Source organism: Arachis hypogaea, chromosome 18, assembly GCF_003086295.3.
Source record: "Arachis hypogaea cultivar Tifrunner chromosome 18, arahy.Tifrunner.gnm2.J5K5, whole genome shotgun sequence".
Classification (NCBI taxonomy): Eukaryota; Viridiplantae; Streptophyta; class Magnoliopsida; order Fabales; family Fabaceae; genus Arachis; species Arachis hypogaea.
The window spans coordinates 110,928,222-111,000,310 of record NC_092053.1 but is presented as its reverse complement, the minus strand read 5'-3'; the positions used below and the strand labels follow the sequence as shown (position 1 = coordinate 111,000,310).

Below are 72,089 nucleotides of genomic sequence, written 5' to 3'. Positions count from 1 at the left end.
AACTACAGCTTATTATTGGAATTATTACATATGGATACTAATGTGAGATATGGTGTAATTAGTGATTGTATCTGCCTTATGTATTATTTGATTGACTCGAATGATTATGGATGTTGGCTTGGCTGAATTGTTGTGTGGCTTGTGAAATGTAATGTTTGAAGTTGATTCTTTAAATATTTGAAATGAGTTTAATCTGTTGAGGATTGGTTTAAATTGAGTCAATTATTTTGATGATGTGAAAGATAGAATGCTCTTGAAATTCAGCCTGGGTTGCTTTAATTGCTCTGGTTTTGATAAATGATTTATTGCTGAACCGATTCTTTAAAGTTTTATAAATGAGTTAAATCGGTTGATATTGAGTTGATTTTTGAAATGGTTTCCTTGAGGTATGCCATTGAGGCGACCGTTGGATTTAGCTTGCTTTTGAATTGATTTCTGGTTTTGAGCTGTTGAAAAGGAATGAGAAACGGTTTAGTTGGGACCCGAACCGGGTGGCAAAAGTCTAAGTTTTAGGGGAGGTGCTGCCGAAATTTATATAAAATCCGAGTCTTTATTGAAATGTTGTCTAGAAAATGATGAGTTAAAGACTTCTACTATTTTATTTGAATTATTGAGAAAAGGATGATTCATGCTTTTGAAATGAATTAATAAAGAGGAAATTGTGATTTAGTCTTGCTTCTTAAGAAAGGCATTGTATCTCTTTCAGGAGAAGGTTATTTAGATGAAACTTGTATTTTAAAGCTGTTTGGATGTGAAAAGGGTTTATGCCTTTGAATTTGACTTGGGGGTTTCAATTAAAGAAGTTTCAATGACTTTGAAAGAACCTGAATGTCTATTGACAAGTTTCATTTTGAAATGTTTTGAGAAAGGTTTTAAGTACTCTTTGAATTCTGAATTCTTGCAAGACTAAAACAATTTTGAACAGTTGAAACGTTCTAGAATTTATCATGGGGGTTGAAGTTGGTTTTGCCTAAGTAAAGGAAACGGCTTTGAAAGAAGTAAATGATTACATTACTCGGTTTGGCTTAGATCCTATTTGCTTACTCAAATCAGAAAGCCAATGTTTTAATGATTTTAAATGAATTTGGCGAAATGAGATATGTTATTCTCCCCTAAAGACTTGGGACTTTGCCGAGAAACTTTTGTTATGAAATCCCATTGTTGTATGGGTGATTTTGAATACTTTGAGATAAATCCTTAACTTGCCATGGTTTTGGAAGTTTTGGAAAGAGAATGGCGATGGTGGCTTTGTTTTAAAAAGGGAACTCACTTTAAGTAAATTTGGCTTATGAGCCTGAGATGATTTGAGAAACGAGATTTCTAAAGCCAAGGCTAAAAAGAGTTGAAACTTGATTTCAAAGTGAAGCGATTTGAGAAAAAGTGATTTATGGCTTAAATGCCGGTTTTATGAATTTGATGATGTTGGATGGAGGAAGTGCTGTTTTGTTATGGGCCGGAATGGCTGTGTATGATTATGAATATTGGCTGGTTCTGGATTGAACCGTGAGCCGGAATGGCTGTGTATGATATTGATTTATGGCTGATTGCCGAATGAGTTATGGGCCGTATGGCTGACTATGAATTATGAATTTAAGCCGGATGGCTAAGATGGATGTTGATCTATGGTTGGGACTGAATGAATATATGCTTGAGATACCTGGGTAGTAGCAAGGGTTGTGGTTCGTCCCACTTGCTCCAGGTCAGAGATTGTGACGCCTGGGTAGTAGCGGTAGTAGTGGTGATTCCACTCGCTCCAGGTTGAGCTTTTAAACACCCGCCTGGGTAGTAGCCGCAGTAGTGGTTGTTCCACTGGCTCTGGGTTGAGCGGGTAGTAGCAATGGGGTTGTAGCTCAAACCTACTTTCTCCGCGAGGGGTGTTTCTGTCCATGGTTAGCTACCAGGACGTGTCGGGTTGGCTATATAACCGACAGATGATATCATCAGCCACTAGGGACAGGCATGCATCATATGCATTTATGTGACATTGTTTGGGTGTGCATATTATACTTGGTTTGCCTATGTGACTAATTGCTAATTGTTCTACTTGCAATAACTGTTTGTTTGTGCTTCCATCCTTCTATTTGTGTTTGCTACTGGGACTCTGTTGGATTGTGGTGATTGGTTGCTGGTTGGATTGTTTGGGCCTAGGGCTGTGGTTGGAATGAGGTGAACCGATGGTTGATTTCACTTTTGTGTTTCTGGTTTGGAATAAAATTATGAAAGGCTATTTTGGTTCCGCATAGATAAACCGTTTTGAAAGACTTTTGAGTTTTTGAGAATTGAACGGTTCCTCTTTTAGAAAAGATTTCCGACTTTACTCTTATTGTAAACCGTCGTTTTTGAAAAGAGGCATGAGACGGTTATTAATCACTGGTATGGTTTATCTTAATGTATCCTATTACAGTAATTCCTAAAAACCCTCTAATGAGAACCCTTTCGAGGATGATGTTCTCACCCCCCTACATTTTTTTCCCTTTCAGGATATGGGCGCAGAAGTTACGAAGAGTTTATTTAATTGTTGTTGTGATGCTCTGTATTGTTTTAGTTATGGTTTATTGTACCCTCGCCTTTATCTTGATATATTTTGTAAGAGGGATAGGAATTGTATTGGTTAGTGCTTGTAATATTATATATATATATGTATATACATGGATGTACTCTTTATGAGTTTTGTAAGTTGTATGGTATCTATGGATGTATGTTATCGGATGAGAGTATTTTTGGGAGCGGTGTTGCGGTTTAAAGTTTCAAACAGGCTCATATTTTAGTATTAAATAATATAAAAGTCGTCGTAATGTCCGAGCTATCAGAGTGGCGCAGCCGGAAGCGTGAGCTTTGGTAGTTAGGGTGTTACAGGTCGTAATCTACTTCGGTGAGATTGCGGATATGGTGACAGAGTGGAGTATGGTTCGTTCCTTGTTTATTTCTATTTTACTTTCGTCATAGTAGTCTCTCACCTTTTGTATATTTATCTTTATGGCCTTAGAGGCTTATTTGAGAGATAGGTTGTATAAGCTGTTTTAATTCTAGAACTCTGTATCTTTCTATTTGTAACTAGTCGGTTTAAACTCCGCAAGCTGCGGCTAGTTCTCTATAATTATTATATTCTTATATTTATATATGTTTTATTTGTGAACGTTTCACGCTTTTGTAATTCTGTCTTTGAACTTAATCCTTCATCAGGCTTCTAGAATATATTATTTCCTTCTATATATAAATATGTATAAGTCTTAGGACTGTTGTAACGTCTGATTAACCTTTAATTTACGGCTAGAGGTAAGACTTAGGGTAATTGGGGTGCTACATTATATATGTATTTGTATTATATCTAATAGTATTATACTTGCTATAGAGTATTTAATTATAACCTAAAAAGACACAAAATAATAAATAAAAGTGACTAATTAAAAAAAAATAAAAATTATTATTACTATAGATGCTAGGTGTACATTAAAAATCAGCCACCAAATCAACCACTCGTACAGAATATATGTTGAAATATAAAATTAGTGCATGTACTCGTGTGATGCACAAAAAAAGTTTAATTTTTAATTTATATCTAAGGTATTTTTAATGAAAAATATTTTTTAATATATTTAACTTTAAATTAAGCTCAATTTATTTTTTGTTTATGCAAATACTAAGTAAAAATACATAAAAAAAATCTTAAAATAATTGGTTTAATTAAAGAAAAAGACATTAATATGCAATAAATCAACGTCTTAATTTTTATGAGAAAATGTGCGTGCACATTTTTTTTTTGTAAACAACCAAAAGTTTAGTCTATGTCTCTAACATTGATCATTGTATATTCACAGGTTGTATCTCTATTCTTGTATTGAAGTATTCCAACTTTAAGTTTCTAAACTTTATATCTAAATGTTGTCTTGAGATTCTTAACAAGATCATATATATACCAGCAAAGAAATCAAGATAAAATAAAAAAAAATAAATTAAAAAAATTTAAAAAAAAAACTAAATTTTACAATATATTAAACTCAAGATTAGAATATAACCTAGTAACTATAACAATGATTAAGAAAAATGTAAGCGACAAATATAAAAGTTTGCAATCACATAGGAGCATATATAGTGTAGGATTTATCTACTTTGTATTAGGAATAAAAATATTCAATTAATACTAATTTAATTTAATTATTTATTTTCAAAACAAATTATTCTAATTATGCATGATTGATTGTAAAATTAAAAATCTATGATAATTTTTTTAATTGATAATTTCTTTATTTATATATACATATATATTAATTGTTTAATTAATAATTTTTGTATTCTCGGGATATATTTATTTTGTTTAAACAATTTTAAATATTTTTTATTTATATATACATATATATATTAATTGTATTTAAATATATTTAAGTCACATATATTAATTATTTATTGATTATGATTATTTTCTTATGTATATAAATGATTATTTTTTACCCTACAATCATTCAATAATTTTTCATTCTTTATTATTAATATTATTGCACATGAAATTTTTATAAACTACAGTAATCTGTTAATCACGGTAATCTTCATAAATCACAACTAAAGACATGAACTCATATTCTAATTAATTATGTCTAATAAAAAAAGTAATTAATTGATTATCTTTTTAAAAGTGTTTAATAAAACAAATAATTTTAATTATGCATATTAATGAATAATCTAATTAATATATGATAATTTTCTTTTTATAATGCATTCATACAAAGATATAATAGGAATAATAATAATTATGGATAATATTATGATTACGTAAAAAAATATTAATTATAATTGTGTATTCATTTAATAATAATAATAATAATAATAATAATAATAATAGTAGGATTTATTTGTTTTAAAATTAAAAAAAAAACAAATTTTTAATTAATGCTAAACTGAATTGATATGTATTAATTATAATCATTAATTATAGCTATTAACTTATTTTTTGATACCTATGATTATATATATATATATATATTGTTGGACAACTATTACTTTGATTTATGCAAAGATATTTTCACGATAAATCATATATAATCAAATATCAATTTCTTGACAATTCAATTTCTCTTTATCCCACCTAATCGCCAATTCCTTGATCAATTACTTGGCAAGAAGAGATTAAGCACAGTTCTTATTTAAAGTCAGATAATTTTCAATACTACTCCTAGTCAACTGAAAAATTATGAGAATGAGTTTTAAACTAATCACAATATTAGCTTTCCAAAGATAATAAAGGAATCCAAAATAGATTTAGAATATTTTTCAATACTTCCAATCATTAAGAATAAAAACGAAACTCAATTCTTGAAAAGTATCAATACATTAATCAAAATAAAAGAGACAATCAATTACCAATTCATAAAACTAAATAGAGTTTCTAATCCTAACACAAAGAAATTAGTAACTCTTAGCAAATAAACAGAAGATGAAAGATGCTAATAAATGTTGGTTGATGGATCCCTCAATAGATCGTCCTCTGCTTATTTATATCTTAAATCCTAAACTAAATTTTAAATTCAAACTAAATCTAATGTTATCTTTTCAAGAAGAATAAGATACACCTAACAATATCATAAATCTGAACTAACTTCGATCAAAATCTTAAATTCTTGGAGTGTGTGAACTATGTCAATTGTCCATTTTTGCTTAAGGAAGACCTGGGTCTTGAATGAGTACATGGGCGTTGGCCGCCGGCCCATGGCGCTAAGCATAAATGCTTTTTTGGTTGCTCTTGATCATGGGCACTTGGCGCTGGGAAAATCATAGGAACCTACAGACGCTTACCAAGGCACATCTTGACCTGTATATGAAAACAACAACATATATATGGAATGAGAATCAGAGATTCTCAGCATGGTAATGGTACCCACATACATAATATATATGGTCCCAAGAAAACCAAAGGTGATTCTAGAACTCCGACACTCAGATTTAAATCTTAAAGTTTATAAATTGAAAACCATAAACAGGGTAGGTTATCTAAGGTTCTTATTTCTAATTCCTTTATAACTTAAGCCCTAATTTCTGCCTTTCTCCAATCCTCCAAAACTCTGATGCAGAGACAAGCAATACAAACAAAGTAAACACAAGTAGAACATAGATACAACAGGCAGCAAATATAGCAGGTAAGCATAATAATCACATAGGCAAGCCCAATTAATGCACAATCAAACAAAACACGCATATGCATATGATGTATGCCTGCCCTATAGCTGATGTGTAAAACCCGATTAATTAATGACTAATTAATTCATAAATTAGAATTTTATCTAGAGGGTTAAAAAGGTGATTTGTATGGCTTAATATGATAGAGAAAATTAAAACGAGAATTTTGATACCAATTTTAAAGAAATCGGCCCAAGATTGGACCGAACGGACCAAACCGGGCCAACCGGACCCATATTGGGCCCTTGGCCCAACTAAACAAAACCTAAAACCCTAAAAACAGCACTCTCTCCTCTTTAAATCCTCAAACACGCTGAAATAGAGTAAGGGAGGGGAAGAACACTCTTCCAAAGTTCTAACTCTCATTTGATCTTCAAACCACCATAACTTTTGATTCGGAGCTCCGATTGTCGCACCGTTTGCGGCCACGCGTTCACCACGACGAGCTCTACAAAAACCACTAATTTGTTCTTGAGATAAGCCACGATTTTAGTCCAGTTTTCTCAGCCCTTAAATTCGAATTTTTGGGAAAATGTGTTGAGATTTTGGGCTCTTTGATGTTATAGGATCCAAATAGCTTGAAGGAGAGGTTTAATCTTGTCTTCTTGATCCTTGGGTGAGGTAAGATTCTCAACCCTAGTGGAATTTTTTGGTTTATGATGTTTGAGTATTGAGTTGTTGTGTTTGGATGTGATAATTGTGGCTTAAGTAGTGTGTATGTGAATAATGAAGCTTGATTGAGGTCTTGGAGAGCTTGGAATAAACTCTTGTGTGCTACAAAATCTGTTTTTGGAGGTGTTGAAGCTTTGAGAGCTTGTGGAGAAGTGATTTGGAGGTGTTCCGGGTTAAGTGGGAAAGCGGCTAAGGTATGGTCTCGATTTTCTGTATCTAAAATGTAATGTAGTGTGAAAACTTAGGCTAGAGGCCCTAAGATAGGATTTGAATGGTTGAGATAAATTGTGTGGTTATGTATGCAATTAATGAATGTTGATATTGTGATGGTATGATGCATGAGAGATATGCATGTTTTGATATATGCTTAATGATTGGTTGAGGTTGAATTGTGGGTGAAACGATGTTGATGGTGAAGATGATATTGGTTGTATGTAGTGATGGTTGATTGGAAATGGTATTGTTGGAAATTGGGATGAGGAGATATATATAATATGATATTGTGATTAAAATTGAGTTATTTAATTTAGATTGGTTAAAATGGTGGATTGGTGGTTGTGCTTTTGATAAAAATGTTAACATATGAGTTGAGGAGGCTTGAGGTTGATTTTTGGTATGTTTTGGTTGGTTTTGAAAAGGGTTGAAATTGGTTTGTTTTGAAAATGGAACTTTGTGGTTTTGTATGAAAAAAACGTGGTTTTTGGGCTTACTTTGACGGAGCATATCTTGGTCTCTGGATCCCCAAATTATGTCAAACTTGTTTAGAAATGAAATTGGATCCGAGAAGTTTATGCTGTTTGAAGAACGAATGGAAAATGACTTGAAACGAAAAAGTTATGCCCGTCGGAAGATTAGGGTTTGAAATTGGAATTCTGCAACATTTTAACTTAGTAAAATTTTTGGCAGATCGCACTTCCATGCGTAATCGTGGCCGACGCGCACGCGTCAGTTTCAAATTTTCACTCCCTCACACGTGTGCTTGGCCGACGCGTACGCGTCGATGTGCTAATTCAGGTGCCCAGCCTAAATTCCCAAGAGTTGTGCGAGTATTGTGCGGGTTTTGTGCGAGGAGCACAAAACGCACCCACGCGTACGCGTGGCTGACGCGCAGGCGGCACTTTGCTTTTCTCCCACCCACGCGTCCGCGTGGGCGATGCGTACGCGTCACTATAACTTTTCTGCTTTCCACGCGTGCGCGTGGGCGACGCGCACGCGTGACTCCGTTTTCACCCCAAGGTTAATTTTTGAGTTTTCAAAGCCAAATTTCAGACTTCTAAGCCTCCAATCTCACCCCTTGTGTCTTAAATCCTTGTGATATGCCTAGCAATGGGAAGGAACTAGGGAATGTGGTAACTTGTGAATGAAGTAAGGGGAGAATTTATGATCAATGATGATCAAGATAATTGTATGAGATAGGGAGGATGATTGTGGAAGTGCCTTATATGCCATGAGCCGAAGGGCTGTAATTGTTAATGAATTGGCTGGATATGGATTGTATTATGAGCCAAATGGCTGAGATATTGCCGAATTACGGCTGAGCTATTATTGAATTATGGCTGAGTATGATTACATATATGTGTATTGAATGAAATGTGAATGTTGTACTTCCACTATCTGAGATACGAGTTTTCCTGGGTGAAAGCAGTGGCTAGCCACCACGTGCTCCAGGTGGAGACTCGATACTCTGCTGACCTATGTCGTAAGTGTGGCCGGACACTGTGAAAGTTTCGGATGAGCTCGCCCCCGTGAATAAACACCAGTGTGGGTGTTGTGAATATGTATTGATGAATGATTGAGTATAATTCGAGTTGGGGATGCACGACAGAGGGACAGTCCAATGGTTAGCTACCAGGACTTGTCGGGTTGGCTTTATAACCGACAGATGAGACTCATCAGCAACTAGGAGAGGCATACATCATGTGCATAGTATGTGAATTGTTTGGAATGCCTAATTGACTGCATAATACCTGCTAATTGTATAATTGTTGTATCTGCTTCCTATTTGTGCATTTCCTTGTTGATATAATTGTGTTTGCAATATCAAATTACTGATGGCGATTGGGAGGTCTGTAGGATTTGGTAAGGGGAGTGTTAGTTAGACTGAAGATCTTTAGTCAGTTGCCATTTATGGTTTAGTCTGTTTATAAGCTTTGATTTATCTGTTGGAAGTTCTAGGATTACCTTCGGCTTTCCCAGGACATTACACGTTAGATATGTGGGTACTGTTACCATACTGAGAACCTCCAGTTCTCACCCATGCGGATTTTGTGATTTTCAGATGCAGGTCATGAGGCTTCTCGCTGAGGTATGCTGGAGACTTTTGGATTAGCGAAGATCCTTGGTTCTCGGGACTTTATTTTGGTTTTATGTAGATACTTATTATCTCCACTAAATAAATATATACTGTTTTGAATCCTCTTAGAGGTTGTTTGGAGAATAGGTTTTTGGTAATTTGTCTTTTGGGTTTCTATTGGAGAATATATATATATATATATATATATATATATATATATATATACGTTTATGCTCGGACCGGTTATCTTCGCAAACCGGGTCTTGAGTTTCGATATTCGTATCTTTGGCACTCTCTTGTTATGTATTCGCGTTAGTTTGTCCTTTATCTATTTCGTCATGTTATCGATCGAAGTGTTGCGCTTTTCAATTTAACGATTTTGTTTTACCCCTTTTTCTTCAAAGGCTCCTAGTTATAAAGATTTCTCACACTACTATATGTACTAAATTTTATTTCTAGAGGTCGTAATACCTCGCCACCTCTGTCTTATGACTAAAGCATAAGGCTCTGTGTGGTAGGGTGTTACATTATGGTATCAGAGCAGTTCATTCCTATAGAGCCTGAGGGACGGACTGACTATGCTTCTGTGCATTCTCTATATGTGTGTTTATGTGCTATTAGAATATCTAACTGATATACCTGGCATAAACGTTCATGAGTATGCATTTGAGACTTTGAAGCACTAGACTTCCGATATTGAGACTGATCAACTTAATATCGATTGTTTGGTGTGTATAGGAACTAGATGGCACCTCGTGGACACGGTCGAGGTTGTGGGAGAGGTCGTACTAGTGCTCAGGGACCGAGGATCAACCCAAATGACCCGGTAAACTTTATGGCGGCATTGGAGAACATGCCTGCTGCGATGCAGGCCACTGTGGCGGCTCTTGGGCAACAGATGAATAATAATGGCAATGGCGGAAGTGGAGATCAGGACCTGATGACACTGGCAATCTTCTTAAAGGTTAATCCACCCAAGTTCAAAGGAACTACCAACCTGACTGAAGCCGATACCTGGTTTCAGGCTCTAGAGCGAGCACTGCAAGCATAGTTGGTACCTGAAGAGCAATGTGTTGAATTTGCTACCTATCTGCTCACTGGGGAAGCATCGCATTGGTGGCAGGGAACCCGACGTCTTCTGCAGCAGGGTGATGACCCTATCACTTGGGATGCCTTCCAGGTGGAACTCTATAAGAAGTACTTTCCAAATTCTGCTAGGACGGCCAAGGAACTGGAGTTATTGCAACAGAAGCAGGGTGCTATGTCCGTGTCTGAGTATACAGACAAGTTTGAGGAGCTATTCAGGTTTTTCCGCATGTGTCAGGGAGCTCCGGGAGACTTTGAGGAATGGAAGTGCATTAAGTATGAAGGAGGGCTCCAGAGTGATATCTTTAGCTTAGTGGGACCAATGGATATCAGAACTTGTTCAGAGTTGGTGAATAAGAGCAGGGTTGCTGAAGACTGTGTGAAGAAGGCAGCTGCAGAGAGAGGCAGCCATAGGGGACCATTCCCACAGAACTGAGGAAAGAGCTTTGCTCCTAGAGGTTCGTCTTTAAAGCAGGGAGGCTCTGCACTACATCAGACTCAGGGTCAGAATAGTTTCAGGAGGCCTAACAACAACAACTCCCAAGGGAAGAGGTTTGGGAAGCAGCCTCAGAACGAGCAAGCTTGTGCTAGGTGCGGGAGTCATCATCCGGGAGCCCCGTGCAAGCCCGGATGGGGCTTGTGCTATTCTTGTGGCAAGGCGGGGCATAAAGCCTCAAACTGTTCGGAGAGGCAGAAGCAAGGTGCAGAGAGAGCACAGCAGGCTGGTCAGGTGTTCACCACCTTAGCTGTGGGTGCCGAGGGATCCGATACACTTATCCGAGGTAACTGTGAAATGGCTGGTCAAATTTTAAATGCGTTATTTGATTCGGGAGCAACACATTCATTCATTGCATTCGAAAAAGCTAGGGACCTAGGATTGAAGATTGTAGTTTTAGGTTATGACCTAAAGGTGTATAATGCCACCCATGAAGCCATGGTAACTAGGCTAGGATGTCCGTAAGTTTCATTTAGGGTCAAGCAACGTGATTTTGTCCATGATTTAATCTGCTTGCCGATGACCGATCTTGATCTTATCTTGGATTTGAACTGGTTATCTAAGAACCATGTTCTGCTCGACTATTTTGCAAAATTGGTGTACTTTATGCCGGAAGATACAGAAGGGCCGATTGTGTTGAATAGTTATTACCAAGGTTCTGAGAACCGAACCGGTCATCAAATCGCTCTAGCTATTGGTTCACTAGTTTATAGATTCAACCGGTTCGACCGTGGTGGAACCCAAAAAACCGTTTTATAATAAAATAAAATATAAAATATAAAAATAAACACATTAAAATATAATTATAGTCTAATGTAAACTTTAAAATATCATTCAAATTAAAAGTACTACAACCAGAATGTAATAATCTCATTCAAATACAAATTCAAAAGTCAAAAAATAAAACAACCAATCAAACATAACATGGCAACATCAAAATGATCCAAGTTTGTCATCAATCATCAAAATCCTCCATAACTTGCTGCAGATTTGCGTCATTGATATCATCACCTTCATTTCCACTACTTGGACCAGAAAAAGCAAGTGGTGCAGCATAAAATGTACTACTACTACAACCACCACCACCTTGATCTAAACCAGCATCAATCTCATCTAACAAAATATAACACATTATCAATAAATTAAAGATCAAAGCTATTGTAATTTATTGTCTGATCAATAAACTATAATACTCACCAAGCAAGTCTTCAATATTACTTGGAAGATCAGGCTCTTTTTCAACCTCTTTCGTCACCCAAAAGTCAACCATATCAATACTTTCAATATCAATTGAATCATATTGCACCTTTTGCTTTCTTTTTTTTCTTTCCGTCCTAACAAATTAAATACAATATATGATAAGCCTAGTATATTAACTACACAAAATCTAATGATATGAAATGAAAGGATGAAATATATATTACCTGGATTTAAGACGTAAATTATATGTAACATACACAATATCACTTAGCCTATCATGCTCCAATCTATTCCTTCTTTTTGTATAAATTTGATCAAAAAGACTCCAATTCCTTTCACACCCTGAAGAAGCAGATGCTTGGCTAAGAATGCGAACTACCATGTTTTGTAAACATGGAGCAGAACCACCAAACAACCTCTACCATTCATCTACAAGTTACAATCCCATAGCTCAAGTATTAGTTATCAAATTAAGGAAACGAAAACATAAAATAAGTAAATAACTAAATAAGTTATTATCAAACAGATATTATTACTAGGTTGAAGTTTTTTTGCAGCTCGAAAAGCTTCAGGACTATCAAAGCTTTCCTTTCGATCTCTATATAAGTGTATTTCTTTCATTGCCTCAACTGAATCTAAATTATTAACCTTGCAATGCAATGTAACAAGATCAAGTAAACCTCGCATGACATCAGGTGCTTCTCTATAATTTTCATAAAAAAGCAAGCAGGATTCAAGAAATAAGCTGCTGCATGAAGATTTTTTTCAAATGTTTGTCCCATCTTGAGTTGATAATCTCTGTGTAAGGTTGATATGCAGCCTTACTATGCTTGAACATTTCTTTGTTTCCATTTTCTGATCTCAACATACCTTCATAAACAATTTCCAATGATGGTTTATCATCGGTATCTACCAATCTTAGAAATTTAATCAACAGACTCACAATTTTGCATGCAGTAAAACAATCATCCCAAAATTTATTGTCTAGCATAATTGCACTCACAGCTCTACCATTAGCACTCCTTCCTAATTTATGTTCGATAAAGTGTGGATCAACAACCAATGCTTGTAAATCCATTTTGCACTCAAAGATACAATGCAATGTGATGAAGACAGTGGCAAAACGAGTTGCACCTGGGCGCACAATCTCCTTCCAATCATTTATTTGTCTTAGCCAGGACAAGAACATCGTATGATTATACACAAACACAGTAATCTTCGAAGCACGTGTTGTAAGGTTAGAAATATGTGGCATGCTGCTTATATCTTTTAGAATAAGATTCAAGCAATGAGCAGCACAAGGTGACCAGTGAATATTTTCAAACTTCTTATTAATAAGCCTACCCGCAGCCACATAATTCGCCGCATTATCAGTCACTACATGAACAATATTATCAGGTCCAATCCATTTAATCACCTCCGAAAACAAGTCACACAAGCTTGAAGCATTTTTTACCACATTTGAAGCATCTACAGATTTCACAAAGCACTACCCTTTCGAACAATAAACTAAAAATTAATCAACATTCTTTGCCTTTGATTTGTCTAACCATCAGCCATGAGAGTACATCCAGTTTCTTTCCAAGCAGACCTATAACTATCAACAACTATTTGACACTCCCTTTTGAGATCGGCTAATAAGTTAACCCTCAGTTTATCATAAGAATGACCTTTATAACCAGGCCCAATGCCAGCAACACCATCCAACATATCTTGAAAAAAGGGTGACATAACCGCATTGAAAGGAATCCTACAATCCAAAAGCCATCTAGCCACTCGCTTATCAACTTCATGAAGCGCCTCTTTGTTTTGAAACACACTTTTCAGACTTGGTTGACTTCCCAGAGTTGTTCTTGATGCAAACATAGGAGGAATAATGGTTTTTGCTTTCTTTTTGGGATCACCTCCAATCACCTGCTTAGTTAGTAACTGACTCGGAGTTTGTTGTTTTTCTTGCGCTATTGCTTCGTCAATTGCATCCTCAATTTCATCACTACCCTCTTCATTGAAACTTACTTTCCTTTTACTAGTTTTACTTTTCTGAATCTCTTTCAATAAACCTTCCATTTGTTTTTCTTCATCATATGAGACCTTAGAACACTTCTTAATGTCTCCACCTATCTTCGCCAAATGCTTTTTCATTCTATTAATTCCCCTACCCCCAAAAGTACTCAGACAAAATAAGCATTGGTAATGCGGTTTTTCATTTATATTTTGTAAAGCAACGTATCTCCAAGCAAGATTAGTTTTCTCCCGAACATTAGAAGTTTGTGATTGACTTTTGTTAGATGCGGAAGGAAGAGAAGGGTCATTCGAAGCATAATTATTTTCAGCATTATTATTCCTACGTAGTTCTTGGTTGATACTTTCATCCATACCTAAACATTACCAGCAATCCAACAATGGTTTTTTTCAATTTCTATATCACAACAGCCCACTCCAACCCAATAATCTCAACTCTCAAGTTCACAACAAACAACATCCAAAATTTTTCAAAATTATTCACAATTATTCAACAAACAACAAAATCCAGTTCAGTAAACAAAGAAAAATTAGTTCAGTAAACAACAATTATTAACCAAAGTTCACTGTTCAGATTAGCAGGATCAGTTGAATCAGTTCACAGTTTCACACTACACAGTTCAAAGAAAAATAAAATAGGGAGACAGAGTTCACAGTAACAGAGTTCACAGTCTCAGAGTTCATCTTGTCACACTTCAGTGACTTCAACAAGTCATCTAAGTTTTAGAGTTCATCTAAAAAAAATTACTTGGAACTCTGGAAGCTCGAAGGCGCCTTCAACAGAACATGTAATAGGGAGAGTGGGACACAGCGACGCCGAGTGACCAAGCAGTGGTGGAGCACCTTCGAAGGAACGACGGCTGCTGCGCGATGGAGGTGGCTGTTCGAAGGAACGACGGCTGCTGTGCGATTAGGTGGCTGTTCGAAGGAACCACGGCGGCGGCACGACGCGGTGGCCGGACGGAGGTGAGGGACGACGAGCTCGATGAGAACCCCTGTCGTGTGAGGGTCAGAGAGGCGTTCTCACCTCTGAAGCTCGACGAGAAGGGGAATTCGGGGAACGAATTAGGGATTTACTCGATTTAGGGATAAGCAAAGCATGAAACGGCAACGTTTTGCTGCCCAGCCAAAAAACCGGCCGAGTCACGGTTCAGTTCACTGACCGGTAACCGGTCGATTCACCAGTTCAATCCCAGTTTTTAAATTCTGTGGTTTTGCTATTTAACCGATTCATTTTTCTGTGCGGTTCACTGATAAACCACTATTTTATGGTTTATCTTGTGCTCAATTGAGTGGTTTTTATCAAGTATTTGCACACTTATTCATACAATTTGCATGATTTTACAATTCCTTCCCAATTTTGTTCTATGGTTGAAAACTTGCTTCCTAAGCCCTTAAATTATGTATTTTAATCCCCCGTTTATACCATTCGATGCCGTGATCTGTGTGTTAAGTGTTTTCAGGCTTTATAAGGTAGGAATGGCTCAAAGGATGGAAAGGAAGCTTGCAAAAATGGAAGGAGCACAAGAAATAAAGAAGATAACCAGCGAGAAGTGACGCGCACACATGGCTCACGCGTGCGCATGATTTGGAGATTCACACAGTGACGTGTGCGCGTACCTGACGCGTATGCATGACACGCAAAAAAATGACCATCGACGCATACACGTGACTGACGCGTACGCGTGACATGCGCCACGTGCAGAAAACGCAGAAGACGCTGGGGGCGATTTTGGGCTGAGTTTAGACCCAGATTTCGGCCCAAAAACACAGACTAGAGCCAGGGGACAAGCCGAGACTCAACAGATATTCTCATTCGAACAGTTTTTAGTTTTAGATTTGAATCTTAGATAGGATATACTACTTCCTCTAGGTTTTCTTCACGTTCACAGTTTTAGAGTTTTATGCTTTTGATTTGGATATTGAGAAGAGTCACTACCTCCGTTGAAGTTTCCATTATTCGAGTTTGTTTTCTTATTCCTTTACTTTTTTAATTGCCCATTAACCCTGTTCAGATATAAGTATGGATATTTTCTATTTTGGGATTTATTAATGCAAAGAACTATTTTTATCTTTAATTAATTTTCAGTTATTATTTTATTTAGTTTACCATGTCTTCTTTTTATCCTCTTTATATGTCTGTGAAGGTTGTATTCATGTCAATGGAGTAGACTCCCAACTTGACTTGGGAGTTGATTAAAAGGAGACCCTTGAGTTGGAATACTCAAGTGTAATTAGAAATTGGAAGTTGTTGGCTGGCTCTCTAGTCACTAACGCTAATCCTTCCATAGGAGAGGATTAGGACTTGTGAATAAGAGTTGGCTTAATTGCTTGACTTTCCTTTATTCGGTAAGAGTTAACTAAGTGAAAACAACAACCTCTTGCTATTACACTTGGAAAAATCCAACAAGGATAGAACTTCCACCGGTCAAGGGTTTTTATTTTGATTATATAAACTCTCTTGATAATTTTCGTTGCTTTAATTTACAATCATTTATTTTTCCATTCTCCCACTCTTAAAATTTCTCAAAAAATTCCTGACTAATAAAATAGCACTTTTTTGTCAACTCGTTGGGAGATGACCTGGGATTCCTACTCCCAGTATTTTTATTCTAAATTTGTGACAATCCTTTTTAAATTGATAAGCGGAATTTTTGTCAGTTAAGAACTGTACTTGCAATGTTGTTCTTATTATAAATTCTTAATTGGCAATTTTCTGCCTCGTCATTCACGGTTCAACCGGTTCGACTGGCCGATCCGAACTGGTTTTCAGAACCTTGGTTATTACTTGAAATCTATGATGGTGAATTGTTCTGGGACCGAATGTCAGCGTATTTTGTTGTTAACTGTGGGTGTTTCGGGTGATGATCAGAGCTTGGAGTAAATTCTGGTTGTGTGTGAGTTTTCGGAGGTGTTTCCCAACGATATCGATGAATTTCCACCTAACCGAGAGGTTGAGTTTGCTATTGAGTTGGTGCCTGGGGCCGGACCAATCTTGAGTGCTCCTTATAGGATGTCACCGTTGGAAATGACCGAACTAAAGTCTCAGTTAGTGGATCTGTTGGGTAAGAACTTCATCCGACCAAGTGTTTCTCTGTGGGCCGCACCAGTGTTACTAGTAAAGAAGAAAGACGGGAGTATGCGGCTCTGTGTGGATTACAGACAGTTGAAAAAGGTCACAATAAAGAATAAGTACCCACTGCCGATGATTAACGATCTCATGAATCAGTTACAAGGAGTTGGGGTTTTCTCCAAGATCGACTTGCGATCCGGTTATCACCAGATAAGGGTAAGAGGTGAGGACATTCCTAAGACCGCTTTCAGGACTCGTTATGGTCATTACGAGTACACTGTAATGTCTTTTGGGTTGACAAACGCTCCTGCAGTGTTTATGGATTATATGAACAGACTTTTCTGTCCATTTCTAGATAAATTCGTTATTGTCTTCATTGATGACATACTGATTTACTCCATGACTGAAGAAGAGCATGCAGAACACTTGAGGATTGTGTTGCAGATACTAAAGGAAAAGAAACTCTATGTGAAACTGTCTAAATGTGAATTCTGGAAGAGTGAGGTGAAGTTTCTGGATCACATGGTGAGTAAATAGGGGATAGTTGTAGATCCTTCTAAGGTGGAAGTAGTGATGGAGTGGGGGCAACCAACTTCAATGACTGAGATAAAGAGTTTTCTGGGCTTAGCTGGCTACTACTGGAGATTCATCAAGGGCTTTTCACAAATAGCTTTGCCATTGAGAAGGTTAACCCGCAATGATACACCGTTTGTTTGGACTCCTGAGTGTGAGGAGAGCTTTCAAGTGTTGAAGCGAAAGTTGACCATCGTGCCTGTGTTGGTGTTACCTGAGCCGAACAAACCATATGAGGTGTACTGCGATGCCTCACTAAAGGGTCTAGAGGGTGCGTGTTGATGCAGCATCATAATGTGGTGGCCTATGCCTCAGGACAGTTGAGACCTCATGAAGTTAACTACCATACGCACGATTTAGAATTTGCTGCGGTTGTGTTTGCCTTGAAGGTATGGAGCATTATATCTATGGGGTTAAGTTCCAAGTTTTCTCTGATCACAAGAGCCTGAAATATCTCTTTGATCAGAAGGAGCTTAATATGCGGCAGAGGAGGTGGATGGAGCTACTGAAGGATTACGACTTTGAGTTGAATTACCATCCGGGGAAAGCGAATGTAGTGGCGGATGCGTTAAGTCGGAAGTCATTGTATGCTGCTTGGATGATGCTTCGAGAAGAGGAGTTGCTCAAGGCATTCGAGAGTCTGAAGATTGGTGTTCAAGAAGTGTCTGGAACTCTGTGTTTGAGTCGATTACAAATCTCAAGTGACTTTAAATCTGAGCTCCTAAAGGCTCATCAAAATGATGACGCATTACCGAAGGTGTCGCCAGCTATTGAGCAAGGAAAGCAGTGGAGAGTGTCAGAGGATCAGGATGGGCTATGGAGATTCAAGGGTAGGATCATCGTGCCAGATGTTGGGACTTTGTGACAAGATATCTTAAAGGAAGCACGTAAAAGCGGATTCTCTATTCATCCGGGGAGTACTAAGATGTACCATGATTTAAAGGCGATGTTTTGGTGGCTGGGTATAAAAAATGACGTGGCGGAATATGTTTCAAAGTGTTTAACCTGTCAGAAAGTAAAGATCGAACACCAGAGACCTTCCGGGACGTTGCAACCTTTAGAAGTTTCACAATGGAAATGGGAGAGCATTGCGATGGACTTTGTGTCGGAATTGCCAAGGACTAGGGCCGGTTTTGATGCTGTCTAGGTAATTGTGGACCGACTGACGAAGTCAGCTCACTTCCTACCCATTCGGATGAACTACACTCTTGAGGAGTTAGCACGCTTGTACATAAAGGAGATTGTGAGACTTCATGGTGTGCCTACTAGTCTACTACTATAGTTTTTGATCGAGATCCTCGTTTCACTTCAAGGTTTTGGGGTGCATTTCAGAATGCTTTCGGAACCTGATTAAGCTTAAGCACGGCTTACCATCCTCAAACAGATGGTCAATCCGAGAGGATGATCCAAACACTAGAGGATATGTTGAGGGCTTGCCTTTTGGACCAACCGGCGAGCTGGGATAGGTACATGCCGTTAGTAGAGTTTGCATACAATAATAGCTACCATGCAAGCATCGGAATGGCTCCGTATGAGGCTTTGTATGGGAGGAAATGTCAATCTTCGCTATGTTAGTATGAAGCTGGGGAGAAAAGCTTGTTGGGGCCAAAGATGATAGCTGAGACTACTAAACAAGTCAAGAAAATCTGAGACAGGATGCTCACTACGCAGAGTCGTCAGAAAAGTTACGCCGATCAGAGGCGAAAGCCCTTGGAATTTGAGGAAGGAGACCATGTTTTTCTTAAGGTTACTCCAACCACAGGAGTAGGTAGAGCGGTTAAAGCAAAGAAGTTGAATCATCGATACATCGGTCCGTTTTAGATCCTGGAAAGGGTCGGACTGGTGGCGTATCGGATGGCTCTACCACCCCACCTTTCGAACCTGCACGACGTATTTCACATGTCATAGCTTTGGAAGTATACTCCTAATTCTAGCCATGTGTTAGAACCTGAATCGGTTCAGTTAAAAGAAAATTTGACGCTTCCGGTGACTCCGGTAAGAATTGACGATACTAGTATCAAACAGTTGCATGGAAAGGAGGTTTTGTTAGTCAAAGTGGCATGGAGTCGAGCTGGTGTTGAGGAGCACATTTGGGAACTTGAGTCTGAGATGCGGATTGTATACCCACACCTATTCTCAGGTAACTGAATTCGAATTTTGTGGGCAAAATTCTCACTTAAGTGGGTAGAATGTAAAATCTGGTTAATTAATGACTAATTAACCCATAAATTAGAATTTTATCTAGAGGGTTTAAAAGGTTATTTTTATGGCTTAATATGATAGAGGAAATTAAAACGAGAATTTTGATACCAATTTTAAAGAAATCGGCCCAAGATTGGACCGAACGGACCAAACCGGGCCAACCGGACCCATATTGGGCCCTTGGCCCAACCAAACAAAATCTAAAACCCTAAAAACAGCACTCTCTCTCCTCTCTAAACCTCCAAATACGCTGAAATGGAGTAAGGGAGGGGAAGAACACTCTTCCAAAGTTCTAACTCTCATTTGATCTTCAAACCACCATAACTTTTGATCCGGAGCTCCGATTGCCGCACCGTTTACGGCCACGCGTTCACTGCGACGAGCTCTACAAAACCCACTACTTAGTTCTTGAGGTAAAATATGAACAGATTTTTGCTAGTAAAGAATTCACAATAAATTCTCGTTGCTAGTATAGTTTTTAAACCAACAAAGAATCCTTTCATAGAAAAATTTAGTTGTCACAAGTAACAAACCCCTAAAAATAATAACCAAAGTATTCAAATCTCGGGTCATCTCTCAAGAAATTGTAGGGAAGTATTTTTACTATTGGTTGTGGAAAATTATCTTTTTGGGGTTTTTGAATTAGGAACAAGGAAAGTAAATTGCAAGAATTAAACTAATAGTTAAGAAAGGCTCTTGGCAAGGTATGAGAACTGGAAGTCCTATCCTTGTTACCCTTATCAATTGTGATGAAAATTGTCCATTACTCCCACTTAGTTAACCTCTAACTATGAAGGAAAGTCAAGTGGACAAATCAATTTGATTCCTCAAGTCCTAGTCAACTCCTAAGGAAAGAATAGCTTTAGAGGGATACAAATCAACCAGCAACTTTCAATTATCAATCAACAAAGGAGTTTGATAACTCAAGAGTCTCCAATTACTCAACCAAATCCAAGAATATAAAAATCTAATCTAAAATCCAACCAAGCATTTTACCAAACACTTGGAAGGCACAACATAAAGGCATAGAAAAGTAATAGGGAATGTAAAATCTAAAACCAATAATTACAAGCATCAATGATAACAATTAAAGCAAGAAGTAATAAACATGAAATACCTCAAATTTTATTAAATATAAAATCAAATCTAACATGAAGGGTTCATAAATCAAATTGGGAAAATAAATAAACCAACAAGAGAAATAGATAAACTAAAGTTCTAGAACTAATAAGAGTAGAAGAAAAATAAATTAAAGTAAAGTAGAAATCTGAGATTAAGAAAAGCTAAACCTAGAATCCTAAAACCTAGAGAGAGAAGAGAGCCTCTCTCTCTAGAAACTACATCTAAAACCTAAAATTATGTGAATGAAAGTTGTATGAATGAATGAATGATTCCCCCACTTTGCAGCCTCTAATCTATGTTTTCTGGGCCAAAAACTGGGTCAAAATAGCCTAAAAATCGCCCCCAGCGATTTGTGATACGTCCAGCACGTGGCTCTGTCATGCGTACGCGTCGCCCACGCGTACGCGTCGATTGAACTTTCGCGAGGTCACGCGTATGCGTGATCCACGCATGTGCATCGCCTAACAGCATGGCAACTATGACAAATTATATGTCATTTCGAAGCCCCGAATGTTAGCTTTCCAACGCAACTAAAACCGTCTCATTCGGACCTCTGTAGCTCAAGTTATGGTCGATTTAGTACAAAGAGGTCAGGGTTGACAACTTAACAATTCCTTCAATCTCTCTAATTTTATTTCCACTTTTGCATGCTTCCTTTCCATCCTCTAAGCTATTCCTGCCCTATAAACCCTAGAAACATTTAACACATATATCACGACATCGAATGGTAATAAGAGAGAATTAAAATTAGTAATTTTAAGGTCAAAGAAGCATGTTTTCAATCAAAGCACAAAATTAGGAAGGAAAATGTAAAACATGCGAATTATATGAATAAGTGTGAGTTTGGTGGATAAAATCCACTCAATTAAGTACAAAATGTACCGCGAAATAGTGGTGCATCAAATCTCCCCACACTTAAACATTAGCATGTCCTCATGCTAAGCTCAGGAGAAGTTACAAAGTAGTGAAGAGGAATGGTAGATATTATGAAATACAACCTATCTATATAAATGCAACTACATGCAAAAATGCTTTTACCTACTTGGTTAAAAGTAAACAAATTCTCCAAGACAAACATAAACTGGATTCCACTAATTCAAATCACAAAATAAAATACAATTAAACTTGTAGAAGAAAATAGCTCATGAAAGCCGGGAACAAAGAATCGAGCATCGAACCCTCACCGGGAGTGTATACATCTAATTACTCAAGTGTTTAAAGTTCGATTCTCTCAATTCTCTACTAACCTTGCTTTCTAAGGCTTGCTCTTCTTCTACCAATCAACAAAAATTTAATGCACAAATACACATATCAAGAGGTCTTTTAAGGGTTGTAATGGGGTCAGGGTCAAGGTAGGATTGTATTTGGCCAAGTGGACTAAAATCTGAATACTTAATTAACTTAAATTTCTCACCTAACTTAAGACAATCCATGTAATCACAATACAAAATCTAACTACCCATTTACTATGTTCACCACATATTCATGCATCTAATTTTGAGTACAGTACATATGCATTGCTATCACAATTTACTTTGGGGCATTTTGTCCCCTTTTATTATTTGCTCTTTTTCTTTTCTTTTTCTCCTTTTTTTCTTTTTAATTTTAATTTTATTTTTTTATTTTTTTATTTTTTTATTTTTTTATTTTTTTTAGATTTTTTTTTCTCAATGCATATGATTAAATTATTGAATGCATGAACATGTCCTAAACATTTCTTTCACATTTTCATAAAGATATACAACACCCAATTCTTAAAACCAAATGTTTCCAAACCCAACTTCCCCACACTTAAATCATGAACACTCTCACTAGTCTAAGTTAACCAAGGATTCAAATTAAGGACATTATTGTTTTATGCTTAGAGTTAATGATGTGCTAGAGTAAAGAACAAATGGGATAAGTAGGCTCAACATTGGTTTACAAAGAATAATGAAAAGGTTAAGGCCATATGGGTATGTAAGCTTAGTGAAACAAGACCTCAATCATATAAGCGCATGCATACATCAAATAATGGAAATATAGAATTAAGCAAGACAAGGATCACAATTTTAGAGAGAAAAATACACACCAAAAATAAAATATTGGTTGATAAAATGCAACCAATCTAATAGGCTCAAAATCTCACTGGTTTTGTGCGTTCGAACTCTAAACCATGTTCCAAAATAAAATTCTTCAAGCAAGGTTTAACAAAAAGTTTTAATTTAAATTAGTGAAATACTATAAAAAGTTTCTTGAAAAAGAAAATGTTACTTCAACCAAGTAGTAGCTAAATGCACAAAATCAAACAAACATGCAATCATAACATGTAAATGCAACAACTAATTTACAAGAAAAATTAAACATTGGTGTTGAAGTAAGAAATAACTAACCCAAGGAAGTTGGTATCGACCTCCCCACACTTAAAGATTGCACCGTCCTCGGTGCATGCTAAGATGTGCAAGTGGACGGGCTGCTCCAACTGACGCTTTTCTCCAAAGATTGTGCAGATGGACTTGTCTGTGCCCCATTTAGAAGCTTTTCCTTTCCCTTCTCGGTAGCCATCCTGAAAGAAGAGAAAAAAGAAGAAAAGTAACACATAAATAAAGATAGAAAACAAATAAAATATGGGTGGGTTAATTACGAATAATGAGGGTCTCAATTACATGGTAGCTACAACATGCAAGTGAGAAAACAGTAGAAGCAAATGGCATATTAATAGTGCAAAAACTGCAACAATGGGGAAGAGCTAGTAGGTAATGAGAGACAATATAAATTCATATCAATGCAAAAGGAACACAGGTATCACAAAAGATTGACATTGACAGATAAATAATATCACCCAATAGTGTAAAATAAGTCACTAAGCACCAAAATAATATCAGAAAAGATACAACAGTTGAATAAGAACATTTAACACCAATGGTAAAATAGGAAATTAGAAAATGAGATAAAAATATGAATAAAATAAAAATGCAATGAAGGAAAGTATGCAAACGCAGTATGTAAAAGAGAATGAAAGAGAATAAGGATGAGAAGAAAGTGAGAAAAGAAGAAGGAGTAAGAGAGGAGAGAAGAAAGAAGAAGAAAGGATAGAAGAAAGGCGTAAGAAATGAAAAACAGGGCACGACGCGCGTGCGTGCATCACGCATGTGCGTGAAAACTGAAACAGCCATGCGACGCGTACGCGTCGCCCACGCGTACGCGTGGGTGGCGAAAAATGTAATATGACGCGTGCGCGTCGGTCACGCGTATGCGTGCCTTCTCGCGTAACTCCAGCACCATGGCCACACAACTCTCGGTTCAATACGCTCTTTACATCGATTTTCATCCCCACGCGTACGCGTCGCTGACGCTTACGCGTGGGTTGAAATTTCTGCAGGGGACGCGTACGCGTGAGGTACGAGTACGCATGGGGTGGCTTGTGCGCCACGCACCCCTGCCGCGCGTCTCTCACGCAACTCTCTGTTCAGTTGCGCATACACAAACGACGCGTGCGCGTCGTAGACGCTTGCGCGTCGATCCCCCTTTTTTATGCAAAATAAAAGTAAATATGCAGAACTGAAAATTAAAACTGATAGAAATAAATTAAAACTAATAAAACGAAAAGATCATACCATGGTGGGTTGTCTCCCACCTAGCACTTTTAGTTATTGTCCTTAAGTTGGACATTTGGTGAACTCCTTGTCATTCAAGCTCGAGTTAATTTCCAAAAAGATTCTAAGCTCAAAGGACGAACGAACATTCCAAACGGTGTTCGCAAGAAATCAGAAGGATATCTTGTGTTCTGATTAAATAAAGTTGTAGAAAATTTTATGAAATACACAGGATAAGAGTTAATATATATCTCACGGAGGGAAGCCAAATCAAACACTTTGTTTAGAAAGAATCAAGGCATATTAAATTAAGTAAGTATCCGTCGATTTTTGAAGAAACACAAGTTCACAGAGAAAAGCAATTTGACTGCTAGTTTCCAAAGATTCAAGATTCGCTTGGTTGTGTACCAAAACAAAATTAGGCTCGCCTCGGAGAGTTCAAAGTTCATGCCCGATTACGTGCGAGTAAGAAATAGAATTAGGGAGACAATTAAATCTTTTGCAAACAAAGAATTCAGACAAAACCTCGAGCACGTTATAAGAGAAAAGAATCGATCGGGACATAAACCACACATCCAAATATCCTAAGATGAGAAATATTTGGCTCCTGACTGCAAACTATTTGTAATGGAGAGAATTTAAGATAACTTGTTGGTCTGATGCATATAAGTGTTGCAGCATGCAAAATAGCATATCCCCATACTGAAACAGGCAGTTTAGTTCTTATAAGTAATGGTCTAGCTATTAACTGGAGGTATTTAATTAATGATTCTGCTAGACTATTTTGAGTATGTACATGAGCAACAGGTTCTTCTATCGTAATTTTAGTTGGCACACAATAATCATTAAATACTTGGGACCTAAATTCACTAGCATTATCAAGATGTATTATCTTTATAACATAGTCTAGAAGATAAGTTTTTAATTTAATTATTTGAGCTAGCAATTTCGCAAATGCTATGTTGCACGTTTACAGTAAACAACATGGGACCATCGTGAAGATGCATCTATTAAAACCATGAAATATTTAAACGGTCCACATAGAGTGAATGGGCCTATATATATCACCCTAAATACATTCTAGAAAAGATAGTGATTCAATCCCAATTTGTTCTTGTGATGGTCTTGTAATTAATTTTCCTTGAGAACAAGCAACACAAGAGAATTCATTAAATTGAAGAATTTTATGTTCCTTTAGAGGATGACCAGATGAATTCTCGATGATTCTTCTCATCATGATTGAACCCGGATGTCCTAACCGGTTAATTCCAAACTGTAAATACATTTATATTTGTAAACTTCTAGTTTACTATGGCATGTGATTCCACATTGTCAATAGTAGTGTAGTATAAACCAGAAGAGAGAACGGGTAGTTTCTCTAATATATATTTTTCTCCTGATATCATAGTTGTAATATAGAGATATTCATTATTTTTTTCTCTTGCGGTTTTTACACGGTATCTATTTTTGCGGATATCTTTAAAATATAGTAAGTTTCTATGAGACTTACTTGAAAGTAAAGATGTGCAAAAAAACTGGTTTCACTGAATTGAATTGAAATTGAACTAAAACCATAGTTTTTATGGTTCAGTTTAGTTTTAAACCAAATTAAAACTGGTTTTATTCAAACTCCAAAATTAGTTTTTACATACTCTTTCTCTCTCTCATTTTTCTCTCTCTCTCCCTTTTTTCTCTCTCCCTCCCCCTTCCTCTCTCTCTCTCCCTCTCCTTTCCTCTCTCTCTCTCTCTTCTCCTTTCTCTCTCTTCCTCTCTCTTTCTCTCTCTCCCTTCTCTTTCTCTCTTTCCTTCCTCAATCTCCTTCTCTCCCTTCTCTCTTTCCCTTCTCTCTCTCTCTCTTTCCCTCTCTCCCTCCTCTCTCCCTCTCTCTCTCTCTCTCTCTCTCTCTTTCTCTCATTTTTCTTTTTCTCTCTCCCTATCCTCTCTCCCTTCTTTTCCTCTTTTTCATCATCATCTCTCTCTCTCTTTTTGAGATATAGAAAGAAAGGAGGGGGAGAGAGAGAAAAGAGAGAGGGAGAGAGAGAGAAAGAGAGAGGAAGACAAAAAGAGGGGAAGGGGAGAAAGAGGAGAATGGGGAGAGAGAGAATGAAGAGAGAGAGGAGGGGGAGAGAGAGAGATAAGTAAGAGAGAGAGGAGAGGGAGAGGAATAGGGGAGGAAGAGAGAGAGAGAGAGAGAGAGAGAGAGAGAGAGAGAGAAAAGGGAGAGAAGGAGAGAGAGAAAAAGAGCATGGGAAAAGAGAGGGAGAGAAGGATAGAGAGAGAGAGAGAGAGTGGAGCGGGAGATAGGAGAGAACACCTCAAATTCCCTCGTTCCTCAAGCTTTCACTTCACCAAGTCCACACCAATTAGATTTTCAGCATCCAAAGTTCAATGAGCTTTCAATATCACCAATTTGTCTCCAAAAATACATAATTCAATCTAATTCCACATAATATCACTAAAATTAACATAAGATTCATAATTTCAAATAGGGCACAATGGTTTGAAGGTTTTTACCTTTTCCATGGACAGTTGGGGCAAAGCCCAATGATTTTCCACCACTAGAACACACCTAATATCATTAAAACACAGATTCTCAAAACCCATGAACCCCAAAAACAAAGTCTGAATGGAAGGAAAGAGCTAGGCAAAAAAACAAAGTTCCTTACCACTTTGTTCGGATAAAAATGAAGAGCTCGGCGAGATGAACGTATGGCCGCAAACGGTGCGGCGATCGGAGCTCTGGATCGAAAGATATGTGGAATTGAAATTTGGGCAAGGGTTAGGGTTCTTGTGTCTTATTCCTCCTCCTCGCATGTCGCTGTTGCTTTGCTCTCGCCGCTGTTCCTTGCCAGTCATCGCTACTCCTCGCCTGTCGCTGCTCCTTGCCAGTCACCGCTGCTCCTCCCTAGGGTTCTAATTCTACTTCTAAATTGTTGATTTTGTTAATTACATTGTTGATTTTGCTTCTGTTTCTTTGGTTAATTACATTGTTGATTTGTTGATTTTATTAATTACATTATTTCGATTCTAATTCTATTGTTGTTGATTCTGATTTTATTTTGATTTCATTGTTGTTCTACTTCTATTTCTTCTTATTCTGAATAGAGAAGGAAAATGGGGAAAGAAAATGATTAATTTTATGTTTCTTCTGATTCTTCTGTTTGTTTTGCTTCTTTGTTGTTGTTCTTCGGAGTTGAGAGAGATGGTAATGGTTTCTCTTTTCTTCTTCTCTTCTGCTGTTGCTGCTAGTTGAAATGAATTGTTGTTGTTCTTTTCTTTCTTTGTTTCTGCTTCATTATTGTTGTTCCTGATTCTGTAATGACGAAGAAGAAAAAGAAGAAGAGATTTGCTGCGACGGAAAAGAAAAAGAAGAATAAAAACTGAATATGTTAGTGAAGAAGGAGAAGGGTATTTTAGTTCGAAGGATAGTTTTAAAATTTAGCTGAACGTTAGGGACGATTTTATATGCAAAAAAGTCAAAAACAAAAAAAAAATTTCGACTTATACGTTAGGAAACAAAATTGTACTTAATCCTAAATATATTTATAACATCTATAATTTTTCTTAATTATTCTTACTCCTTCTTGAGTTGGTTCTTCTCTCTTAATTTTGTTATTATCATCACTGCCATTATCATCATTATTATCTCTTCCAATGTTTTTTGTCTCTCAAATTTTTTCAAATTGCTCAAGGATATATTAATTTTGTTTAAGTCTATTCTTCTTGTAGAGAGCAAACAAGCCCATAAATTTGAAGTGAGCTGGATGTTGGAGATGTGGTACCATTGGAGAGCAATTTTAAAAAGTGTTTTTGCCCTAAATAGAAATGATGAGAGCGTATAAAATCTTGATAAAATATATAACTATAAGGGATAAGTATGATTTTGGTCCCCAACGTAGAGGCCGAAAATTTATTTCGTCCCCGGCCTTTTTTCGCTACAAAATGGTCCCCAAGGTTTCAGTTTGTTTTAAAATCGTCCTTCGGACGAAAATACCCTCCCCTCTCATCTTCTTCCTCAACACCCCTCTTCTTCCTCAACATTAACAGAAGCATAAGCAGATGCACAAACGCAGAAAAAAAACAGGCAATAATGGATAACAATCAGCAGAACAACAACAACAATAGAATCCTTTAAATCTGAAAAATTAAAGAAAAAAGAATAAAAAATTGAAACAGAGAGAAGGTTGCGGCGGTGGTGGTGGTGGAGGAGGGGCTGCGACGGTGAACGACGAAGTGGAGGAGGAAGGGTTGCGGCGGTGAACGACGATGTGGAGGAGGAGGAGGGGTTGCGGCGCTCCTCTATTCTCTTTCTCTCTCCCTCTGCTCTCTCCTCTCTTGCCATTAGTGTAGGGAGTAGTGGCAGATCACAGGCGGCAGGGCGGCGGTGCGGCGGTGCAGTGGTGCTCTCTTTCTTCCCCCTTCTTCCCTTCCCTCCCCCTCCCCCTCCCCCTCCCTCTCCCCCTTCTCGTGCCCCACCCCCTTTCTTTTTCTTTCCTCCCCTTATTCTCTCTGTCCCTTTCTTTTTTTTATTTATTTATTTTATATTTATTTTATTTTATTATTTTTTTAATGAAGGGTAATTTGGTAATAAAAAATAAAATTGGTAAAAATGACGATTTTAAAACAAACTGAAATTTTGGGGACCATTTTATAACGAAAAAAAGGCCGAGGACAAAATAAATTTTCAGTCTCTACGTTGGGGACCAAAATCATACTTATCCCTAACTATAAATATGGACGGCGAATTAGGATAAAAGTATAAATTGTAATTAATAATTATGATAAATAATATTTTTAGTAAAAAAATAGTTAAAAAAATTTTACTTTTATTTATTTAAAAAAAATATTTTTAACTTTTAGAAAAAATAAATAATTTATTTTTAATAAAAATATTTATTAAAAAAATATTTATACATATTTAAAATTTAATAAGAATATTTAATTTTTTAAAATACATTTTTTGCTAATAAAAACAAACACTGAAATGCATAAATCGAAGCAGGATTTTTTTTAATGAAAATATATAATTTTAAAAATAAAAATTTATTTAGGACCGACTGGATGAAAATAAATAATAGAAGAATAAATAACCTGAACCATGAGTGTGAGCCAAAGACGCCCTGCCCCTCCCAAAGCCCAAAGGCAAAGTACGCTGTCTCCTCAATCTCCCCAAAGTCCATCATTCTCACACATCACAACACATTAACACAACTCAACTCCAATTCAAACACCCTCTCTCTCTCTCTCTCTCTCTCTCTCTCTCTCTCGTTCTTATATATTACCTTCAAGTCCCTCCTTGCTGCCGTATCCCCTTCTCTTCTTCTTCTTCTTCTTCGTCCCAGAGACACAGAGCCCTAGCGTCTCCAACTTTTCCTCCGCGACTCACAGTGGCACAGAGTTCACTTCCGCTTCTCGTGGAGCATTGCCATCTCGTTGAGCTTCGTCGCTGCTCTTGGTACTGTTTTCTACTTCTGTTTAATTACATTGTTGTTTCTTCTGTTTAAACCCTTATTACTACTGCTGCTGTTTCATTTTGGTAGCCTCTGATAATTTTGAGTTGTCTTTGTTGTCGATGATAAATTTATTTCAGTATCCTTAGAATCTAAGAGCTAAAATTATTATTCTTAGTTGGTAGTTGGTAGTGTTGCTGCTGTTGTTTCTTGATTCTTACATTCTTGTTGCTGATGCTGTTTAATTTTTTTTAGTCAATGATTGTTTTGAATTATGTTTGTTTTCTATTACAAATTTATTTTATTGTCCTTAGAAGCTTAAAGCAGAAGTTTTGATTCCGGTTTCAACATTCAACCACAATGTCACTACCAATATTTCGCACAACTTATTAATATTTATTTATTTATTTATTTATTTGTCTTAGATCTTGCCCGAATTCCTGAATTGGATGAAGAAGATTCTGGTGAAGATTTGAACGGATGTTTATCACAGCTTCATTTCCAAGCATTCTTAGCTTCTTAAAGAATCTTATGACATATTATGAACCTTATGCTTTTGAGGAATGATTTTAAGTAATGTTGGATTGTTGGTGTTGACGTGATACTTTTCATTTTGTTGTTGTTATTCAAAAGCTGTGCATCCAATCCAACCCAAACAGCTGGAAATTCGATCGTTATCTGTAGAAAAATTATCCAATCCTAACCAAACCGTAAGGAATATTAGTGTTTGGATCCTTAGGTTTTGGCTCAAACTGATCCAAACTTCACTGTGAACACCCCTACTTCAAACCACCCCGACTCTTTCTCTCTACTAACAACCCCAGATGGCTCTTCACAAAATTGCATCATTCCCCTCTCTTCATTATTCCGCTTTCACCACAACCCACTACCACCGAGTTTTTTCCATCAACTGCTGCACCACTTCTTCTTCTTCTTCTTCTTCTTCTTCTTCTTCACCCTTCACAGAGAAGCACTCCATAGAGAGGTTCCAAAGAGACCAATGGCTCTACACCAACACCGCCACCAACAATAAGCCTATAGTGTCTTCCAATTTGGGCTCCATAAGGGAAGATGACATAGCTCTCCAGCTTCCAGAACTAAAGAAGCTGCTTCAGGTGCTGAGGGAGAAGAGGGAGAGTGAAGGGAAGTGTAGCAGTGAAGGAAAATGTGTACTGGGGAATGTATTCTTGGTTGGAACTGGTCCGGGGGACCCTGAGTTGTTGACATTGAAGGCTGTGAGAGTTATCAAAGGTGCTGATTTGTTGCTGTATGATAGGTTGGTCTCTAATGATGTCTTGGATTTGGTTGCTCCTCATGCTAGGCTTCTCTATGTGGGAAAAACTGCTGGCTACCATAGCAGAACTCAGGTACTGTTTCAGTTTCTTTTCAATTTTTCTGATCGGTCTTTATTGCTGAATTGGGAATTTTTCCGATTTTATATATCTGGACTATGTTTTGTTGTAGTAGAGCTTTTTATTGCTTGAATTAGAGTATTGACTGTTTGTGTTGATGATATGCATTGATGTTTGTTGTTTACACGTTGATTTTGGTTTCTTTTAAAAAATTTTTATGATGGGTTATGGCTCAATTTGAAATTTTCAATTTTTTTTCTGATTTTGTATGTGTAATTTTTCTTTTTTGTAGTTTGTGTTTGTTTTCCCTAATGAATTCTCTCTTTCACTTGTGTATCGTGTACTGAATTACCGAGATCTCTCTAAAGGAATACTAGTAATTTTATAACAAAATGTAGCGAATTGCGTGGTGAGACATACCGGGTTTCCTATACCCATATCGGGTTTTGTAGTGACTATGTTTTGATCCCTTTATGAAGAGTTCTTGCTTGAGTTAGTTAGGATTTGGTGTTTTAGACCCCCTTTTATATTGATAAAAATGGAATTTTTTTTTGTTGGTTGAATTGTGGCAGGAGGAAATACATGAGCTTCTTCTGAGCTTTGCAGAAGCCGGGGCCACTGTTGTGAGACTTAAAGGGGGTGATCCATTGGTAAGTTTTCATTTGGGGTTGTCTGTTGGTGAAGCAATTTGATGCATTGCATTGTCATGGATGATCAACTGTATGCTATTTTATGTTTTTTTTTTTTACATCTGTTTGGTATATGTAGGTGTTTGGGAGGGGTGGAGAGGAAATGGATTTTTTGCAGCAACAAGGTATCCAAGTGAAAGTTATTCCAGGTATGCTTCTAGTGTCTTTATCTTACTAAGACGAATTTGGCACTACAAAGATTTTGGATCCTAATAAATCATAATGTTGATGGCACCAATGCTCCATTGTGTTATATAGTTGCCACGGATAAAAATCGGTTTTTGCCAAATAGAGTCAATAGTCATTATGGAAAATGGTTTGTTATTTAATCTTGAAACAGGTATCTGTGGATCAATCAGGCATGTCTTATACTTTATATAATAGTGACCGAGTATTTTCATTGTGTATCCATTGCTTTCTAAGCAAGTTTATGGTTAATCCAACTTAAAGTGGCACTTTTCATTAGAATACGATACACTCACTGGTTACTCTACATCGCAAAGCACAAAGTGCCTTGTTGAATTGGCAATTTGACAGGGAAGATGATTGGTGTTCATGTTACCACTTATTCTTTTAGGTTTTTTTCCCCTTTTTAGTTGATCGTGTTTGGTTTGTGACTTTACCATAATCAGTTATTCTCATTCCTTGCAGGCATAACTGCAGCATCTGGAATAGCAGCAGAGCTGGGGATTCCGTTAACTCATCGTGGTATTGCAAATAGCGTGAGGTTCCTCACGGGGCATTCAAGGAAAGGTGGAACTGATCCTCTATTTGTAGCCAAAAATGCAGCCGATCCTGATTCTACATTGGTGGTTTATATGGGCTTGTCAACCCTCCCTTCACTTGCACAGAAATTAATGTGTCATGGTTTGTCCCCCGAGACTCCAGCTGCAGCCATTGAGCGAGGGACAACACCTCAACAGCGCACGGTAAGCATAACTATATCTTCCTTTTCACGTTCTCAATATATCAAATTGATTAACTACTTGTTTGTTTGTCACATAGCATTCATTTATAGTCATCATTGACACTGACACTATTAAATTAAGAGCGCTATGACTTACCATGGAATTAACCATTTCTCTTTTACCTCACTAGTAACATTTTTGCTGTTGGAGTTGCTTTAGTATCATATGGAAAATTAATAAATTATTAATGCGCTATCTTAAAACTCGTGAAATTCTTATTATGCAACAAACCTATGATATTGAGCGTTAGTTGGAAAATACGTACACATCTATATAGCGATAGTAATAGTTAGGTCTTGCCCCACTAGATGGTGGTAATTACATGTATTAAACCATAGTGTCTTGTCATAAATCACCTTTTAACTCAAACCATTAAAATCTAAACCTCTTTTGATTGTCTTACCTATAGTTTAATAATTCTCCCTTTATCTCTAGCTAGCTATTAAACTACCATCAGTTTACGTATTCTACTTGAGAGAGCTACTAAAGGCCTTCTCTAGAGGATATTTATCATCATTATCACATTGTTTCTTTTTATCCCAACTTTCTTTTCGATGCGTTCATTACTAGTTCGATCGTATTGCCAAATTTTCAGTTCTATACAACATTGTGATCTTATAGTTGTGAATACAAAAAAGAAAATAAATAAATAAATAAAAACAATGGTATTTTTTCATAAAAAATAATACTTGAATGGCTCTTCTTCAATTTGTCCATCTAGATTGAATCCTATGCTTTATGTCTGCATTTATCCTGAATGCCTCTCAAACTTACCTCTTTCAAAATCCTCCTTCAAAAGTTTATTTTTCTTGTTATATTTGAAGTCTTTTTATTGATCCTTTCCTTCAATCATTCACTCTCCTCATAATTCGCATGTACACAACCAAAACACTTGGTTGTTTAGTCATGCTTTCCCAAAGAATAACTTTGCAATTCATGATAAGGCTTATACTCTTGCAACACAACTTTGTGTCCCTTGTTCCTCTTATTTATTGTTATGATTCATTTCATCCTTTTACATAAAAAATTGAAACTATTAGTTTTAATGAATGTGTATATAAGGCTCCTGCACAGGACCCACTATTCTTCCAAGTGCAGTATTGGAGTTACTTGTGTCTGTCCCTCTCTAAATACGACCACCTTGTTTTTGTAAGAAACGATGCCTTTCATTGTTATCAATCTTGAAAAAGTTATTGTTACAAAGTACTCTTGATAATAAAAGAACGAATTTGAAAGTTCTTAAGAAGTTGCATCTGGAACTACAGTCTACAGGCCAAGTCATTATAATTGTTTTTATTTTTGTGTTTGTTTTTTGTTTAGATGTTGCATCCAACTTACCTACAAAGTCACCATTGTTATTTGTTTGTGCATAATCAAAGCTACTAGGTTCTTCTGATCATGCATATTATTTGAAATCGTGTAGGTGTTCGCAAAACTGAAGGACCTTTCCGAGAAGATTACATCCGCTGGTTTGGTGTCACCAACACTGATTATAATAGGGAAAGTGGTGGAGCTATCTCCGTTTTGGCCAATGTCTACAAAAGAAGAATCATGTTTAATGCAGGCATGATGGATGGTGTTGGGAATGATGCTGAAAAAGCTCACCGAGATGAAGCATTGCTTTCGCAAGGATTGGCTTGATGATCAGCCATGAAGTCATACTATCCCTGGGAAGCCGGAAAGCAAGCAAGCAATGCGATATTTTTGGCGATGCAGATGTTCTTTCCTGATTTAGTTGGGAAGAACTGTTTCAGAACAAGTTTGGGTTTTACATATTTCAGAATCTGGACAGGGATTGAAACAAGGGAAAATGCATGCATTTCACCCAATTTTTGTGGAGAATAAGAATGCAGGTTTCTGCAGTGTCATTTATTTCTTTCAAGATTTTTTATTTATGTTTGCTAGGTAAAATTTTGTATAAGCTATTAAGCTTCATTCTTTGAAGGAGGAAGAATCATGTAAACATAAAACTGTAATTTGATTGTTGAATTTTGTTATTGCCAATCAGAACATTTTTTGTTGTAAATTTTAACTTACTAGTTAGCCATATTTGCCTTCATTATGTAACTTGAAGCTTCTATGAGATCGTTGTTTTGGTTTTGTTATTATATTGTCACAATTAACGTAGATATTTGTATTTGGGGTACAATCACAAAGCAGTTAAAATTATGACACACACTTCCATATCAAAAGTTTTTGCATGGATTAATTTGGTGGTGAAAGTTCATATGTACTTGTATTCATATAGCATTGATAGTTAGAAATGGTTATATTTTAATTTAGTCAAATTTATTAAATAGTTGAATTACACATCCAAATCTTTTTGGCAATCAAGTTCAATTAAGTTAGTCTAAATTCAACAAAAACCATTTTTATTACACAAGCGTATAAACACGTGCTTCACTAACGCAAACTCTTCGCGTTTCTTCTTCTACGCATTATTCTTTATTCTTCTTCGCATTCTTTCTTCTTTGTCTTCAAATTCCTTCTTTTTCTTCGTTCTTCTTTGTATTCCTCTTTCTTCTGTGTGTGTTTTTTCTCAATCGGCGTTCTTTTATTGTTGTTATTGTTGCTGTGTTTTTTCTTTTTCTCCTTTTAATTGAGGTTCATTTGGATCCATAAATGAATTTGATGTGTTTTTGTTGATGATTGAGTCTTTTTTACTGCTTGTTCAAAACTGAACTAATTTCGGTTTATTTGTATGTTAATTGAGGTTCACCTGATGTTGCTGATAAGTATTGACCAAATTTTTTATTCCTTAAGTAATTTGGGTTCATTTCTTAGTTTAATTGAGGTTCATTTGGATTCAGGAATGATTTGGATATGTTTTTGTTGATAATTGAGTATTTTTGACTGCTTGTTCAAAACTGAACTAATTGAATGGAATGGAGTGGAATCTAATGCAATTGAATAAAGTGATAATGAATAATTTCATTCTTCTTTGCTAAAAAATTTGGTCTACCTATCAGCAGCATCAAGTGAACCTCAATTAGTACACAAATGAATCGAAATTAGTTCAGATTTGAACAAACAGTTAAAAATACTTAATCATTAACAAAAGCACATCAAATTCATTTTTGGATCGAAATGAACCGAAATTACTTAAAGAATAAAAAATTTGGTCAATACTTATCAGCAGTATCAAGTGAATCTCAATTAACACACAAATGAACCGAAATAAACTAAGAAATGAATCAAAATTATTTAATGGTGGCATCAGAGAAAATCAGAACTAATAAAGATGTTACCAAAATGTTGGTGTTATTGGTGATGACGATAACGAAAAAAGAAAAGAAAAAAAAGAAGACGCAACATTGGGGGAGAAGAAGGAGGAGGAGGAGGAGGGGGAGGAGGAGGAGGAGGAGAAGGAGGGAAGAAGAAGAACCTGCGTGCGCGAATTCAGAAGAGGAAGGAGGAGGAAGAAGAGGAGGAGAAGGAGGAGAAGGAAACAGGGAAGGAGAAGGAAAAGAAGGCGCGTGATTTAAAAAGTTGTTATAACAACTTTGTTAGACTTGGTTAAGTATTTTGCTTGGATGTAAAGCTTTATTGTTTGTTAAATTATCTAAAGAATTTGAATGATTAACTTTACGTGGACAACTATTTGTAAGTCTTCACCTTAATTGGATTCATGAAGACAATATTGAGTATCAAGTTTATTTAAAAAAGAAAAAGAACATATTAAATTCAAGTGTGAAATTTGTAAGGATTAGTTTAAAAGTAGGGATAAGTAATGTTTTGATTCCTAAAATTTGGGCTCAAAATTATATTATTTCTATTTTTTTTTTATTATTCAAAATAATTCTCAACATTAAAATTGTTTTCAAAATTAACCTTTTGATCATTTTGCCTTTACTTCACTAACCCTTCCCTTTCATCTTTTCTCTTTGATCTCAATCACCATCATACTCTTCTTCTCCCTTTCACTTACTTACATTCATATGAAAGAAAAAAAAGAAAAGCAAACAGAGAGAAGGGAGTAGGAGCAACAGAATTTGGTGGAAGAAAAAGAGAGGAGGAGAAGAGACAATGCTGGTGGGGTATAGTGCCACCGTCGCCGTCGACACAGTAAACAAAGAGAGGGAGTAGGAGTAACAGCGATGGCGGTTTCAGATCTCCTTTTTCTCCCTTTTTCATCGACAATTTTGAAGAGTAGCAGTGGCGGTGGTTTAGACGGTAGTGGCAACGGAAGTAGAAGAGGATAAACAAATTTCAGGTCTCCTCTTCTTTCCCCCTCTCTCTGTCTCTCCCGATGTTCTCCGTCTCTTCTCAATCTCTTTTTTCAGCGACCCAACCAGCCGCAACGACAACGAAGTCATTGCCCAACTCTTCCTTTCTCCTTCTTCTTTCTTCTTCTCCTCTCTCATTGAACTCACATCTCTCTTGTCTTTGTCTGTCTTAATTTTTTTCACTCTTATTTTCAAAAAACATGAATTATTGTGATGATGTTGTTGAGTTTAAAGGATTGAATCGAAATGAATAATGTTATTGGTGTTGTTCTTGAATTTGAATGTTGTGTTATTGTTGATGAAATCTTGAATTTGAATACTATGTTATTGCTGATAATAGATGAAATAGATATATAGTTGTAAAAAGGAGAATGGCTGGTAGTTGGTGAGAATAAGAAAGAGTGGTGGTGGATGATAGAATTGAAATCAGACATAAACATAAAGATATTTTTGTGCAAAAAAATTTTAAAAGATTATTTTAATTTGAAATGTAACCTTGAAGACCATTTTAAATAGAAAAAAAGTTATGAACGATTTTGATTTTAACTTCAAACCTTACGTACCAAAATAATACTTATCCCTTTAAAGTATTTACTTATTTTATTTATTTGTAGTTGTTTTACATGTGCCACGCGGAGTCATGAAACTGAAATTCAATCTAAATTTCTCAAACTTATTATATAGGCTAGCTATTTATCCTGCAACCATGACTGGATTGTTATATTTTGTATATTATAGGTTTAATTATTTTATTGATCTTTATAGTTTCATTGTAACACCCTAACTTTTAGCATTTCATTATCGTCCTAAAAGTTTGAGCGCTACTTATCTCTAAACCTTTTAAATTATATACTATCTTTATTTAATATTGAGCCTTCGCAAACACGAACCGAAACTTTAATCAAGAAAATAAAAAGTTCTTTATTTAAACCTCTTAATCACAAAATACATATATATTCACATAGCAATATATATATATACTTATTTAAATAATTTCCATTATAAGTCCTACCACTCTAAAAACCAAAATAATAGCCGGGGAGGGAAAAATAAATTCTAACAACTCAACTCATGAATATAATCTTCTATGCTCATGTAGCTCCGGACTAAACATTTGCACCTGTAGCTGAAATGGATGAAAATATGGGGTAAGAATTTGGGAGTTCTTAGTAGGGTTGGGATTAGGAGTTAAGTTCATTTTATATATACTTTGTCAGCAATAACAATCAACAAGGTACCATCTAGTTCAACAATTAAAGAACATAGAATTTAAACAATCATTTTATATATACATGTTTATCCCTATTGCAGGTAATGAGCTCATATGTCGGTTTTAACCCGCACCCGACGCAACTCAGCAACCTTTGTCTGAGTTTGGTTTTCAGTGCCATAACCTCTGTAAGCAACCTCTGTCTTACAAGTACGACTCTCTTGAGCCGATATATGCAAACATAACCTCTGTAAGCAACCTCGGTCTTACAGGTGATGCTCTCTCTAGCCAATGTATGTATTGATAACCTCTATAAGCAACCTCTGTCTTACAGGTGCGACCATCCCCTGCATTGGCCGATGTATCTCTGGAAGCAAATCTCGGTGGACTCACCACCATATCTCTGCTCGTTTTCAGCAGGTACATAATTATCTCAACTCGTTCTCAAGGCCAAACAATACTACTTCTACTTATCCCCTTTTCGTTTCGTTCTTTCTTTCGTTTTTTTTATTCCTATTCTCTGCTCTCATGTGGCAGAGGTTCTTTAAATTCTTTTAATCTTTGCTTTGCTTTTCTTTCTTTTTCTTTTCTTTCCTATCATTCCATAATATAATTTATCTTCACATTATTCTCTCGCCTTTCCCTAAGTGTCTTATAGAAAAGAATTATAAAATTCTTAAATAAACTGCGTCCTCTAAAGTTTTTAAGAGTTCTTCTATTTGCTCTTCTCTAATTTAAATATTTTTAATAAAATGATAACAATAATATAAATAAGATAATATATATATATATATATATATATATATATATATATATATATATATATATATATACTTAAAACTTAATATATAAAATCTTATTTTTATTTTTTAAATTTTTATTAATTACTTTCTAAATTACGAACTTTTTAATATCCTATTTTTAATTTTAATATTGTATAAAATTATATTTGAAACTCTCACTTATTTTCGTATTTGTAAAAATAACCCTAAACTTTTATAAAATATCCAGTTTTATCCCCGTACTTTATTTATTATCCAAAATATCCGAAAACTTATATAATTACAAATTGTACCTCGATTTTTATATACAAATACAATGTTACCCTTCAAAAATAAAGTTTGAATACTAATCTTCCTCTTATGCCAAAACCGAAATCCTTAGCCCTTTCCTCTCAAAATATTACTTGTGCTTTAATCTGTTCTTAAGTTTTTCGGTTACCGATTCTTCGTAACTTTTAATTTAATCTCTCGGCCATCACACCCCACCAATTTATAATTTATTCTCAACGATATTCCAGCCCCAAAAATCACCAAAACAATTCAATCCTTACGGGTTTCATCACAGCCAAGCTATGAATTTCACAAATTCATCAATATATCACATAAATTCAACATAAACTCAATCAAACTCAAACAATAATCAACATTCACTTATCAAATTCACATTTAATTATTATAAAGTTATCAAACCCTACTTCCGTACGAAATCAAAACAATGGAAATTTCGAAAAAGCTTTCTGACCAAGCCATTAAAGAAAAAACCTCAAAAATCGCTTGTACCTCCTAGAACTCTAATTGGCTGAATTCAAGAAAAAAAAAACTACGTCATCGTCAGTTTCTACCGAACAAAAGTGACACCAACACGTAAAGAAAAAATACAAATACTTTTATTGAATTAAATTTTTTATTGGAGTTATATATTACAAAAAATCGAAGATTGAAGATCACGATTCCATGGAGACATTTCTTTTCTCTCTCACGGGATTTGTCTCTCATTTTGCTGATGGTTTCGGTGGTTCATGAAGGAAGATAAGATGTTGATAATAATGATTAATATAGGAAGTGAATTGGTGTCATATGTATATATATTTACCTAAATTCAAGCCACGTTGGCTTGCTTTCATTGCTACTTCCCAAATGGCCTTTGGCTAGATGATGATGATGATGAATTTAATTTTTATTTTATTAAATTATTTTTTGATAAATAATCTAAATTTAATAGAATAAGTAATAATTAAATTAAATTTTAATAATCATAAAATTTTATTTAATTATTTTTGTTAAAAATAATTTTTTTAAAAATTACATCTCAATATAATATATTAGTTCATAAATAATTAATTATTTAATTTTTAAAAATCTAAAATTTTACATTTATCAGTTTTTATTAGGTTTTTATATTTTTTTCTTTTTAATTGGATCCCTAAACTAATATTTTTTTTAATTAAATCCTTTTTAATAGTAAATATTATAAAAAAAGTTAAAGAAAAATAAATTTACCATTATACCTATCGTTTACTCTTTATAAATCACTCGTATAACTCTCCTTACTTCTCTCTAATCTTTTTCCTCCTCTATTTATTTCTCATGAACATGGATGCAAGCTAACTATTTTTAGAAATCTATGGCTAATACGCAAAATACAACAATAAAAAATGCTACACTACATGCCACAATGCCACATCCAATAAACAACATAACCTCCACAACAAAAATAAATCAAAAACAAGTATAATAAAACAGATCTATGTGCCAACAGGGAATGCAACATACCAATACCAATATCCCTAATCATCAAGACCCAACTTTAAGCATTAGTATTTTTGATATGGTTGATTACGTTTTTTTATTCAAGTAAACGGTAGCAACTCTTTATAAAAAACAAAAATGCATAGTCCTAAAATAAAAAAAAGACCCACAACTTGAGAAATGAAAAACCGAGTGATATAGAAATTCAGCTAGGATCTATTGTCAATTTAGTTAAAAGAAGGAAAAAAAACATATTTATTCATTTTAGTTCTCAAAAAATTTTAGATCAGACACTTTCTTTTTCAATTAAAATTAATTATTTGATTAGTCTTTAACAATTAATTCTATCGGTCACTTAGGTTCTTTGCTCCGTCAACTTTAATAGAAGACAAAATAGTCCTTGAAAATTCTAACAGAGGTCCATGATCTCCTCTGTTCGGAAACGACATTGTTCTCCCCTAATTTCCATCATATCTCGCATAATACTAACAGTTTAACACTGTAACTTCAAGTTACACAATGTACACTTTACAACTTTAATATTCACAATAAGAAAAGTCCTCAACTTGTTCTCAACCAATTCATACTCAGGAAACTAATGAGTATGTGTGTGTTTGGATTACAGTTTACAAACGAGAGTTTGCATAAAATTGATTTTGCAAACTTGATTTTGGTAAAAAGTAAGTTTATGTTGAAGTGATTTATGTTTGGTAATTTTTGTATCAAAATGGACTATAGTAAAATAAATGTTGTTTGACTTATACTATTCAAAATCACTTTTTGATAAAAAATTACTAAAATGGACATCAACTTAAATAATTTTTTTATATTATCCTATCATTTTAATTTAGATATTTAAATAGATCTTATTAGTTAATTTTATAATAAAATTAATATTTACTTACTAAAATAAAAATAACATAAAAAAATAGACAAAATATATTTTTAAATAAAAATAAAAAATATAAATTATATATATATATAAAAGAATATTTAATCAAATATGTTACATTTTTCTAAGTATTAACGTGAGAATATTACTTTTAGTATTTTTTTACATCGTACTCTTATTCTAGTACTCTTAATAATCTTATTCTTAATATTAATTTGGAATCCAATGCTTATGATTTTATTATTATTTATGATTAATTTTTTATTTAATTTATCTTTTTTAATGGAATCATAATCTATATTATAAAAAATTACATTAAAACATAGTATACGAGAATTACAATTATAAAAGAGAGTACTAAAAATAATAAAAAAATTAAATATTTACTTTGTAGTGATTGAAACAAATCTGAAAGTTCTTGATGATGTTTTTTATATAATATATTTTTAGTATTTTTAGTACTCTTTTTTAATATGCTATAATTTTTTACTATTATTATTTACAGTTAATTTTTTATTTAATTTACTTTACCTAATAGAATCAATCAATCAATCATATTATAAAAAGATAATAACAAACATAATACACAAAAATCACAATTATAAAAGCGTATAATGTTAAACAAACAATTGACAAAAAAATAAAAACAATAAATAATAAAAAAATAAAACTCATATAAATAGAAATAACATGAATTTTATAAATAATACAATAACATACATAAAGGACAAAATTCGTAAAAGGTAAATAAATGGTTAGTATCTATGGTTAAAAGTCCGTTAAGAAAACACAAAAAGTTAAAAATAGTTGCTTCTTGTAAACGTGGTTTTGGTAGCAAAATCACTTCTGCGTTCATGAGAAAAAAATTTGCTAGACCAAAAATTGAAACTTTCAAGAAGTCTAAACGTGTTTCTTCCCTTCCAACGAGTTTCCCAAACACACCCATAATGTCTCTCAAGTACTTTTCGTCGTTGCCATCTCCTTCCTCCTCTGCCCTATCATCTCCATAACCACATTGTCCACCACTCTGATCGTTTTCTTTAGCTTATTCTCTAAACTAATGTTTAGGAATTGCTTCAGTTTACATATGAGCAGCAATGGGTTGTACTGATAGCTTGGGTGTGAGGTCGAGACTGTTTGCTAACTTGGACTCTGAAAAAAAAAGGAATAAAGAACTCGAGGTCCATTCTAAATGAGAATTTACATATGATGTCGAAAGAGAATCTTCTCATGATGTCCTAATGTCTAACAATCTTTATTGCTTACCGAAAAGTGGAGAAAGGTGTGACTTTGGGGTAGTTGTGCAACTTGATTTTGATAATGTGGTGGACGTTATCGGGGTTGGAGGTGATATTGTTATTGAGGACGTAGAAGTGGATGCTTTTAGTTGGTGAATTGCAGAGGAGGTGAGTGGTACCAGCCACAGAGATTTAGGAAGTTTGTAGTCCATGATATATTGAGGTAGGTACGACACGCGTGGTAGTTACACCATGACTTGATCTTGGAACTGAAGAGGAGGAAGAAAAAGATGAAAAAGAAGACTATAAAGGTGAAGAAGGAGAGTATGAATGTTAGAGTTGTGCGAAATACAATAAAAATTGGGAAAGAACAGTGTTGTTTTCGAACAAAATGATCATTTTGTTCCCTGTTAGAGTTGTCAGGGATCATTTGGTCTCCTATTAGAATTGTCAAGGACCATTTTATCTTCCGTTAGAGTTGACGGAGCCAAAAATCTAAGTGACTGATGGAATTAATTGTTAAGGACCAATCGAATAATTAATTTTAGTTAAAGAATAAAGTGTCTGATCCAAAATTCTTTGATGACTAAAATAAATAAATACTCAAAAAATAAGAAAAACCAATAGCTTTGGTCAAATTTGTCAGAGTTGATGAGTTTAAAAAAGAAAAAGCAGAGAAAAACGAAGTCGTGAGAGAGACAAGATTTGCCTGAGGCAGTGGCATCAACAATTGTCTTTGCGGCGGTGGAAGGATGCATCCATGCGCGGGGGCGGGGGGGCGGGGTTGGTTGTGATGATATTGGGGGCACAAGAAAAAATGTATCGGAGGAAGAGTGAAGAGGGAGAGTGAAGAGTGTTATTTTGTCATTTTAAAAGAGTGGGGGTTAACTTTAACTCAAATTTTTGTGAGGACAGGATTTAATTACAAAATTCATATTGTATTACATGGTTGGATATATGTAATACGCGATCATATTAGACTAATTAAAGTTTGTTTAGGGAAAAAGTATAAGGAGTCAACGGAGTATTTGTATAATGTGTATAATGGGGTTTAGGGATGTTTGATTCAGTAGAATATCAGATGTTTATTATCTCTGGTATCCGGATGGTTATTCTGGATAGTATGGGTACATTGTGTTTGAAAAATTAATAGTATTTTATCTTGAATGCTCATTTTGTAACTTATATTGGGCCAAATAAATAGTTCATTGTATACATTGTACAAATACTCCAATGGCTCCGTAGGCGAATTCTTGTTTGGGTGTTATGAAGAGGAAATTTTTAGTGAAGTACCAACCCGATCTCTGTCCATTTTCAAGAATGACAACACGACCCCTCAAAATAAAATCGATCTACTTCGGTCTCTGTCCCCTGATTCTGTCACACAACGCGGTCTTTGTGGGTATTTTTCCGTCAACTCTGAACGGAAAATGCTGACGTGTTAGGTTCTGAAATGGACATGGTCTAATTGTCTCTAAATTTAAATTGGCTAGGAGTTTATTTGTCCTTATAATTTTTTAAACAATATTTTTTTAGATTATTTTTTATTTATTATATTAATATTCTTTTTGCAATAAATTATTAAATATATGGTATAATAAGTACAAACTAATTAATAAATTATTCAAATTTAAAAATATCATTTATTATCAAACTAAATAAACCATTCTCAAATATAATTTTTAAATACATAAATAATAAATATTAAAATTCAGTTAATACATTAATAATAATAACCCTATGATATATTATTAGTATTATGATCTAAATAATTTTTCACAATAAAGTGAAAACTAACGAACACATTACTTGATATATAGTAAAATATTTTTTAGTAATAACAAATTTAATTTTTTATCTTTTTAAACTAAATTAATAATTCTATTTGATATCTTTATACTAAAATACACTATGAATAAACTACTAATAATACTAAATGAAATAATTAAAATATAATATAATATATATGATGGAGACCATTTATAAACTCAACAAATTTAAAGTATCAATAATATTATTAATCTATTAATAATACATATAATCATATAATCATAAGGCTATAGATTGATAAAGATTTATCAATATAAGAATAATATAGATTAATTAAAATTTTAAGTATATTAAAATTCAATTAAAGAGATAAAAAATAGAATTATTTCAATTAGTATTTAATTATTTCATTAAAGGTTATATATTTTAATTATTTCATTTAGTATTAGTAGCTTGTTCATAGTGTATTTTAGTACAAAGATATTAAATAGAATTATTAATTTAGTTTAAAGAGATAAAAAATTAAATTTGTTATTACTCAAAAATATTTTACTATATATCAAGTAATGTGTTCATTAGTTTTTATTTTATTGTGAAAAATTATCTAGATCATAATACTAATAGTATATCATAGGATTATTATTATTAATGTATTAACTGAATTTTAATATTTATTATTTATATATTTAAAAATTATATTTGAGAATGATTTATTTAGTTTGATAATAAATGATATTTTTAAATTTGAATAATTTATTAATTAGTTTGTACTTATTATACCATATATTTAATAATTTATTGGAAAAAGAATATTAATATAATAAATAAAAAAATAATCTAAAAAAATATTGTTTAAAAAATTATAAGGACAAATAAACCCCTAACCAATTTAAATTTAGAGACAATTAGACCCCTGTCTATTTCTGAACCTGACCGTCAGCATTTTCTGTTCAGAGTTGACAGAAAAATGCCCACAGGGACCGTGTTGTGTGACAATTAAAGGACAGGAATCGAAGTGGATTGATTTTATTTTAAGGAGTTGCATTGTCATTCTTGGAAATGGATAGGGCCGGGTTGGTACTTCACTCAAATTTTGATAGTTTTCATCGAGAAAAAGTTTTTTTTTTTTTTGGTCAAGCATCAAGAAAAAATTCAACAGTGTGTGGAAGAAGTGTCAATATCACTAATTCAATATGGGTCAATAAAGTGGCCATGCTTTTTATGTCCAAACAAGTGTTCAATGAGGCAATGAGCCCTTCCACAACCGATGGGACTCTACGGTGGCGGGTACCTCTCCCTTTCCGAACCCGTTTTCAAATTAAAAAAAAAATGTTTTCTGTTTTTTCCTTTTTCTATTTTCATAACAAAATTTTATTTATTGATTTTTTTAGAGATGGACGAAAGATGTGAATATTATAACTCATAAAATCTTAAAAAAATATATAAAAGAAACACAAAATAATAAAAATAGCATAATATAATATAATTTAAAAGATAAAAAGTTTATTGATTCTTATTCATTAAAAAAATAAAATTAAAATATAATATAAAAATTTATCTATATCATTTTAAAATAAATTTAAAATCATAAAATTATTTATGTATTATCTATTATATTTCAATGATAATATTGCCTAAATCTCATTACCAAAACTAATAATAGCTATATTGGGGGGAGGGTGATTGTCTCAGTCTCAAAGATATTTGATGAATTTTCGTTTTAATCCCCGTGACAGATAATCCCTGCATGTATTTGTGTTTTTATCATTCCCTATCCACAACTATTTATACATTTTTTCATGATAGCATAAAATTTTCCAATAAGACTGCAACATATAAAGGGGCCCCCTACAACACCTGCTTTGATGCTCACTTAGCACTGCAGGTCACCCACAAGGTTACAAGCATAGCACTGAACTGCTGGTACCCTTTGTCTTATGTGGGACCAGTTTTCAGCTTTGTGTTCTGATCAAGGAATCTCAGGAACTTTGCCACAACATTGCCAAATCAAACCCACCTTCGATCACATTTCATCTCTATATATACCCAATTTGAAACTTCAACAACATATTATGGGAGCCAATGCCCGATGGTGTGTTCGGAAAAATAATGTAAACTTATTTCAATGGTATCGTTTATATATTCGATTAGTTCTTTTAGGTAAATGGATTATTTAAAAACTACTGTACTTATTTTTTTTTTTTTTTTATAATACATTAGCATTTGCCATAGAAAACTATGTAAACTAATAATATTTTCCCAAACGTTCATATCTCCATAATATACAGAATCACGGAACTAAACTAGAGGACACAATGTATAAGTTTTGATTCTTTATTAAGGCCTAGACCAATATCAAAAGCTATATATATATATATATATATATATAGATGTCAAAGATCTTATAATGACTAGGTCTTTTCATCTCTAGACCATATGAAATTCTAGTATTTTACTAACAAAAATATTTGAAAAATAATAAAAAATAATCAAAATCATTTAAAGTTATTTTATTTTAATTTGCGTTTCTTAATTATCATTAAATAATTAGATAAAATTAGATATATTAGAAATATAATCATTTACGTATCTTTTCATATCAATTTAAGTTTTTAAAAGATGTAATTTTATAACATAATATTATAATTTTTATATAAAACTTAAATTTTAGAATTTATTTTTACTGACTCAAAAAGAAATAAATTTAACATAAAATTAATAAAAAAAAGCAAGAAAGCTGAAAGCCTAAAAAAAATTCAACCAAATTTTTTGGAGAATTAAAAAATAATTTTATGACAAAATATAATAAATATATAATTATAAATACTATATAAATAAAATTATAAATACTATGTTAAATAAGATATCTTAAGCTCTTCTCTTCCTAGCATTACCCTTTACCAATTGGTCTATACAAATTTTGAAACTTGAACAAGGTATTTATGATAATCATACAAAATTTATAGGACTATAACATTGTATTCATCCAAATGCTGATTGGTGAATGCATGCAGAGCAGCAAAATCGCAGTGAATAATTTATAATTTTCATGTGTTTTTGTTGAAGAGCTGCAAGCACATGCTGTTAAAACGAAATCATTCAAAATCATTTAAGAAGGTACCATTATTACACACGGCAGGTTCACTGCTTTCAAACTTAACCAATTATAGATGATGCTGGCAGAAAAAAATTGACAAGTAGAAACTCCAAAATCTGAGTAGGCCCTAATGTTGTTTGACTTGTTTTAATTGTATGAGGATTTTAAAGCTAATCACATGTCCTTGTTCATAGGAGGAAGGTTTTAAATAGAGCCCAAATCATACCCCATGAATAAAATTAAAAGTTTTCATTCTAAATTGCATTTAAGGGTGTGTTTATTTCATTCTTTTTTATATGTACAAATATCTACATTTTTTATAATTTTATAAAATAATCAAAATTTTGATGAAACTAGTTTAAGAATTTCTTTAAAAAAAAGCGATATTTATACTATTCTTTTTATACATCTCTTTTATACACATTTTTAATAAAGAAAAAGACAATTTTTCACATGGATGTAAACATTAAAGTTTGTTTTTTTTTTTCCTCAAAAAATAAAATGCGTAACTAAAAAATTGTGCAACTATCATTTTTTTTAGCTAAAATGGATTGTTCAGTAACCTTAAGCCTAGTCAATTTGATTCTAGATTCTAATCCAAAACATTGAAAGACAATGAGGATTTTATATTTTGCTGCAAGGGACACATCTAATTGAATATAACAAATATATAGAGAGCAATTGCAGTGCACTACTATGATTCTAAAATATAAAGGGTATTATTTGCTAATAAAGTTTGGGTTAATTGGGTGGATTTTTCTAATAAAAAGTTAGGCAATGTTTGAGTATGTGCTCTGAAAAATTGGCAGTATTCACTGAAGTGAAGATTACAACTCAGCATAACAATGTGGCAGAAGAAAAATATGACGCCAAAACTTTAAACAATGTTATACATTGGCAATTGAAGTGGTCCTGTGTAACTTTCTATTGCTAGTAGTATGTACTAACATGAACCAGCTTTAGTGTATATTAATTAAGTGAAACACTTTACTCATAAAGGCAACAAAACAAGTTGTACTGTACATGTCAGCTTTGTGTTAAGTTTTCATCAAAATATTCACAACATTTCATACCAACATCAATAATTCAAGTTCATAATGTGTTTCTTCTAGTGATTATCTTAAGTGGGTGTTAAGATAAAATGGTAAGAATATAAAATTATATAATTTATACAAATCTCATTATGTAGGAGTAGTACAAAGAATTACATAGAGGAGGAGATGTATCCTATACAATCTCTTTTTAAGAAATTAAAACAAAATCAAAGAATGATATGTGTTGTGTATTATTAAGTTAACATGACCTGTCATATTGATTATGACCGAAAAAATTTTACATACATCCCACACTCATTTAATGCTTACTCAAAAAACAATCACAATTACTCATTTTTCATTTATAATAACAAAAATGAGTTATTGTAATTGTTAGAAGATGTATTAAATATGTTTCAAGAAGATGTAAAAAATTTTCGACCATAATAATAATCTGCTTTGCCTCACATACAAATTTAGCATATTTAAGGATAATGTGAATACACCTGCAAGTAGAGGTGTGCTTGAAAATGGCACATAGTATTCAAAACAAGTGTTTGTTTTGAATACTATAGCAGTTTCCTCGGCGACATATAGTTAGTGAAATGCTTTCCATTCCTGAAGGTCTTATATTGAAAAATCATTCCAAGATAAGATTTTAGTGTAAAATTTTCAGGAATTCGAAAACATTCTGCTAACCCACTTCTTCAGTGTTATAAACCTTGAACCGGACCGGACTGGACCGGACCGCCGATCTAATCGGTTTCACTTTCCTTGTTGATAGGATAGGCTCTTTGGTGCTAATGGGAGTCATTATTGCACATACACTCTGGGATAGGGTACTTGGTTACATCCCTACCAGCTTTTATAGTCCTCAGTTCTGGTTGCCCTAATGAATCTTGGTGCAATTCCTTCATGATTCTATTGAACTCTTCTTCAGAGAGGGAAGAATTAAGAAAATATGGTAACATGTGTCTTTTGTTTGGTGTTATGTATTTCTTGTGTCCTGCATATGCTCGGTGACCCTGGTAATAATAACATGCAAAGTTTCATAAATTAGCAATAATCACTAAAGGAGTTTTATTTTGATGTACCCACACACAAATCATTTTACAGAGTCATTCAATCACGTTTGTCTGTATAGATGATCATTCAAGCATTGATTGTTGAAAGTAGTTATTCTTACTGACATGGTAATACATAATTAGATGCACATGTAATACCGTCAGTACATCAAAACTAATAGAATTTATTCAAGAATTTACTAAAAATAGTGTTCATGTTTCCTAGAGAGAAATTTATTTCAAATTGTGAGATGTATTTTTCCTGATTTCAAGTTCTAGAAAAAATGTAACAATTTCAAAGCCTAGCTTGATAAGCATACCTGAATTGCGTGCCCCATATTTCCTCCATGAGAAGGCATGAAAACATCACTCTTCTCAGAAACTATGTAATCAATTGCAGCCATGAGAGAAGCTTTGTTTGCAAATGGTTCTAGTTCTGCCGGATTAGCAAGATCTTCCTTGTTGTAAAAATGAGGAAACTCTTGGATTAATGGAAGCAATGCTTCTTTTCCACCCAATGGTTCTCCTCCAGCCCAATAAATTCTAGCATTTCTTGGAGCTCCTAGACCCTTCAGCAGCCTAAAAATCAAAATGAAAATATGCAGTAGAAAATCAGTTTCATTACTCAAGTTATAATTTCTCGGTACATGTATACTAAAAATCAGTCACCATGTATTTATATACATATGTTGATTTAGTAGTTAATTTTTAGTGCACACGTAACATGACTAACAAATATGACTTTACAGACTCAAATAATTTCAAAACTAAATTGATACTTTAAATTTCAAGGGACTAAAACGAAATAATACCTTAAAATTTCATATACTGAATTGAATTTTTAGTTAGTACTATCATCCAACTATGTACCTGGTAACTTCCATGGCATTCAAGGGACAAAGGCCAGCCATCTTCCTTTCATGGTAAGTCATGTTTGATTTCGCAGTCAAGAGCTCCGGATGCTGTATCCTCTCGTTGTTTACAATTTCATCAAACTCAGGAGCCAATCCAGGAAGGCAACCAGTCCTCACCCAGACATCCTTTTCCATCCGGAGATGAAGAGCAAGGTATGGCCCCTTGCTCGCCATTCGCTCTGCGATCCTCTCGCCGAGCTCCTCAACTGGCTTTGCAAACCTCAATGCATGAAAAGCAACCTGGAAAATTTTATCAAAATCTGCTTCAGGTGGTACCATGATTACATGAATGCAATTTTATTTCTTCTTTTAAAATAAGTTTTACTCTTCCATATTCAGAAATTTAGAAAAGAAAAGATAAGATTTTACTATACCTTGCACCTAAGTTTCTGAAGATCTGGAGGAAGATCCTTGGCAAGTCTTGAATCCAAGCCACGTAAAAGCAGAACACCTTCTCTGGTCAGCTGAATATATTACAAGAATATATTTATTCAGTACAGCAAAATAATAAATAAATGATAAAGTATGATTTTTATCAGTAATTTTTTTTTTAAAATACGCCTAATATTTAATTTTATTCAATGTCTCTAACGTGTTCAATTTATGTCAAAATTATGCCTGAACATTAACTCCATCTAAAACGTTTGTGTCAAAAATTAAAAATATCCGAAAATAATTTTAATATAAATTGAAAATATTAAGGACAAAATTAAATAAAATATAAACGTTAAAGTTAAAATTAAACAAAATTAAACATTAGTGATATTTAAAAAAAATATCGTAAATGTTAGTAAAAAAAAATTACTATACCCATACACACTTATTCTTTCTTAGAAAGATAAAGCTTTGGTCAGTTAACTTCAAAACCAATAGCAGCTTATTCATTAAAAAATTAATAATAATAAATTAAAGGCAAATTGGTAGGGAAGGAACAACTAAGGGGTGTAATTGCAATTTGGCACTGTAATGATATAAATTAACAGGCGTATGGTGTGGTAAATAAAATGAAAAGTGATAGGAAGAGAGCAAAAGAGTGTTACCTTTCTGTGATATCTGGCACGGATCCAAGTGGGAGTAACATGAGGCGGAGGGCTTCCTTCCACCGGCCTGGTCATCAAATGTGTCGACGGCAGCGCCGAAACCACTCTCACGTCGTCGGAGAGCACGCTCTTGAAGTGCTCCAAATCAAATATATCACCGAATTCACTGCGCATCAATGGTCAAAATAAATGCTATAACAGGGAACAGTATTTAATCAATAATTGATTCCTATGTAGATACCTTTCATCACCCCAAATGACATTAACTTGCAAAATGGGAACAACCAAAGCAGCACCCAGAATCCTAGCAATAACAACAGCATCAACAATCTGGTTCCTCTGTTGATTCATTCCACCAGAAACCACCACCATAAGATACTTTCTTCTGTTCTTCATAATCCCTTCACTCGCTCTTCTATAATCTCTTGAGAAACTCAAACATGGCTTGTATCCCAACCCATCCGGTTGCTTCCAAAACTCACCACCATCACCATCACCATCACCAATAGGCACTTGCGCTTGTGCTTGTTCTTCTTCTCGTCTCTGCAGGATAACACCAAAGTTTGAGTTTGGATGAAGACTCTGGAGTGAGAGGTGTGATTTTTGTGATGATGTTGTTGTTGTTAAGGGACATGGGTATGTTGAAAATGGGGTGAAGCCAAACTTGAACATGCTAATGAGACTAATAAGGAAGAGAGTGAGAAACAATAGCCTTGGTCTTCTGCAGAATGTTGAACCTATGCTGAAGAAAGAGAAGAAGAAGAGGAAGAATCTGTTGTTGTTGTTGTTTCTTGAGGATTTCTTGGGGGAATCAATAAGGGATTGCAACGAAGAAGATGATATTGAGTTTATAATCTGAGAAGGAACTGAGATGTAACACAACTTCTTCGCATTGTTCTTTGACTTTGCCATTGAAGAAGCAGAATATGAAAACAGAGGCTTTGTTCTCTCTTAAAAGAAGCTACTTTTCTTTGTTTCTGTTCATCTTGTTTATGAAAGAGGGTAATTCAGACTTTTTCCTACTTAACAAAAAAAAAGAAAAAAGGGAATGTTAGAGAGACGGGGAGTACGGTCGGCGGGAAGACAATTGAGTGTGTGGGGATGCGTAATGACGAAGGAGGAAAGGCAAAATTGTGGGATGTGAGTTTGGACAACATTTTATACTTCTTTTTAGACCCTTGGTTTGAACTTCAAAGAGGCTTGGTTAGTTTTCATTATTCTTTTTTTAATTATAAAGTGGGGTGGGTTAGTTAATAGTTAGTTCATTAGGCAGTATTTGCACTCATGATTATGAAAGATTGAAAGTGTGGTTCCACCCTTCCTTCCTATTCTTAGCCTTTTTTATTTTAAATAACAAAAAATCAACTACGATATCTGTATATTAAAAATTAATTACCAAATTAGTTATTAGTATAAAATATATATAAAAAATAAGTTAATAATACATTTATTTATACATAATAATAAATTTAATAATTAATTTTTTATGTGTATATAATATTTAAAAGAAAACATTTTATCAACTTAATTTTTGTGGGACATTTAATGGTGACTAAGTATAAAGAGATAGAAATATATAACAGAAATGATAATTACGTTACTTTTTATGTATATTTTTTATGTTTTTATAGTATAAAAAATATTTTTTTATTTTTTCTCACTTTTTATTAATAATTTTTAATTCTAAAATAAAAACACATAAAAAATATCATAAAAGCAGCAAATATAATATTTCTTAAAATATAATCGGTCCTTTTAATTTTATCTTTTTCTATCATTTAATAAGGTGGACATCTTTAAATAACTATCGTCATATGTTCGCATTCTCTTCTTTAGTCTTGAAAATTAATTCGTACTGAATTCTGATCTCTAGAAATTATTTTAATATATATATATATATATAATGGTATTTTAAGTGAATATTAATATTTAAAGTATATTATAGTATTATAGAGGTGTAAAAAATACAGAATACAACAAAATTTTTTATTTTGATATTGGAAGGGGCAATGGTGTTTTTTTGAAATATGAACTATTGGCCTGTTATTCTTTGTGAAATTATTTAATTAGAGAAGTAGAAATTAGATCGTCGGATTTGTTAGAGGTTCAAAAATAGAATTGTCCGATTTATGTTAAAAAAGTTAAAAAAATTGAGGTACAAAAATCAAACCCCCTTCCACAATTTTAAAAAATATCAAAAATGATAATATTAAGGTATATCATTACTTTTATTTCCATGCCCAAAAAAAATGAGAATACAACATGTAGAGGATGTGTTGTACAGCTTGACACGTGTCTAATATACATCCTAAAATGTGATCTCTAATTTTTCAATATTTTCTCTCTCGTATTTTTTTTGTCTTACTTATAAAATTAATAATAAGAGATCATATTTTACTCATTTAATTATTCAAAAAAAATAGAGAGGATCTATTTCTAAAATAATTCTATTTTTAACAAGAACACCAATATTTTTTCATATATAAAAAATTAATCTTTTGAACTCACTTAAACTTTTTATATAATAAATAAAAATAATAATTAATTATATTTTAATCTTAAATTGTAGAATTGACTCGTATATGCAAATTTTATATATCTTTTTCATTTAATAATGCATGGAAGAAATGACGATTTTGTTATAGGAATAATAAAAATCAACTAATAATTAACCAATAAAAAATTTAGAAGTGATTACACACAAAATCTAAAACCTACACATCAAATATTGATGTTGGTTGATTATTGATTGATTTTATTGTTATCCATATTTACCTAGAAAATAAATTGACTCAATATCTAAAAAAATTACATATAAAATACCATTCTCTCAATTATTATGACATTATCTTATCGTATGTATTTGTTTTTTTTTTCTTTCTTTCTTATCGCCTTCATGTTGGTATAAATTTTCAAACTTTTAATGATGGGGGAGGGTGAATGGTATATATGTTTGTTATGAAATAAGCCTTTAAGCCTTTTCTACTAACCCTTCATGGATAAAACTGAGGTTTGATTTTGCGCCTATAATCCTATATATATTGGATTTGGTTGTTGTTGTGGCTAATCAAATTTCTACCAAGATGTGGACAAGAACTAGATATTCTATTACTGCACTATACCTTGTTACCTCCAAGATGTGACTTGACAAGTGGTTAGTGTGTAATTACTTACTTATGCTCTTAAATACATTAAATTAACTTAACAAATAAATTATTTTCGAAGCATTTCAAGTATATCATAGTTTTAAATATTTCATTATTTTTAGTTATTGACTTCAATCATAAAATATATACATAATTAAAATTAATGACTAAAAACGTTAAAATACTTGAAATAATAATAGTATATTTAAAACGTTTTTAATTATTTATTGAGAAATAATGCTCAATAATTATAAAAAAAAATTATTATTTTTTGTCAATATTTTTAACCATAAATTTAATTATTAGTCTAGTAATCTGATCTAGCAATATATTTTTAGTTTGCATTTTTAAACATTAATAATTAAATATTGACTAAAAATAATAAATTTTACTAATTTTTTAATATTTTTTTATATTTGTTATTAAAAGAAATTAATTTAATTATGTAGAATAATTTAAGTCAAAGAAAGTTGTCATACCTACTAGCTAGAAGAAGCATATAGTTAAGTCAAGAAATATTCTTTGACATAATTTCTCTTCTCGAATGATATTCATTTTCTAAATTAGAAAATAGCCTAATATAATGGAATAATTTTATAAGTTCCCAAATGAATTGGAGTATCACAGAAGTTTAATGAAGTGAGATACTAATTGAAACTTTGGTGATACACTTCGATTGTGTTAAAGTTGATTTAGCATACCAATATGAGTTACCACACATGGATGAGAGTCTTTATAGCTTAACCATCTCTAAAAGTTTTTTTTTTTATGTTTTCTTTCTTTTTCCCATTTTTTTAAATGCGTACTGATTTGACATATTTATGTCTATTTTTTTATTTTAGAATAATAGTAAAAGTGGTAAAATATAGATTTATAGTTATAGGAATATAAGATGATTTACAATAATACGACTGTTATTACTTTGGTTTAATTATTTTATTGATTCTTCTAATTTTATAAAATTTTTAATTAGATTTTTATATAAATTTTTTTAATTGACTCTTTGTACTAATTTTTTTAATTGGATTTTTATATTTTTTTCGTTTTATTTGGATTTTTGCACTAATTTTTTTTAGTTGGATATCTATAAAATTAAGCCAATTACTGCCAAGAAAGACCTAATTAAAAAAAATTGGTATAGAGACCCAATTAAAAGAAAAAAAATATAAAAATCCAATTAAAATTTTACAAAACTATAGAGACCAACAAAGTAATTAAACCTATTGCTTTTATTCACCTCAAAAAAATTATTTATAATGCAAGAAAAAAAAGTTCTTTTTACATATTTGCAAAAAGCTCCTAACTGTCATATTCTTGTAATTTTTGTCTGCAACACATTATATGGCATTTTATGCAACAAAATGTTTGGAAGACAATTATTATCACTAACATAAATAAGTAATATTAGATATTATATAAATAAAATTATAAATTTAAATTATTAAATAAAATAATTTTAAATAAATTCTTTTTTTTAACATTACCGTTTATCAAATAACAGAATACATAACTAATTTTGAACGTATTTAATATTTATGAATCTAGAAGTGAATGCGCTTCATCTATTTCCAAAACATTGAACATGAAAAAGGCTTATCTGAAAACTTAAAAATAGTTAAGGGTAACTAACAACAACTCCCTTAGCTTTTTTTTATATATATATATTTCAAAATTCGGGGAGTTGCTTATAAATATTTCCATGCATGCAACATATGGGACTCTAAGATTTTGACCAAATAGAAGAGCTTATAGAAGAAAGTTATAGTTATGAAATGTAGTTCTCATTTTTCAAAAAATAAATTAGCAGATTCAATATAAAGCAAAGTGGCATGGATCGGACCTAAAATTTATCCAATATTATTAAATAATTCTAAGTTTGTAACTTTTTAATGGGCAAAAGTAATTGAACATAAGATCCCATTTATAATATCTATTTTATTTCTCACCATGAAATAATTATTTAATTTTTTTAATATGTGTAACTTAGGTGTAAGAATTAAAATTGGAAACGATTTAAAAAAATATATTAAAGACATTTTACACAAAAATTTTGAGGAAAAAATAATAATAAACATCATACGGTGTTACACAGAAAGATTATTGTACAAGGATATGTTTGAAAGATGCATGAACGTGTGAGCATATTCCTCTTCGGGTTGCAATATTATATTATATATATATTCCTTCATCTTTCATGGTTGAAGAAGAATATTTTCTTTAATAGATTGACAAATATTTTTCATATTGTTTAAAATAGAAATTCAAAAAGAGTTCAAAAATTGTGATTCGATTTATTGAATTGTAAATATTTTCTTTTTCTTTTTATTTTTTGTATTTATACATTTTTCATATACTTATCATACTTAATCAATAGTTCTTAGTTCGTCTGACTTATACAAAAAATAAGGAATAAGTATGATTTTGGTCCCCAATGTAGAGGCCGAAAATTGATTTCGTCCTCAGTCTTTTTTTTACTACAAAATGGTTCCTAAGGTTTCAGTTTGTTTTAAAATCGTCCTTTTTACCAATTTTTTTTATTACCAAATTACCCCTCATTAAAAAATTATAAAATAAAATAAATATAAAAAAAGAAAGGGATACAGAGAAGCGGGGGGAGAGAAAGAAAGGGGGGTGTGGGCGTGAGAAAACGGGGGGAGGGAAGGGAAGAAGGGGGAAGGGAAACCGTCGTCCCGCCGCTGCCGCCGCTGCTCCTCTCCCCTTCGCGCTAACTCCAGAGCAACCGCGACTCTCTCCTTCCCTGTCTCGGACGATCTCCTCGAACCAGAGCTCACCGCCGGTGAGCCTCTTTTGTTTCACCATGGCGCAGCAACGTGGAGCCTCCCCTGCTTCACCACCACCACCGCCAGCGAGCCTCCCTGCTTCCCCTCTCTCAGTCCCTGTCGCAGAAGGAATCAGAGCCACCATTGCCCGTTACTCTCCCTCCAGCCCCTTCTCGTCATGCCCAGACCGTCGACGCTCTACCACTGTCTCCCCTATCCCCTCTTTTCTGTTTTCTATTTTCATAATCCAGGTTATTATTTTGTTTTCAATTTTTGTTTTTGGTTAGTGTTAGTTCCTTGATTTGATTTTGGGTTAGTTTAGTTGGATTTTAATTTTCTGTTAGTTGATTTAAGGTTATTGAATTGCTGAAAGTTGCTGCTGAATTATTGTTGTTGTTGAATTGTTGTTGTTGTTGCTGAATTGTTGCTTAATTGCTGCTTAATTGTATACAAGATCCATGGTTGTTGTTGTTCTTCTGCATCTGGTTGTTGTTGTTTCATTATTTTTTGTTTCTGCTGTTCTTCCGCTTCTGGTTGAGCTTGTTGTTATCCATTGTTGTGCTTTTGTTTCTGCGTTTGTGCATCTGCTGCTGGTTAATGTTGAGAAAGAAGATGGGTGTTGAGGCAGAAGAGGGGAAGGAGGGGTATTTTCGTCCGAAGGACGATTTTAAAACAAATTAAAATTTTGGGGACCATTTTGTAGCAAAAAAAAACTGAAGACGAAATCAATTTTCGACCTCTACGTTGAGACCAAAATCATACTTATCCAAAAAATAATTTTGGGTCATAGAAAAAATAAAAAATTTACAAACACACTTTCTCACTCTCTCTAAATTATATTATGATTATTAGTATCCATAATTCATGAAAATTGCTAAGATTCCATCGGTCATGAAATAACTTTCCTCCTCGTTCTGCAAATAGCCAAATACATTCCATATAGGATAATGATTGAGGTACTCTATTACTGAATACTCAAAAGAAATTAAACATTGTTGTATAGCAATCATACTTAATGATTAAATAATAAATGTTTGTCAAAATATTAATGATCGATTATATTAATTATTTTGAAAATGATTGTATACGACGATAACAGACTAGTAGCATTCTTTTTGTTATAAGAAATTATATGAATAGATAAAATTACTCTTAAATAAATAAATAGGTTACTAATATTTATTTAATTATCAAATTTATTATAATTAAACTAAAATTATAATAAAATTTCATTTTCAAACATCCATTGTTTTTTAAGAGTTTGTTTAACTGAACTTCTAATAAAACATTTATTTTCGAATTATATATTTTTTTAAAAAGATATTATGACAAAGTAAAAGACTAAAAGTAATTTTTTATTTGAAAATCTCATGCAAAAATATTTTTTATTTTATCAATTAAATGTTTGGGTATAATAATATAAAAGTATTTTTTTATTTATTTATTATGTAAAAATAATTTTTTTAAAAATTTTTTTTTTAAAAAAAGATGTAAATTGTAACTTTTAAAAAAAATATTTTTTATTTTTTTAGTATTTTTACTTTTACTACTAAAAATTTTTCAAACACATTAAAAATAAAAAAAAAAGATCTTTTTTCATTGAAAAAAGAAATTTTATTAACTTAATGACTCTCAAACAAGTACTAATAAAAATAATGGAATGAATAACTATATTTACTATAAAATTTTGAAAAAATACATATTGAAAGTTAAATTGACTCTTAGGGAAAAAAAATTACTTAAGTTTTTCTCTTAATTTATGTTGTCAAAAATAATTTCTCATCTTTAAATGAAATTAGAAGAAAATATGTAAAAAGAATATTTTATATAATAAAAAAACACTTAACAATATTGACGAAAAAAATTGAGAAAAATTATTCGTAAGTGAGTACACTTTTTTCCTCCAATTGAGAATCAAGTTATTCATGTACAGTTTCTTCGTACCAAAAAGTAGTAGAGTCACACTCAAATAATAACTTTCTAAAATTTGAATTTCTTTTACAATTGTGTTTATGAGTTTGATTTTGAAAGGTTAAATCTTATTTACGAATTTTATTTTTCAATGAATGAGAGTTTTAGAAGTCTCTATTAACCTTACAAAAAATTTTCAAACTCTTCATTTTTAAGATTTTAAATTGAAGAATTTTAGAGAATATAAATTTAAAGTATTTTTTATTTCTAATAAATTATGATATTATTATTTATTATCTTTTACTTTTTCTATACATAATATTTTAATTAAAAATAAAATTATAAAAATATGTGATAAGCCACTCAGTCCTTACTTAATTTTTCTTTTTTCTCCTCTCTAAAATATCTTCTTTTTTTTCTTTCTCCCCTAACTCTTTAAGACACACTTTTTAATTTTAAAATAGGAGTAACATTGATGTATTATAGCATTATTTGTTAGTGTTGGCAAGTATGAGGAGTGTTGAAGTTAGTCCCACATCAAAGAAAGCAAGGAAGAGTGAGGAGTTTATAAGATGAGAGACCCATTAATTTGACATCTTAAGGTTTTGAGTTGGATGTGGTGTCTTCTCATCTTATGTTCTCGCACTTGATTTTTCCCCGAAAGGAAGCTAATACTAATACTAGTAGGATGATCACTCTTAATGGTCCTAATTATGATTTGTGAAAGTTAAAGATGGAAGATTTACTTTATGTCAAAAAATTTTATCAACCAGTTTTTGGTACAGAGAAGCCTAATGATAAGTCCGATGATGATTGGACTTTGTTGCATAGACAAGTCTATGGATATATTAGGCAGTGGGTTGACGATAATGTGTTGAACCATATTATTGGAGAGACACATACTCGGACCCTTTAGATTAAGCTTGAGCAGTTGTATGCTCGAAAAACTGGAAATAATAAGATCTTTTTAATCAAGCAGTTGTTGGCTTTGAAGTATACAGATGGGACATCAATGACAGATCACTTGAATAATTTTTAAGGAATTATGAATCAGTTATCTTTCATGGGTATCAAGTTTGATAAAGATGTTCAAGGATTGTTACTTCTTGGCTCCTTACCAGACTTGTGGGAAATTTTCAGAATGTCATTGTCTAATTCTGCTCCTGATGGTGTAATCTCTATGGATCTTGCCAAGAGCAGTGTTTTGAATGAAGAAATGAGAAGAAAGTCACAAGGTACATCGACTACACATTCAGATGTTCTTGTTTCTGAGTCTAGGGGAAGAAACAAAAGTCGAGGTCCCAAAAGTAGAGATCAAAGCAGAAGCAAGTCTCGAGAAAAGTATAAGAATATTGAGTGTCAGCACTGTGGTCAAAAGGGACATGTGAAAAAATTTTGTTGGCAGCTAAAGAAGGAGAAAGCCAAGGCAAGTAAAGACAAGAGCACAAATAAAGATGATGGTAGCAAGGAAGACAAGGTTAATGTAACTCATGATGATTTTCTTGTTGTTGAGGAGTTTGAATCTGTTAACCTTGTTAATAATAGCACTAGTTGGGTGATTGATAGCGGTGCTTCTATTCATGTTACATCTAGGAGGGATTTGTTTACATCTTATACTCCTGGTGATTTTGGTGATGTGAAAATGGCTCATCAAGGTGTTGCAAAATGTACTGGTGTTGGACAGGTTTGCTTAGAAACCTCCAATGGTACCAAGTTGACTTTGAAGCGTGTGAAGCATGTTCGAGATATTTGGTTGAACTTACTTTCTATTGGTAAGTTGTGTGATGAAAACTTAGATAGCTCATTTTCTCGTGATAGCTGGAAGCTCATCAAGGGCTCCATGGTTGTTGGCTTGTTGCTAGAGGTACTCAACACTCTACTCTTTATTTAACTCAAGCAAAGATTGTGAAAGATGTTGTTAATGCTGCTGAGTTTGTTGATGAAACTGATTTATGGCATAAGAGATTATGTCATATGAGTGAGAAGGGTATGAATATGTTATCCAAGAGGAATTTTTTATCTGGTTGTAAGGTTGCTTTGCAAAAGTGCAACCATTGTTTTGCTAGAAAACAAAACAGGGTTTCTTTTAAGAGTCATCCACCTTCAAGAAAGCCGGAGATACTTGACTTGGTGCATTCTGATGTATGTGGGCCGATAAAGACAAGAACACTTGGAGGGTCTATCTATTTTATAACCTTTATTGATGATCATTCTAGAAAATTATGGGTTTACACTTTGAAGATTAAAGATCAAGTTTTGAATGTGTTCAAGCAATTTCAAACTTCTGTTAAAAGAGAAACTGGGAAGAAGTTGAAATGCATTTGTACTGACAATGATGATGAGTACTCAGGTCCATTTAATGCTTATTGTAAAGAGTATGGTATAAGACATCAGAAGACTCCTCAGTTGAATGGCTTGGCTGAAAGGATGAACAGAACATTAGTTGAAAGAGTTAGGTGCTTATTGTCACAATCTGAATTGGCAAAATATTTTTGGGGTGAAGCTTTGAGCACTGTTGTTCATGTCTCGAACCGGACACCATGTGTTCCCTTGCAATTTGAAGTGCCAGAGAAGGTATGGTCAGGTAAAGATGTTTCTTATGATCATTTAAGAGTCTTTGGATGTAAAGCTTTTGTTCATATTCCTAAAGATGAGAGATCTAAGCTTGATATAAAGACTAGGCAGTGTATTTATATTGGCTATGGCATGGATGAATTTGGTTACAGGTTTTATGATCTTGTTAGCAAGAAGGTGATTCGGAGTAGAGATGTTGTCTTTGTTGAAGACCAAACATTGAAGGATGTTGATAATGTGGAGAAGCCAATGGTTCAGCCTAGTGATGATTTTTCTGACTTGGATATTACTCCCTCTATGCCTATGGTAGAAGATGGTAAAGTTGAAGCTCAAAATAATAAGCATGATACAAGTGCAGGTGAAGATGGAACAGTTGATCCGATACTTGATGAAGTTGGTGATGATGATCAAGATGAAGAACCAGCTTTAGAAATTCCTGCAAATGTACTTAGAAGGTCTATAAGAGAGAGAAAGCCTTCGTCAAGGTATTCTCCACATGAGTTTATTTTGTTGACTGATGGGGGAGAACCTGAATGCTTTGGAGAGGCTGTTGAAGATGAAAACAAAGCTCAATGGATTGAAGCTATACAAGAAGAAATAAAGTCCTTGAGAATGATACCTATGAGTTGGTGAAGCTACCGAAGTGGTATCAGAGCCGATGGTTAATCGGTCTAGTGATTTTAAGGGGTATTTAAGGTGAAGTATCGAAAGTCTTCTCGGCAAAGGTGGTCCGGGCGGCGTGTCCCGCGATGTTTTGCGGCGGTGTGATGGACGAATACTCGTGGTGGTGGAGGAGCTAGATGGGAGTTGATGTTTGATGTGGAGGTTCACACTTGAGGGGGAGATTGTTAGTGTTGGCAAGTGTGAGGAGTGTTGAAGTTAGTCCCACATCAAAGAAAGCAAGGAAGAGTGAGGAGTTTATAAGATGAGAGACCCATTAACTTGATACCTTAAGGTTTTGAGTTGGATGTGGTGTCTTCTCATCTTATGTTCTCGCACTTGATTCCTCTCCGAAATCTCCCCGTGATATATATTCCTCGGCACACTTTTTCTCTCTCTTTCACTCATCTCTTTCATCAGAAACCGCACCCACACAACACAATTCTCTCCTCTCTTCTTCAGATGTTCATAAGTTTTAAATCATCAAGTTATTTCCATCATCAATTCAAAATTTTTAATAATGTCTAGAAGGCTCAAAATAAAGGAAGTTAATTGTCAAAAATTTCACATTGTTAATTATCTCAGTTTTTTTAATTATGTAAGTTATTATTATTAATTTTTTAATTTAATAAAAATAATATTATAAATTAATATTATTTACAATAATTAAATAATAGTTAATATTGTTAATAATGTGATATATAAAATTGTTAAAAATGTATTTGTTTATTTAGTTAATGAATGATGTAGATAGAACACTTATCGGTTAAGAAATATATTTATTAGTTAGTTAGTGTTATGTGAATTTTTTGTACAATAAATTTTGAATATTTTATGGTAATTAATATGTTAATTGTTATTATGAATATATTAGTTAGGTATTTTAATAATATTAGTTAATTATTATTAGATATTTAATTAGTAAGTAATTAATTATTGTTAGATAGTTTATTAATATATTTATGGTATTGTAATTGTAAATATGTTTTTAAATTTTTGGACATAATAATTATTGTTATCATTATAATAATAGTAGTTAAGTAGTTAATATATGTTATTTGTAGCCGTAAGTGTGTTAATAATTGAATTTAGTGTAAATTATTGAGTTAATTAATAATTATTAACACTAAATTTGGTATTTTTAATAAGTTATTTATTATTAGAGTTATTTAGATAATTTTTATTATTTTTAGATATTTTATATTTTAATAATTAATTAATTATTTTTAGATATTTAATTAATATATTTATTATATTATAATTAAATTTTTTTAATTTTTGGATATAATAATTATTGTTATCATTATAATAATAGTAATGAAGTAATTAATATATATTATTGGTCTATGTACGTGTGCTGTTAAGAAATAATTAAATTTAGTGTAAATAAATTATTTAGTTAATTAATAGTTATTAACACTAAATTTAAAATTTTTTGAATAAGTTATTTATTAATAATAATAAATTTATTATAGTGATATTAGAGTTATTTAGATAGCTTTTAATATTTTTAGTTATATAATTAGTTAGTTTTTAAATTTTGTTAATTAATTTATTATAGTGATATTAGAGTTATTCAGATATAGTTTTTGCAAGTATGATGCGTCGAATTTTTTCAAGAAGTTTGGCTCTATATGCTTAATGTAAAACATGTGAAAAATTTTAGGAGGCAACCAAGTTTTATTGCTCCGGGCAATAGCTGAATTGATGGATTCGTGTCGATCAGAGATAAGTCCCATACTATCCTGAGTCATCATATGTTGTCGCAAGTTACTAAGAAAAAAGTGTCATGCATCATAATTTTTTTACTCTACAATTACAAATGCAATAAGCACGATATTGTTAACTGCAACCAACAGACAATCCTTATATTTTTTATATAAATGAATCTCATCTATCTGAACAACTGGTTCGCAATGTCTGAATGCTCTAATGTAAGGGTAATAACTCCAAAAGACTCTATGTAATACCTAGATATTAGTAACCAAGTCATCGCCCTGATATGCAGGCATAGTTTTAAAATGAATAGTAGCTGATAGCTCATTGTGACACATGGTCTCACACTATATGGGCAAAATTTAGTACAATTATTCCCAATCTCCAAAAAAATTTTTCATCGACTTTTGCTTTACCAACCATATTTTGCGATAAATGATAGTGTAATTGAGCTTCGACTGTACTTCCACAATAACTAATTTCACCTTTTTATAGAGGGGTCAGCCTCCTCTACCAACGACTTTATTGCTTCTGTAATTGTGCTAAAATCCAGTTTCGAGTGGTCCTAACTCCTAAGAAATGATGGCTCTGGTACAAGTGTGACTATTATTATACCTCCTTATAATCCAATATTTTCTATGGATCATGCTAACCCTGATCAGCCAATAACAATATGACCCATAATATGTACACTTGGCATAAAACGTCATCGGTTCCGACTTATACACCCGATAGTCTACACTTCTGCGGATGATATAATCTTTCATCGCCATAAAGGCAATTTTTCTGAAACTGAATTTCATTCCCATAGCAAATTCACTATCTGCCACAACAGGAAATTCTACTACAATGACACCATACAATAAATATTTAATAAAAAAATATTAAATAAATAAAATTAAAAGTGAAATCTATCTATAAATTATAAATCTTAAATAAATCATTAGAATTTAAATTTAATACATAATAAATAAATATTCACTAAATTAATATAAATATATACGTATATTTATTTCTAGTAATTATCTCAATCTTAACCAAATAAATACATAATAAATGCTAACTAAATTTAACCAAATAAAATATATAAATACATAATATAAGGTTATTATCTTAAATTTAACCAAATAAATAGATAAATAAATACTAATTAATTATATTTCTATATGTTACATAACTAATTCATCGATTGACAATATAAAAAATAACGAAATTGTAATCTCTTGTACAAATATTTAAATTATGCACATACATTCATATATTCAATCCAATGCATGCATTGCCTCCAAATTAAATCTAATGCGAGCATAAAAGATAGCTCCTCAAATAAATTTTAGTTTGTCAATGCATTTGCCACTTCTACCACATCTACCTTCATAGTGTCCAGGAACGGACCCACGTTGATGTGTGTGGGGACAATTACCCCATTAAGTTTATAAAAAAACAATAATAAATATATATGTATATAAATAATTACCCCATAATTATAATTCATTTGCCCTCTAAACTAAAAAAATAAGTTGTGTGTAAAAAAAATTGTTATTAAATATTAATACAATGACAAAATTATTATATTATATATATTTAAAACAAATAATAACAAAAATAATAATAATTTAATTTTCTAATTACCTAAAATCAAATTTAATTTTTTAAATATAAATAAGATTATTAGTATTTAGTAGCTTTTTTGATATAATATATATTAGCTACTTATTTATTTTTTATTATTTTATTTAAGTTAGTTTCAGTCTTACATATAATAATTATTTTTGTCGAAAAGTTTTTACCATAAATATAAAAAATGTCAATTTTGTAATTAAATACTAAGAAATTATTTGAATATTTACATAATATAAAAAGAGACATTATCTTATCTATACTTATATATAAAAAAAATTGTGAATATTTGATTTAAATTTTTATTTTTTCCATATTTTTTTTGTCTCTCACACAATTTTTGTAAAAATTTAAAATAATTTAATTTGAATTATATTCTTTATAGATTCTTTAATTATTGAATTATAATTTTTTGTTGTATTATATAAAAAATATTCAATAAAAATATAATTTAACGGATATGAGATATTTAACAAAGCACTTGGTATTAATAATACATGAACATTGAGATGAAAAAAATACTTTTAATATAAATTAATATATTTTTTAATGTGTTAATTATATTTATTAAAAATTTGACTAACTAACATACTCCAAAATTTAAATATCATATATTATTTTTATTATTATTTTTATATATTATTTTTGTTCCCACTATTATAATTTTTTGGGTCCGTCATTGAGTAGTGCCGTAAGCTTGATCTTCGTCTCCATCTGGACCAACGACTTTGTAGTTGCTTTCAAATTCTTTTTTATTGTCACTATTGTAATTTTTCCGTTCAATATTTCAGTCGACTTCAAATTGTACGAACTCAATATACAACTCAATGAATGATATCTAAGAGCGACTTTCAATATAAATTAAAAACATCTCTTATATGCTCGCTTCATCGTTTATATATTTAGTTTGAAATTGAATAAATCTACCAAATACCGATATAAGATACCTATATAAAATACATGACGCTCTCCTTGACATTTGAGAATCTATTTTCTCACAATCACACTTTTTAGTTCTTCAAATGAAAATGTGAATGGAATAATAATATTTAACGAATTTTCACATACAAATATTACTTTTTAAAATGTTTGTAACAAAATCTGATCATAATAATATATTTTTAATACAGTTCTATTATCTATTTTTTTTACTCACCTCAAAATGAACTTCACTGTAATTTTTTTGAAACATAAAAAAATATAACGAAAGGAGAAAAGTTCTCCAGAGTTAAGGAAAGAAAAAAAAAAGAATTTACCAACTGAAATATACATTGTATATATATAGGCATATAAATTGGTTGGTCCGATTTTCATTTATAAACTTTTTTTAAGACAAATTGAACGGTTCAATTTACTCTTTTTGAAAATAAAAAAATTAATAATACTAAAATCGGAGCTACCGACTAGCTCCATACAGATTTTAAAATTTCTTTCTCATACAAATCAATCCTTCTGATTTGTATGCCAACTTTCACCAACAAAAAATTTGGATAATATAATTTCTCCTACATAAATTTAAAAAACGCAGCCATCACATTAATATTTAACACACCCAAATTCTATAACAAGATACAACACACACAATCTTCGTATAAAAAAAATGAACTTTCAAAGACACATTGAGATCAAATTTGGTAAAATTTTAAAAAAAAAAATCTATGGCTTTAGTTTTGAAAAATTAGAGACATTTTTTCAAAACACTTTGAAAATAATTTTTAAAATTAATTTGAGTTTTTAAAAATAAAAAAATTTAATATAATTTTATATATTAATAAATATCTATATCTATATATTTATGTCCATTATATAAAAGTAATTTTAAATACTAAAATCAATTTTATCAAACACATTTTTTTAGCTTGTATTTATTAAAATTAATTTTAATTTAATAAATTTATTTTTAATATACTAATAATATAAATTATTTTACATAATCGTATAATTATATATTTTTTAAAATAATTATTTATGTAATAATTATTATTAAATAATTACTTTTATTAATTTAATAATACATAGTAGAATAAACATGTAAAATATTTATTATACTACTTATATCAAAAGTGATATTTTTCAACTAATTTAAATTAGTTAAATAATAAATTTATATATTCACGTAAACAAATATAAAAAATTTAAAATACTTTTTTATGTTTTTCTTAACCATTTACTAATATCAAACTCTTAAAAATCCTAATCCAAATTAAAAATAAAATTGTTATTTTAATGTTAAAAGTTAAAAGCGGTTCTGACTTGTAAGCTGAGAAATTGTTGGGCACTAGTACCAACTTGACAGCTGGAACCTCATCAAGTATTGCTGTCAAAAAGTGCCACGTAGATGAAAGTGACACATCCAACACTGCCACATGCCACATGGGATATTGCTTATCTGGTTGTATGGGCTCCACTTTCCTCTCCTTTTACTTGGTCCGAGGTAGATAGGACCAAAGTTTTGGGAACACAAACACCTACCAAACATTTCAAAAACCAATTAACTATTTGATTATTTCTATTCTCTCCCTTCAATCTTTATCTATAATAGTCTTATATTAGGTTTTACTAAGTATTTTTAAGGTTATTTATGTTAAAAAATTTTAATTATTCTTATATATTTTATATATAATAATTAATTTAAAATTTTAAACGTTTTGCTATCTAGAAAGATACTTTTGTATTTAATAATTTATTAACAATTTTTTTTCTTTTGATTTTGACATTTTACTCACCAATTTTGTTAAGATACTCGTTAAAAATTAAAAATATTTATATATTCAATAAATTTCATATATTTAATATAATTGAAAATTGTTAAAACCTGTTTTTCATTCAAACTTACAAGTTCGAACTCTTAACAAGTATTTCAGAATACTTATTAACAAAATCCTTCAAATTTTAACACTTATGACCTAATATATATATACTAAATTTTTACGATGATAAATGAAATGTACAGTTAAAATACAAATTAATTCCTATACTCCTCGAATTTGGAATCAAAATTCAAATCAATGCAATATTTGAACTTGTCAAAACAATCAGTAATGGTTGATATTATAACATTTATGAGTTTCATATTAACTATTTATAGGCGATTCCAACATTTAAAATCGTGTAAATTAAATAAATAAATTATCTGAGTATAAAAATTATCACATTGTCTTAAGTGAAAAAGGACAATATTTTTATCTTATAAATTGTGAGTTTGTTACTAATCTTAAAAAATTATATAAAATTATGATGATTACCACGATTCATACACTGACGTTTTGGAGCATTTAAATTTGTTTGATGATCATAAATGTAGTCCTAAACTTGGTTTTACACAAAAAAAAAAAAAAACATAAAACATGAGTGATTTTCATAATTTACAAAGTCATAAACCAAAAACAAAAAAATTTCTGTCATTTATGTACATTTACTACAAAAACATTATATAAATTAATATCAATAATTTTAAATAATTAACAATAAAAACTACAAAAATGTATCACAAATAATTAAATAAGTAATATCGATAACTCTAAATAATTAAAATTAAAAAATACAAAAACTAAAGCATATTAAATCTACACTAATTTCTCTAATAATTGAAATTTACACTAACTTATGTTCAATGCATATTTTCTAAAATATACTAATTTCTCTAATAATTTAAATTACACTTATTTAATTCACTAATTTAAATAATTAATAAAATATCTCTAATATTTAACACTAATTTTTAAATAAGTATTTCTATATTTTTAAATAAGTACCTCTAATTTTTACAAAATAACTACTCTAAACTTAAACAAATAATACTTTTTTATTTTTATTTTTTTAAAGTATAAATAAAATAATTCAAAAAACTTTAAAAATTTGAGAAAAAGATTAACCATTTCATGCATTTAGATATATATAATGTTTTAAATAAAATACATATTTACTAATATTTGAGGGGAAAAAACTATATTATATATAATAAGCTAGGGTTTTTTAGCTAAATAAACAAACAAAAATTAATCAACAAACCAATTTTTTTATTCAACATTATTTACGCATATATTCTATTTTTATTTATTTTAAATAGTGAAGCTTAGCTATTTAAAAATATAAATATAAAGTAAGTCTTAAATTGCAATAGGACATATTTTTTTAGTTAATTGATAGTAAATTTACAGGGATACCTATTTTTTATTTAAAGTCAAAATATTATATATTTGTAGTAGATATTTTGTAGTAGAAGTACATATATAAATCATGAAAATTCCTTTGGTTTTGATCTATGACTTCCTATATCATGGTTCATGGAGATCACTCATGTTTTACACTTTTTGGTATAAAACTAAACTTGGGGCCACGATTTATGATCACCAGGAGAATTTAAACACTTTAAAATATCAGTACATAAATTGTACTAATCATCATGATTTCATATATATATATTTTTTTAAATCAATAGCAGGTCCATGATTTATATAGAAAATAAAAAGGTCTGGTCCAAAAAAAAAAAAAAAGACAAAAATATTATCTTTTTTTATTTAGAATAATCTAATAGTTTTTATACTCAGTTAATTTATTTAAGTAATTTATTCTTTAAAACTAATGAAACTGCATGTACGTTAACATAATATTATTTCTTTTCTTATGGCAATATATTGCATATAAATATTTTATTTTAAGAATTCTACAGTAAAAGAATCGTGCAAAATATTCTAATATATAGGATAATTATAAATGTTAATTTAATTTAGTAAAAAGAATTAGAATATTTGTTTAATATAAATTATTTTAAATATAATCCTTTATTACAATTTCGAATAAAGAATAATAGTAGTAGATCGGGTTTTGCCCCTTTTCTTTGGTTATAATTTTTCTCAAATACTAAAAAAAAGGAATAGATACTAATGGAAACAAAATTGATATAATTTCAATAAGGACTTTAAGAATATTGAAATAAGAGTGATATAAAACGTTAAAGATAAGCTATTTTTTTTTTAAAATACATAAAAATATAAAACATAGAAACAAGTAAAATTATTGTACTAAACTAATAATTGACTTTCTATAATAATAATAATAATAATAATAATAATAATAATAATAATAATAATAATAATAATAATATCTTACACACCACAACCTTTAATTTTCGTTGTCTTAGTATTCATCTTTTTATACAATTTTAACAAAGAACTTAATTCATTATTAGTTAATAAATTAATATAACTGAAGGGATAGGTTAATTTTGTAATTTATAATAATAAATGAAAAGATAAATGTATTTGTAGAAAGATTACAAAAGGACCTAAAGAAAGAGCGAGAAATTAAGAGCGAGCTAAAATTTAAAGACCTATAATAATATCATGTGGAAGCTAAGGGAAATTAGTTAGCCAATCAATTTACTAACGTTTAAAGTCGCGAGTCTCTTATATTTGGCCTTGCATGATATATGTTGTTGCTTGTGCGAGAAGTCATAACTCATAATAAAGATTTGCGTAGGCAAGAGGAAAGCGTTAAGAACGAAAAAAAAAAAGAAAAAGAAGAAGATAATAAACATAAAAATATATCTTTTTAAAAATGTATGATTGTAATTAGATGAGCCTAAACTAAGGGAATGACAAATAAAGATGAAGCCAAAAAAGGAAAAATTACATTCCTTTGTTAGTGACTAGTCTGAAGTGGATAGAAAGGCAAGTTCATAATAATAATGACATTATTATATGAGGGTGACATTGGTTGTTTC

At 32.1% G+C, this 72,089-nt stretch overlaps 3 protein-coding genes across 3 annotated transcripts; 1 reads left to right on the top strand and 2 right to left on the bottom strand.

The window, feature by feature from the left end:
* Positions 1–12,648: 12,648 nt before the first annotated feature.
* LOC112770271 (uncharacterized) lies at positions 12,649–14,291 on the bottom strand. Its single transcript, XM_025814656.1, has 2 exons — positions 13,466–14,291; positions 12,649–13,385 (listed from the first exon to the last, which is right to left on the bottom strand). The coding sequence occupies exons 1-2, from the start codon at positions 14,289–14,291 to the stop codon at positions 12,649–12,651; spliced, it is 1,563 nt and encodes a 520-aa protein (XP_025670441.1).
* A 15,289-nt stretch (positions 14,292–29,580) lies between these two features.
* Positions 29,581–34,967, top strand: LOC112770801 (S-adenosyl-L-methionine-dependent uroporphyrinogen III methyltransferase, chloroplastic). Its single transcript, XM_025815207.3, has 6 exons — positions 29,581–29,937; positions 30,358–31,299; positions 31,857–31,934; positions 32,053–32,122; positions 32,625–32,902; positions 34,365–34,967. The coding sequence occupies exons 2-6, from the start codon at positions 30,757–30,759 to the stop codon at positions 34,509–34,511; spliced, it is 1,116 nt and encodes a 371-aa protein (XP_025670992.1). The 5' UTR covers positions 29,581–29,937; positions 30,358–30,756; the 3' UTR covers positions 34,512–34,967.
* Positions 34,968–49,047: 14,080 nt separating this feature from the next.
* Positions 49,048–53,276, bottom strand: LOC112772422 (O-fucosyltransferase 20). Its single transcript, XM_025817366.3, has 6 exons — positions 52,199–53,276; positions 51,958–52,123; positions 51,292–51,381; positions 50,874–51,157; positions 50,324–50,582; positions 49,048–49,964 (listed from the first exon to the last, which is right to left on the bottom strand). The coding sequence occupies exons 1-6, from the start codon at positions 52,867–52,869 to the stop codon at positions 49,740–49,742; spliced, it is 1,695 nt and encodes a 564-aa protein (XP_025673151.1). The 5' UTR covers positions 52,870–53,276; the 3' UTR covers positions 49,048–49,739.
* Between the last annotated feature and the right edge of the window lie 18,813 nt (positions 53,277–72,089).

Excerpts from the sequence above, each read along its gene's own strand:
- LOC112772422 (XM_025817366.3), bottom strand. The coding sequence starts at position 52,869 with ATGGCAAAGTCAAAGAACAATGCGAAGAAGTTGTGTTACATCTCAGTT. Across the intron at positions 50,583-50,873 it reads AATGCCATGGAAGTTACCAG|GCTGCTGAAGGGTCTAGGAG; the intron begins GTACATAGTTGG and ends TTTGATTTTTAG. Across the intron at positions 49,965-50,323 it reads ATATGGGGCACGCAATTCAG|GGTCACCGAGCATATGCAGG; the intron begins GTATGCTTATCA and ends TATTATTACCAG.
- LOC112770801 (XM_025815207.3), top strand. The coding sequence starts at position 30,757 with ATGGCTCTTCACAAAATTGCATCATTCCCCTCTCTTCATTATTCCGCT. Across the intron at positions 31,300-31,856 it reads GCTACCATAGCAGAACTCAG|GAGGAAATACATGAGCTTCT; the intron begins GTACTGTTTCAG and ends GAATTGTGGCAG. Across the intron at positions 31,935-32,052 it reads TTAAAGGGGGTGATCCATTG|GTGTTTGGGAGGGGTGGAGA; the intron begins GTAAGTTTTCAT and ends TGGTATATGTAG.
- LOC112770271 (XM_025814656.1), bottom strand. The coding sequence starts at position 14,291 with ATGGATGAAAGTATCAACCAAGAACTACGTAGGAATAATAATGCTGAA. Across the intron at positions 13,386-13,465 it reads ATGTACTCTCATGGCTGATG|ATGCTTCAAATGTGGTAAAA; the intron begins GTTAGACAAATC and ends TGAAATCTGTAG.